This window comes from Chionomys nivalis, chromosome 10 (assembly GCF_950005125.1).
Source record: "Chionomys nivalis chromosome 10, mChiNiv1.1, whole genome shotgun sequence".
NCBI classification, from domain to species: domain Eukaryota; kingdom Metazoa; phylum Chordata; class Mammalia; order Rodentia; family Cricetidae; genus Chionomys; species Chionomys nivalis.
Window position 1 is genome coordinate 16,043,539 of NC_080095.1, and position 60,948 is coordinate 16,104,486.

At 52.8% G+C, this 60,948-nt stretch overlaps 3 protein-coding genes across 4 annotated transcripts; all 3 read right to left on the reverse strand.

The window, feature by feature from the left end:
* Window positions 1–13,105: 13,105 nt before the first annotated feature.
* On the reverse strand, window positions 13,106–24,549 carry Tnfaip2 (TNF alpha induced protein 2). Of its 2 annotated transcripts, XM_057782654.1 has the most exons (13): window positions 24,300–24,549; window positions 24,138–24,217; window positions 21,642–22,005; window positions 20,775–21,405; window positions 18,921–19,035; window positions 18,687–18,809; window positions 18,441–18,541; window positions 17,795–17,893; window positions 17,265–17,388; window positions 16,437–16,559; window positions 16,058–16,213; window positions 15,819–15,940; window positions 13,106–14,652 (listed from the first exon to the last, which is right to left on the reverse strand). In XM_057782654.1, the coding sequence occupies exons 3-13, from the start codon at window positions 21,988–21,990 to the stop codon at window positions 14,511–14,513; spliced, it is 2,085 nt and encodes a 694-aa protein (XP_057638637.1). In that variant the 5' UTR covers window positions 21,991–22,005; window positions 24,138–24,217; window positions 24,300–24,549; the 3' UTR covers window positions 13,106–14,510. The 2 variants fall into 2 exon arrangements, with proteins under 2 accessions (XP_057638637.1, XP_057638638.1); XM_057782655.1 differs by lacking the exon at window positions 24,138–24,217.
* A 10,493-nt stretch (window positions 24,550–35,042) lies between these two features.
* Window positions 35,043–44,969, reverse strand: Exoc3l4 (exocyst complex component 3 like 4). The gene is made up of 12 exons (XM_057782864.1): window positions 44,228–44,969; window positions 43,348–43,760; window positions 41,873–42,527; window positions 40,789–40,900; window positions 40,454–40,576; window positions 40,082–40,182; window positions 39,848–39,928; window positions 38,013–38,127; window positions 37,559–37,678; window positions 37,327–37,479; window positions 36,645–36,766; window positions 35,043–35,530 (listed from the first exon to the last, which is right to left on the reverse strand). The coding sequence occupies exons 2-12, from the start codon at window positions 43,742–43,744 to the stop codon at window positions 35,347–35,349; spliced, it is 2,163 nt and encodes a 720-aa protein (XP_057638847.1). The 5' UTR covers window positions 43,745–43,760; window positions 44,228–44,969; the 3' UTR covers window positions 35,043–35,346.
* Window positions 44,970–54,966: 9,997 nt separating this feature from the next.
* Lbhd2 (LBH domain containing 2) lies at window positions 54,967–60,343 on the reverse strand. The gene is made up of 4 exons (XM_057783234.1): window positions 60,227–60,343; window positions 58,426–58,507; window positions 56,482–56,638; window positions 54,967–55,300 (listed from the first exon to the last, which is right to left on the reverse strand). Exons 2-4 carry the CDS (start codon window positions 58,492–58,494, stop codon window positions 55,170–55,172), a joined length of 357 nt encoding a protein of 118 aa, XP_057639217.1. The 5' UTR covers window positions 58,495–58,507; window positions 60,227–60,343; the 3' UTR covers window positions 54,967–55,169.
* Window positions 60,344–60,948: the final 605 nt, after the last annotated feature.

Sequence of the window (60,948 nt, forward strand, 5' to 3'; positions counted from 1 at the left end):
GGGGCGTGTGCTCACGCCGCTGCACACACGTGTAGGGTAGACTACAACTTTCAGGAGTCAGTCCTCTGCTTTCACTGTGTTTATTTTTTCTGATAAACCTGATGGAACAAAAAAGAATAAGCTATATATATTTTTAAACAGCTTTATTGAGATATTATATATACTCTGTGAGCTGAGCAAACACGATGCACCCCACATAGCGAGGTTTCATGTGTGTATTCACACACAGCCATCATGAGAAAAGAGAGAGACACCATCCTTGTGACCAAGAGTTTGCTCACACCCTTTCTTGATCTGTCCCTTTCATCTCTCCCTGATCCTCCTCTCCAGGCACCCATTAATCCACTTTCTTAAAAGATTCTTTGTGTTTTACAGTGGGGCTCCCTGTCTCAGTACTTAGAGGATATCATTTTTATTACTATTTAATTGAAATTTTACATACCAATCCCAGTTCCCACTTCCTCCCCACCTCCATTCCCTTCACCTTCTCCCCATCCCACACCCATCCACTCCTCAGAGAGGATAAGGCTTCCCATGGGGAGTCAACAGAGTCTAGCACATTGCTTTGAGGCAGGACCAAGGCCCTCCGCGCTCTGTCTAGGCTGAGCAAGGTTATTATTCTTACAGCTCCCGAGGGCAGGGGTTTAGCTGGGAGCCACCAGCTATGTCCTTCTGGGACTTCAACTGATCCATACTCGAGTAATTAGGCAAATGACCCAGGCACCAGATCAGACACTTTCATAGTTGCAGGAAAACTCAGGAACTCCCAAAGTGCCCTCCGTGGGCAGCAGGCGACTAGTCAGAGTGTGCCCGACAACAGAGGCTTGTGAAGTTGATAGGACAGGAAGAATGCTCCTTTTGCCTAGGCAGGAACAATGCAAGAACTTCGACCTTAGCCTTCATCTTCCATGGTGCCACAGCCTGCCCAGGAGGAGAGGCTTCCCTGATTGGCCATCAGTGAAGATACTGAGCCCTTTTCTCTACTCTTTTAGTAAGAGTGTTCTAATGGTCCCTTCTTCTGTTGCCAGGGCAGGCACCAGTGCAGATACACGGGCAGGCATGACCATCCGCTGGGGGCCCAATGCCTGCCAGCAGAGACCAGGCTCTTCACACTGTCTTCTTCAGTCACGACAGTGGTGTTTTCATTCCCGCCTGTCTGCACTTCACAGGGTGTGCCTAGGTAGGTCATCTGCCCCTCCCAACAAAGACTGTCATGCTACATCGGCAGCTTCTGCGTGTTTTATACGTGCTTTGTACTAGGGGTGTGTGTGTGCATGCGTGCGTGTGTCTCACAATGAATGTAGATTTGCTAAGGGAAAGTGAGGAAAAAAGTCCAGGTTTTACACATGTTACATGTTTTACACATGTTACATGATGTACATTTGAATCCACCACTCACCTCCACGTGATAAGGTGGTTCACACAGAAAATCAGAGGGCAAACTAAACTGTTCTTGAAATAAATAATCCAGTCTGATAATATCACCAGGTATAAGGCAAATGGACTAGATTTGCTGCGTTTAGCCCACAGCTGAAGGCCTGCTGAGGTGGTGGCGGGTGAAGATTTGGCACGGGGATGTGGGGGACGAGTAGGACTGGGCATACTTCCAAGGGCACTGTGCTGTGATCCAGGCAAAGGGGTGTCGTTCTACCAACACCACGTGCAGGCACTTGGTGTCAGTGGACTAGAAGTTGATGTGTACATCTGGCTGGGAAGTGAGTTTGTCGCCATGGGGTGGATGTGTTGGACAATGGAGGCCAGAGCGGATGGAGCCCTCACCCATCTGGGGAAGTGCTGGTCAGCCCTCATCCATCCGGGGAAGTGCTGGTCAGCCCTCATCCATCCCAGGAAGTGCTGGTCAGCCCTCATCCATCCGGGGAAGTACTGGTCAGCCTTCATCCATCCAGGGAAATGCTGCTCAGCCCTCATCCATCCAGGGAAGTGCTGGTCAGCCTTCATCCATCTGGGGAAGTGCTGGTCAGCCATCATCCATCTGGGGAAGTGCTGGTCAGCCATCATCCATCCGGGGAAGTGCTGGTCAGCCTTCATCCATCCGGGGAAGTGCTGGTCAGCCATCATCCATCTGGGGAAGTGCTGGTCAGCCTTCATCCATCCGGGGAAGTGCTGGTGAGCCTTCATCCATCCGGGGAAGTGCTGGTCAGCCCTCATCCATCCCAGGAAGTGCTGGTCAGCCTTCATCCATCCGGGGAAGTGCTGGTCAGCCTTTATCCATCCGGGGAAGTGCTGGTCAGCCCTTCACCCATGCTCTTTGGCTGGAGTGCTTTCCCAGGAAGCCATGAGCTCTCTGACAGGGATTAGCATTGGCCTTGTGCCTTGGCAGTCCCTATTCCTAGCCAGGGTCTTCCACGCTCACCCGTGTCTTCTGCTTCCAGAATAGGGACTTAGAGGCTACTCTTAGACCTGAAGATGCCCATGGGCGTAATGAAAGCTTGGCATCTCTGCCTTCATTTCACATCTGTCTCTTTTTCTGCTTTATGACTTTGGTCCAACTCCTGTTCAGCTCAGCTCTGCCTCATAGCTGTGGTCAGGAACCTGTTCAGCTCAGGTTGTGGAATATCCATCTTTTAATGAGGGCTCGTTTTAAGCTGGCCATCTTTTCCTTCAGGGATGAAGACAATAAGAAAAGCCATTTGCAAGGCTTGTCGGGACATAGTAACCCACAGACGGTTAGCAGCCAGGTTTTACAGTACCAGACCTCCATAGTGGGCCTGGAGTCCTCTAGTCACTGCCTGTCCCTGCTAGGAATAGCAGTCTCTCAGCCTACCAGCATAGCCCAGGAGTGAGTGGCTAGTGAAGAATGAGGTCCCTAGGTGACAGGTGTGAGCTCAGGTGGTCTTGTGAGAGCCTCTCTGAGCTTTGTGCCCTGGTGTCTCATTTTTCGATCTTGACTCTGACCACATGCCTGGATCGTTAGGAATTGATTTTCCCACAGCAAACAATACTGGAACCGAGAAGGGACCGAGGATGTAGACAAGTGTGGGAACACTTGTTTAGCACATACAAGGCTGAGTCAATGCCTGGCATTGGAGCAGGAATGGGGATACCAGTCATTTCCAAACAGTAGACTCGCCAGCTCAGTCTGCAGGAGTTGGACGTGAAAACCCCTGCAGCTGCCGTCTGGGGTAGTACATTTCCTAGAGCAAGTTAGCCTTGACCTCGGCCCTCCTTTTGCAGCCATGGCCTAGACTATTCATTATTTTTTTGTATTCGTTTCAAGGTTCTGTTTGCTTTTACCTGGCAGGGGCAACAGTGCACTGCCCCATGCTGCCTCTGAGCAATGTCTATCCCCTTACCCTCTGCTACAATATACAGAAATTTTCTCTTCCCTTTCTCCTTTAATAACTTCATTGTTTATAGCTTAGGTTTCTTTTCTTTTTCAAAGGTGATATAAATATTCATTCATGAGCCATCCGGGGATTAAGTAAAGACCTTGGTCCTGGGGTGTAGGGTCAGCCAATACCTGTGTATGTGTCGGTTGATGCACTGTGCTTCTAGAAGTCAAGACTCTGATACACTGTTTTCCCAAAGCGGCCAAATAAAAATACAATTTGTTTTTGTTGTTGCTTTGAGATAGAGTTGCACGTTGTAGTTATCAGGCTTTTTTTTTTTTTTTTTGAAAAAACAGTTCTTTGTTACTCTTTTTCAAAATTATCTCTTATTTATTTTTTAAATTTATTTTTGTGTGTCTATATGTCTGTGCACCACGTGTGTGCCCTGTACGCACAGAGTCCAGAAGAGGGTGTTGCGTTCACCTGGGACTGCAGTTACAGGCAGTTGTGAGCAGCCTGATGTGGGCACTGGGAAGCAAGTCCTGGTCTCCTAGAAGAGCAGCTGGTGCTCTTAGCCACCTCTCCAGCTCCCAGTCAGCTCTTTCCTTGGAGAAATCCCCTTGCTTCCCACACGCTATGGGTGCAAGTGTGACTAATTGTGCCCAGGGCAGGAGATTTATTTTAATCTGTAATTTTGTTGCCAACCGAAGTAGCAGAAGGGAGAGCAGCTGACTTGGAATGGGCAGAGGATTGCAACCTGGGTGTGTATACTATGACAGATCATCAGAGTATCTGGGTAGGTTGAGGCCAGGGAAATTTTAGAAGTACATGAAAGTTATTTTGAAAGAGGTCATTGGTCACAGTGTTTTGTCACAGGCAGTGATGTGTGCTTGCTACTGTTAGATCTTCAGTACCCAAACCTGGCTGCAAGGCAGTAGGCTCAAAGGCCCTTGCAAGCTTGTGGTCGGTTGAACTGCCTCGCACTGGAGACATGTCCTTGTAGAAGGGGCCTTTGCTATGAGACTGTGATTTCAGCAGTCTTCTAAGACACTCTTGATGTCAGGCATGAAGGTTACTTTGCAGCTATCCTGAAGGTTCTCCGTTCATTACCTCTGTTCCACTTTTTCAGGGTCAGATTTGTCTCCATTTTCATTCAGGCAATTTAAAAATATTTTTCTTCTTTTTAAAAGATACAATATTTTAGTACTTTTTGAGAATTCCATGTGTGCATGAGTGTATTTTTAACATATTCATTCCCTCTTTCCCCTAACTCTTTCCACCCCTTCCAGCCTCCTCCTTTTTTGTCTTCTTGGTTTGAGTCTAGTCTTTAATGGCTGAGTCACCTCTCCAGCCATCCCCTCCTTTTTAAAATTTGAGACAAGGTCTCATTTTATAGCCAAAGATGACCCTGAAGTCCCAACAATCCTCCTGCCTCAGTTTCTTGGAATGATGGGATTACAGATATGAAAGTTCATACCAACTTTTTTCTATCTTTCCTTTCTTTTTGAGACAGTTTCACGTGTAGCACTGGCTAGCCCAGAATGCACTATGTAGACCAGAATGGCTTCAAACCCATCAGAGATCATCTACTTCTGCCCTTGAGAGATGGGATTAAAGGTGAATAACACCACACCTAGCTCTTTCTCCCCGCCACTCCATTTTTCAAGACAGGGTTTCTCCATGTAGTCCTGGCTGTCCTGGAACTCACTCTATAAACCAGGCTGGCCTCAAACTTCTTAGAGATCCACACGTCTCCGCCTTCCCAGTTTCGGGATTAAAGATCAGCACCATTACCACTGGGTTTTGTTTTTTGTTTTTTTTTTTTTAATTTACAATAAAACACACATAAAGCTTCCCATTTTTACCCTTTTCCAGTGTGTCTATCTATTTGTTTTTGTTTATGTGTGTGTGTGTGTGTCCGTGCTTTGCGTGCATGTATATCCGTGAACCACAGGCATGCCTGGTGCCCGTGAAAGCCAGAGGAAGTAGATTCCCTGGGACTAGAGTTACAGATGGTTGTGAGCTGACATGTGGGTGCTGGGAACCAAGGTGGGATCCTCTGCAAAAGCAGTGTGTGCTCTCAACCACTGAACCATCTCTCCAGTCCACCCTGGCCCTGTTCGTCATGTGCACAGTTCAGGGGAATTCAGTCCATTCATAGTGCTTTAGAAACCAAAGCCACCATCTGCTTCCAGAACCTTTATCCTCTGATTCCAAATTCTGTATCCCTTAACCTGTGAGTCAGGGTTAATCCAAATTCTGTATCCCTTAACCTGTGAGTCAGAATTAATTCCAAATTCTGTATCTCTTAACCTGTGAGTCAGGATTAATCCAAATTCTATATCCCTTAACCTGCGAGTTGGGATTAATCAGCTCTTCGCCCACTTCTTCTGCTTGTGCCTCTAAGAACTGACTTATCTGAGCATTCCAAAGACACCACAGGAGTTCGCCACCTTGGTACCGCTTCCTGATTGGGTCTGATTAGCCGGAAGTGTTGTGACAGCCTGTTGCCATCTGTGGCTCCATCTTGCTTTATGCCTGTTCCTTTTTCCCTCCCAGGATATGACTTTGGTCCTCATTCCTGAGTCTCTTACTGTCAAGATAAGACTAGGAGGTCACTAGGCAAACAACTCTTCCGGCCAGTGTCAAAACACCAGACATTCCAGTTCAAACTCCAGGAAAACCGCCTTCTGCACTCAGCCCCAATCTGATCCTCTCAGGTCATTAGGGATTCCTCACTCAGTCTTGGGAGCAGTGGGTGTGGGCATTAGTCTACCTCTTTTCCGGGTCATTGGCATCCTTAATAAAACTTGTCCTTCTCCCCTGGTTTCTGGAGCATTGATTTTTACAGGTGACAACACTCTTATCCATCAATCTAAAGGACAAAGTTCTGTGGGGCTCAGTGCGAAAGGCCTGGGTTTGCTGTAACAGAGCACCACGGATGTGTGGCTTTAGTGACAGAGTTTATTGTCTCATGGTTCTGGAGACTAGAAGCCCAGGATAACGCATGCACGCATGCACACGAGCACACATGTGTGTGCACACACACGTCTGACATTGTGAAGGATACATTCCACACTCCTCTTGGCTTTAGGTGGGTCTTTGAACTTCGTGGGACTGTAGAGACCTCCCCTGTCTGCCGCCAGCTTCCTGTGCTGCTGTCCTTCTGTCCACACCTCTCCTTTTGCTCATGGCACTGGTCACTGGTCACTGGAAGAGGGCTCACCCTACTGAGCTCTTCCTAGGCAATTGCTATGTCCAAATAAGGTCACATTCTGAAGGGCCAAGAGCCAGGCCATCAGGGTGAATGTGGAGACACAATTCCCCAGATAGTCCGGTGTTTCCGCAGAACTACGTTTGCTTTGGTGATCTGACGAAACCTATGCCTTGGCTCAGTGCCATGGGATGAGTATCCCAGACTGATCTGGTTTGGCAGGAAGTAGTACATGGCCCCTGGTGGCACCATTTCCATAAGGCAGCCAGTCACATATGTCAGCCCACACCCATTGGAAGGGCAACCATGTCCTCTCCTTGAGTAGACACATGTTGGGACTGGATTGGCCTTCCCTACCCATAATGCTTTTGCTGACCCCTGGGTTTGCAGATTCACGAAATAGCAAGCTACTCTCTTGCTGCTCCATGGACCATTGCTTTTGACTAAGGAATTCATTCCACTGTGAAGCAAGTGCTGACCTGCGGTTCACAGTCTCACTACCTGCCCCTCACCCGGGAGCACATGGTCTCGTTGGAAGGTTGAGTGACTCTGAGGATGGGGCCACTCAGGCAGCACACCCAGGAAGGGTGGGGCCCCACTTTATAGGATTTCATGCATGCCCCGGAGCAGCGATCATTGCGGTTGCATTTCCACACCCAAAAATGCAGTAGGCCAGGGACAGGGGTGAGGTGGGGCCACAACCCCCACACCACACCCTCTTGCCCCCGTGCCCCCTCTGTTCCCACACCCTCATCATCCCCACTCCCCCCACTGCCCTCACATCCTCACCACCCCCATACCCCCACTGCCCCCACACCCTCACCACCCCATATCTCCACTGCCCCCACATCCTAACCATCCTCACACCCCTCACCCCACCCCTGCCCTCATACCCCCATCTCCTTGTGCCCCCACATCCCCACGCCCCCACACCTATGAGCAGGATGTTGACTTCTTGTCTCAGAGCCTTGAATTTCGCCACTTTGAAGGAGTACACTTCAACTATGAGCACAAGGACAGCCCCATTCAGATGAGGGATGACATTACCACGTGGCTGTTGAGGGCTCATGATGCCTCTGAACCAAGAATCTAGAATGAGGTTGCCCTACTGGCTTGAAACGTTACTGCAAAAATTGCCAAAGTCAAGATGAATTTGCTATCAACCCTAACAAAATCCAAGAGGTGACAAGGAAAAGGTTCCCACAGGTGCCACTAAATAAGACTTGATTTGTTTCCGTTTTACTTCCTTGCATCTTACTCCATGAACCAGTTTTGGGGAGCCAGGCATGAGACATCACTAAGGGAAAGTGAGGTGCCTCTTCCTAATCCGGCTACATTTGGAGGAAGCACAGCTTGTGCTGCGATACTAAGACAGGTCACAGCTGGGCTGGAAGAGTGCTCGCCCCTGAGCTGATCCCCAGCACCACACAAACTGGGAGTGGCGGTCACACCTGTGATCCCAGCACTTAGGAGGCTGACAGGAAGATAGGGAGTTCAAGGTCATCCTGGGCTACCCAGAAGGCTTGATGCCATCTGGGTCATTATAAGATACGATAATAAAAGGAACGAAATGTTGGCTGTGAGCGAAAGAACACAGAGGGAGCCTGCTGCCTCTCAGCTCTGCTCCCTCAAGTTCTGGGACTCGGTCCTTGCTAATTGGTGGTATTCAGCTGCAGCAGAGGGTGCTGGAAGGACCACGAAGAAGAAAGAGGGTCTTTGTTGTTCTGTTTTTTTGTTTTGTTGTAACTGGGATGCGGGCTGTTCAGGGCATAGCTTCCCTCTGCTTCCCTCAGGACTTTGCAACAAGCTTTCGAGCCCAGCCTGTCACTGCCTGTGCGTGACTCAAGCAGGAGCCGGAAGAGAGCAACAGGCTTGACGGAGTTGAAGGACTGACTTCTTCCCTGGGGCTTGGCCTCATCATGGTTGGTGGCCATTGCCTAACTCTGCTATTCCTGGGGTTTATTTTTTTTTTTTTTGGTAGCTCTCTCTTAAATTTAATTAATTTATATATTTATTTTTGAGACAGTGTCTCACCATGTAGCCCTGGCTGACCTGGAAATCACTGTGTATACCAGGTCAGCCTTGAACTCAAAGAGCTCTGCCTGCTTGGGAGGCAGAGGCAGGCGGATCTCTGTGAGTTTGAGACCAGCCTGGTCTACAAGAGCTAGTTCCAGGACAGGCTCCAAAGCCACAGAGAAACCCTGTCTCGAAAAACCAAAAAAAAAAAAAAAAAGAGCCCTGCCTGTCCCTGACTCTCAAGTGTAAGACTCAAGGTGTGTGCCACAGTGCCCACATATTTAGAGATACCTTTATTCTTCAGTAGCCAACGCCTTGTTTCTAACCCCATGTCAGAACCTTATGTTAGATGTCCCCGGTCAGACCACTGTCCTGGCACCTCTTGGTTGGCCGTAGATGGCACAAAGACCATTTGTTAAGGCAGAGTCCTCTGCATAGCTAAGTGTCATAAGACCCCAGGGGACAGCACTAGGCCTTAGGTTTGCCCTCCCCTGGGCTGGGGACAAGGTCTGGTAAAGAGTCTGTTGGCCCTTCTTCATGACATTACCAAAAACAGCTGTCCTGTCCTGTGCTGTCCCATGTCAAGAGTCCAGTCATCTCTGTGAGTTCGAGGCCAACCTGGTCTACAAAGGGAGTTCCAGGACAGTCAGTACTGTTACATAGAGAAGCCCTGCTTTCAAAAAACCAAAAATCCAAAGAAAGAGAGTGGGGGATGCAGAGGAGTATCCCAAGTTCCGGGCCAGCCAGGGCAGGCGGTGAGTCTCGGGGTTAAAATACTGTCTTTAAAAGGGTGTAGGAGCGTAGCTCAGTGGAGTGGGGCTGAGGACTGAGGCCCTGCTCCCCAACCCAGCGATGAGCAGACGGAAGGTCTACCTCACTAATGGAGCCATGCTGAGACTCAGCACTCCGCTCCAAGGAGATCCCAGGGTTGTTGTTGGCAGCCGTGATCCCTATCGCAGGGAACTTTGGGGAACTAGGCAAGGGGAGACATTTTGTTCCTGAAAGGAATGCGCACAGCTGTAGTCAAGATGGACCGTGATAAACCAACAGAGGGATGGCTGTGAGCACTCGGACGCCTCCCCTCAAATACCAATCCATTTCTCCAGCTCCTACGTACGGACTTGACATCAACTAATGTGGCTCAGGCAGGAAGTAGAAGAGCTCAATAGGCTTGCTCTTTCTTGCCGTGAATAAAATTGGCCTGCTATCACGTGTCCAGGCCAGGCCAGGACATATCGTCAGCTCTAGGACCCTCTGAGGCACCCGACGACAGGAGGCTGTGAGCCCAGCCTCTAGATGCATGTAATCCCAGACATCTTCCGACACTCTTCCATCCCACAGGAGGGCTGTCCCACAATGCCCCTGCCTCCTCCTGATACTAGACTCCACCTTTACAGCTGCTGGCTACACACCAGTGTGGCCCCGACTCATCTAGTCTTTAGCATAGGTTTAGTGTCTGCACCCCATGCCAAGCTCGGCCTCAGGGAACGGGACCCCAGATATTCATCATTCTCAGGGGAGACTCCAGAGGAGACAGAGACTAGTCTTGCTGTTAAACAGAACTAGCCCCTTGCCTCAGGTCAGGGAGGGCATTGTTGAGGTCCGCGCCCACACACTTACCCTGTGCTCTGAATTTGGGCTGCTGCCATCTGCTCCTGTCTCTCTGGGCCTCAACCTGGGCTCTCCAAGGGCAGCATCTGGTGCCCCCACCAGCATCCATGTGACGCTGACCAGTTCCTTGAGTTCTCAACTACCAGTGACATCAGTCACACTGCTGGGTGACACCCCAGCCCTGTCCTGATCTGCACCTATAACAGCTCCTATCTCCATCACGAGGGTCCTCTGTGACACAGGAGTCCCATCTCTGCCCTTCCTTCCGACTCCTCCACCTGCTGGGGCTCCTTCCTTTTACAGGGCACCGTGTCTGAGCTCCTTACCCCTTCACGCATGCCCCATGCCCCCTGCCAGCTGAGAGCCTGCGGTTTCCCGGCGAGAGCTTCTACCCAACAAGCCCCTCGTGCCTCCCCTGCATTGGCTCTTTGCTAGGAGACCAACTGTCACTCCTGGTCTGCCCTTGAGTGCTGAGGAAGCTCTCGCTGTGCTGTGCCTGCTCCAACCAGATGCTGAGTCTGGACCATCCTACACTGGGAATGTCGCATCTCCTTTCCATTCCTGAGTCTCCAGCAACACCTGCCTTCGGTACCTCAGTTGAGTGTGTAAGTATAAAACACTAATATCTACATGTGACTCCATCATGAAATCACCACAGCTGCGCTCAGAAGCAGATTCAAATGTACATTCAAGTTCCATTATTTAAATGTAGAATACGGTGCATTGTTATATACCATGCTCTCCCGTAACATTATATGATCTGAATTTTCTAGTCAGCACGGAGAGACTTTCCTCCCTTTCTCTACAGCCGCACAGGCCAGCATTGAGTGTGCTGAGATTATTCGCAGCTGCCCACTGATGGGCACTTTGGGAGTTTCCAGTATTTTGCTGGGACAATGGAAGTGACTGGCCCAATACCCCTGTCACTTTGTATAATTGCTGAATTACAGATCAGATAAAGTACCGGAAAGGGCATAACTGGCTCCCTGTTATGAGATCTGCTAGCCCCCCCCCCGCCTCCCCAGGGCTGTGCACAGATGTCCTCAGATCGGGTGCCCGACCACCTTACCCAGGACTCTGTCATTTCTCACATCTTGTGAGGAGCCCCAGCCCCTTCCTGCAGACCTTTCAAACTGAGCTTGGCTCAGTTCCTCCCCAAGTCCCCCAGACTCCCAGCCCTCCAGTCCCCCCAGGGCCTTGCTCACCTCTGAGAGTAGTGCTCTGACCACAGCATGATGAATTGCTTTTAGCACAGAGCTAGCCCATCTCGTCCACAGTCAGCGCCTCCCTATCCCACCTCTCCCCCTGGGGAACTCAGTGGGTCTTCTCTGTCTCTAAATCACTAAATCTTCTCTTTGAAACTACCGCTGGAATGAACTCGGCCTGGCCTGTCTCTCACTGCTTTCTGGCCTGTTCCCACCTCCTGGGCCTGCTTTCACCCCCCCAAGCCCCCCACCTTCTCCCTAAAGCCTGACTCGCCCCAGCTCCCATCTGCCGGCTTTTGTCCAAGTGTGCTTAGTCTAGGTCTGTGCCGGGGCGCCTCGAATCTGGGATCTCAGCCAGCTTCTTCTCTTTTAACCAGTTCCCCATAAAACCACAGCTAGAGTCGCCCCTTGGTCCCTCCTGCGTCACCTCCACGGCACCCTGTTGTATTTAGGTCTCATCTATTTTCTTACTTAGTCTTTGTGGGGCCTCTGAAAACAGTGGGCATCAAGGAAATGAACCCTTCGGTGAAACCCTGGTGGATGAATAACTCTGCTTCCAGTGGCAGAGATGACATCAGGTAGTGACCTCTCCCGTGTCAGAGTTCTGGAGCCTGCTGGCCTACTGGCCTGCTGCGCAGAGCTTCTGCCCCCAAGCCCGGTGACTCACTTCCCCTCTCTGGGACAAATCCTGCTTTTTGTGAGATTTTCCTGGAGCAGTGACTGGGGTAGAACTCAGGTGGCAGTTAGGTTGGTAACAAGGTGGGCCTTATCCTCACCGAGCGCCAGGGACCACTGTGGTCACGCAGGCGCTGTTATCCTCCACTTGGCACCCTGGCCCTTCGGGCTCAGTGTACTCTGTGGGACCCTCTGACCCAGTTAGTGTCCCCTTATCTTCATCCTAGCGGGGAAGTCCCAGGTAAGGTAGGAATGTCCTGACTCCAATTCCCTGGGCTCTGTGAAGGAGACTCAAATCAGCACAAGATGGCAGCCAGTGGCAAGCAGTGAGGGGTCCTGCCCCAGCTTTCCTGTCCTTTGGGTCTCCTGCCAGCCTGTGTGCCCGCTTTATGGTGGGATTCATCCCATCCCCATCCCATGAAATTCTGCAGCAACACATGTGCATGCACACGCACACGCGTGCGCGCATGCACACAAACACACACACGCCCCTCTATGGGGGGGCGCCAACTCATCACTACCCTCTAAATAGTTCCTGAACTTTATAGAGTGGATTTGTTATGCCCTCTTTTTTCCCCCCCGAGAGACTCAGCTCTGCCCCAAATCCTAGATCAGAACTGGGGTGCAGAGGAGGTGGCCATCATGCCCTTCCAGCCGTGCACAAACCGGGACCTTCTTGTTCACTCGGATCCAAGCATGGAGCTAACATGATGGCAGCTCACACCTCACCTTTCCAATGACCCTCCATACCTCCCATCCTCAAGGTGACCAGTTCCAACTTATAGGCGAAGAGACAGGGAGTTGTGAAGGACTAGGCCTGGGTTCATGCAAGGGTGCAGGCATTCTCCAGGTTGGACCACAAGAGCTGGGAATCCAGGACTGTAACTATGAACCAGAACTAGGGAAGAGAGGGTTTGCAGCCAACAGGAGGGTGAAGAAGTTACTAGAGCCACCCCAACCCCTCCCCCAACTTTGCAGTTCTTTAAATAAACCACTCTACAGTCACTTTTGAAAACAGTTTTATATCAAGCTATATAAAAAACCACCACCCTAAATTCTGTCCTGAGTACATGCATACAAAATCAATACTATAAATATATTAAAAACAGCAATGTCGTCAAACAAGCTAACATCTACAAAAATATGAAGGCCTTTGTGCATTGCTTATACCAGCCAGTTCCTGGCTAGTTTTGTAAGGCGAGTACCTGGGAAAGGGGACTTCAAATCCTAGCCTTAAACCACGAGGAATAATCAAGGCTGGCTCAGTGCTGAGAAGGGCTTTCATGGCCAGAGAGAAGAGTCTATGGAGTAGCAGGTGCTTGATGGGAAACGGAGTTTCTGGTTTCCAGGGGGTCCCCAAAGCCAAGGACTATTGGATGACATGGCAAACAGGAATTAAATGTACAGCTGGACTCAAGGCTGCTGATAAGTCTCCAGGCAGATTCAGTGCATCATGGGTCCTAAACACAGCAGGACTGGAAGCAGGAGACACCGCGGTGGTATGAAGGACACAGTAACTGCTCCTGGCTCTGAAGGTACAGGGTCTCAGATATGAGATGTGGGTAGATGTGGGTCTCAGATAAGAGATGTGGGTCTCAGATAAGAGACGTGGGTAGCCTCTAAAACCTGGGAAAGCCTAGGAAATGATTCTTCTCTGGAGCCTCTAAAGCAATGGGCCCTGACCACACTTAGATTACAATCCTGTGGCACACCTCACTGCAGAACTGGTTCAAACACACTCTGTGTGTAAAAATGTGGCACAGCATCAACAGGAAGCTGAACACGCACTTGCAGACCCCGTGTTCCTGTCCAGACTTCAGAGGCCGGGCCTACAGAGGTCCTTGTCCTACATGGGGGACAGCACAACCTGCGAGAACCCAGGAGGTCCTGGGCTCTACCAAGGCTGTCTGGGTCACTCCCCAAACACACACACACACAGGGGCAGCCTGTGGGGAGTGAAGAGGCGGGTCCTCCCGGCTGAGTGGCACCAGGAGCTACTTTCAGGGTCAGGGGCCACTACGGAAGTGGTTCTGATGCTGGTTCTGCCATGGCATTTGGCAAGTCTTCTCCCAGGCTCCAGATGCAGAGATTATCTTTTCCTTTTTCCTGTGTTTTCAGCTCTATCTCACTGCAGCCCACGGGCTGAAGGAAGCAGGATGAAGCTTTATCACTGGTCCTAGGGAGCTGGAGGGGCGACTCGGAGCCACCCGAGGGGGGCATCGGGAGACAGACTGGAATATAGAAGGCAAGGGGCACTCTGACTAAGATGAACCATCATTTACGAGAAATTTCTTGTGTGCTCACAGGTCAGTTTCCCACAGAGGGTTCTGGGCCCCACTGGACAGCTCAATCCTGGCTGCCAGGGCTAGGCAGGAGCAGCAGCAGAAGTATGTGGGAGGTCGGTGGTGGGACACAGTGCCGGTGCCATGGGTCATCCCCAACTGGGGTGGTGCCAGATGTTCACTGTGTGCTCGTTAGCACATCAGACATCTGGAAAAGCTAACCAACTTTTATAAGTGAAAATAGGGGCCTGCACGGCTCCTGCGCCTCTGTGTTGATATCCAGTATATTCCGGATGCTCTTGACGTCGCTGCTTAGTAGATTTCCTTTGATGGCCAGGATGGCGCTCAGGTGGCCTTTGCTGGCAAAGAGAGCACCCTGTCAGTCCCACTGGTCATAACCGACCCTGCTCACAGTCCTTGCTGGCCCCCCTAACTCCAAGCCCTGACAAGAACCTGCAGTCAGTCACTCTGCCCAGTAGGTGATCTGTCCTCTCTACCTCCTCCACTCTCCAGCCCATCAGACCTTTGTATCTCTCCGCATACCCTTGAGGTGGCTGACTTCTTCCCATCTAAAGTTTCAACTAAACGTTACCTCTCTAGATGGCTTTGTCCTCTCTGACCAGCACCCCCCTCCCTGTAATTCAGCATGATTCAACTCTACAACCTGGAATTTTCTCTTTCTGCCTCATTATCTCACCATGGTTAACCCTCGCCAGACTGTAAGCTATAGGAAGAGGACTGAGACCGGTGCTTCCCTGTATCCCAGAACAAGGCACAGCTCAGATAGAGTCCAGTGTCTGGAATATTGATAAGTGACTGTAGTTGGGGTCCCGGGAGAAAGGATGAGTGATGGGGTCAGTGCACAGCTGGGTAAGCAGACAGGTGGGTTGGTGAGGAAGGAGAAGGATGGACGGGTAACTGCATGGATGGTTGGATGACAGGTGGATGAGTCGGTGGACAAACGGACAGATAGCTGGAATGATGGACAGATGGGTCAATAGAAGAGTGGAGAGGCGGGTTAGCGTAAGCACAGATGGATGACCACACGGGAAGGTGGGTAGACAGGGAGATGAATAGATAGATATGTGATGGACAGAAGAGTGGGTAAATACAAAGAATAGGTGGGCTGGTAGAGGTGGATGGGGCTTATATGTATATAGGCCAAAATATGTAGATAGATGATTGAATAGGTGGAGTGGGTCAGTCACACACTAGACTAGGCTAAGCTACGTCAACCCCCATCAAGACCAATTCAAACTTTCCCATCAGAGGACATAGCCTAGGAAGGAACACTGTCCATGGTTGACCGCGTTCTCAGATAGGTCCTTAACAGGAACAGGAGGGTGCAAGACACAAGCTCATGCTCCAAGTCATCTTGAGCGTCAGACATTACGATCCCACCTTGGTGGAACCTTAGCAGTTGAGGGGGTCATGAGGGGGACTCTCGTCCCAGCATGCTCAGAGCATAGTGGGACCTGGCAGGGACAAACCAGCTACTCGGTTCCCGAGGGCCTCTAGTGCTCACCTGAAGTCAGGGTACAAGGTGGCATATGTGGCCACCTCAATCTTAATGGCGTTGGGATCTTGCAGGTGAATAATCTCAGCGATTTTAGGGAGGGCCTGGTTCAGCCAGGTTGCGGTGGAGCCCTGGAGGCAGAGGGGTGGTTGGAGGATGATAGATATCCCTTTCCCCCAGGGGTACTAAGAACACAGTAGCTGGCCAGGCTTGGGGAGGGTCTCAGGGTGGGGGTGAGATGTGCTCACATTCTGAGCGCAGAAATGGTGGATGACATCAGCGTTGGCCAGGATGTGCCTTGCCAGCTGCTGCTGCTGCTCCTCGGTCTTGAGAACCAGGCGCCGTTTGCTGAGCCGGATGATGTACTCCTTCACCAGGTGCAGGTGCACGGCTTCCATGAGCTCCTGGGCAGGCAGAAGCCAGGGGAGATGAGGGCACCTACCGATAGGGCTAAAGCTTCCAAGGCAAAACACCCAGGAATGCATAGAGACAAAAGTGTGAGCATGGGTGCCTGCCTTTCTCGTGTGCATGTGTAAACGCAAGTGCGTATGGGGTATAAACACTGCTAGTTGGTGTGGGTGTCCAGACTGAACCAATCCCCAGGTCCATTCCTGAGGATTTCCTCACCTCCCGGAAACAGTCCTTCAGTTCTGAGAACTCAGGCAGCCTGACGCCCACAGCTGTGATGATTTCCTCCAGGGTCTCAACCGGCGTTGCCCAGCGGGTCTGTGTGAACTTCTTGAACAGTGGCTGGGGCAGGCAAGAGGCAGGATGTCTGGTCACGCACAGAAAGGAAGGGCAGCCAGGCGCAGACACCCTCACATAGACACTCATGACCACAGGGTCCCAAGGGCTTTCCAGGAGCTGGCTAACTTTGAGGTTCCTGCTCCAGATCGGAAGCAGAGGTAGTCTGTGTGTACCTTTCTTCCAAGGTCACGCAGCTGTGACTGGGGAGAACCAGGACAGCCTGTCTGCAGCCCTGTGCTCTCTTCCACTGCCTCTCTCTTAAACAAAGAAATTCCTGCATAAACAAGGCCTTGTGCTTTGCAGGCTGAGCTCTGTGTCAGGTCATCCGGGGTCACCCCACGGACTTTCCATACCCACTGGCTGCCCTTTATACCTTCAGTCCTGAAGTTGAGCAGGGAACCTCTCCCCTGCTTTCTGAGGGGCACTCAGGGCATGGAGTTTAGTTATCAAGGGTCCTGAGCCTGAGGAACTGGGAGCCAGGAATGGTGGGGGCGGGAGTGGAAGATGAATCTTCTCTAGATGTTCCTAGCTCTGGGCAAAGTCAGGATGTGCGGTGGGTCAGCTGGAGAGCGTGTTAGGGCCCCACGACGTGGACATCTCCAGAAACACTGCACATCCCCATCTGTACGGCCCACAGGTCTGAGGAGGGGTCTTCTACCCCCCCTTCCCTGATTTCCCTCCTGTGCCCCGGAATGAACCTCCTGATACCTTCAGGTCTAAAAACAGGCTCTGGAGCAGGGTGTCAAAGCCATGAGCCTTAAGATCTTTCAAGGGCTCCATCAGGTACCTCAGGGAATCTTGAGGAATCTGCCATGTCTGCTCCATAGACGTCCTGGAGAGTGAACGGAAGAAGGTCACAACAGCCTGCCCAGCCTCCAACACCGTGATCCTTGGCCTACCTTTCCTGAATTAGGTCCTTGCTCTAGGACCCTCAGTAGCTCTCCACTCCCTGTGGGATATAGTTCAAGTTTTCCCATGTATGCCCCATGCCCCAGGCACACCCCTTCCGCCTTTGGCAAGTCTCTAGCTCTCCAGCCTTAGCCTGTCTTCTGCTCCACAATTTTATTATAAAGCTAAACTCATAAATAAATCAATTGCATCCTGCTGACTCCACCCCTCAGCTGTGGCTGCTCTAGGCCCTGTCATTTCCTCACAGCCTTGTGACCCTTAATTCCCCTTCTGGGCTCCACCTCCCATCTGCCCTCTTTCCATCAGGCAGATCTGCCCAATACTCTCACCAGAAGGACGGGCAGTTGTTGATGTTGGCGATGATGTTGGCCCTATAATTTCTCAACAGTTTGCTTTTCTCTAAAAATTCATCAAAGGTGCGCTGGTAACTGACAAAACCAGAAGGGGCACATTTAGGACCAGTTCAAACACTGGGACAATAGAAGCCACTCCCCTCAGTCTGCGGGATGCTGATCTCCCCAGGATCAAGGGAGAGACCATAAGCTCCTGAACATTATATTACAAGCTGTAAAAACTGAGACTAGAGGGGCAGAGCCCCATTTGGGCTCCAGAGAAAGTGCTGCCTGACTCTGGGGTCCCCATTCTTTCCCCAGACCCCTCCTCTTCCCCAGACCCCTCTGTAACTGGAACACCTAAGGGTGGGGAGGAAACGAAGTTAATTCAGAGGACATCATGGGAAGGAGCAGCAGGTTCTCCGTGCCTCGTGGCATATCTTCTTCTAAGCCACAAACTGCTCAGTTAGGGAGCTCTGCTGATGACAAAGTCAGGGAGCCCACCCGAGGTTCTCTGTGCTCTGGACTGGGGCAGGGCAGAAGACCTGGGCTATAGCTGACATCCTAAGCACAGAGAAAGCCATGGTTCCCAGCGGTGCTGGGGTTCTGTGTGCTGCGCGCGCGCGCGCACACACACACGTACCTCCTCAGCAGTGCAGCCAGCTCCATCAGTAGCATCTGCTTTATCTGTAGCCCCACATCGGAGGTGATGTTCTCAGCCTTGACCTGGCTTTGTGAGATGATCTGCAGGGAGCAACAGGTAAGTATAGCAGGTACCCTCTTGACTGGGACAGGGGCAGAGCATGGGAGGGAAGTGCATGCTGGAACGTGGGGCCCATCAGAGGTGAGCTGTGGCTGTTGTACGGGTCTGAGGGGCAGTTAGGGGTACCTGGATGATGTCGATTGCCAGCTCACTGTGGTAGTGGCCATCCAGGCTCTGGGGAGCCACATCCCGTGCCCAGCGCTGAGACTCCAGCTCTAAAGCTCGGGTCATCAGTGACTTCACGTTGGTCTAGGAGAAAAGACACAGGTCACAGTGGCACTAAACCTGTCACTAAGCTCACGCAGAAGTGTCTGTCTGCACGCTGCCCTCTCAGGCCCCGCCTCCAGCATTTGAACTCACCACCTCATTGGACAGGAACACAGCCTCCAACAACCTGATCTGCTTAGGGGGCAGGAGGCTCCCAAGCCTGATACCTTGTAGCTCCTTGGCCAACTTAGGGCTGTTCAGAATATCACTGTAGGCAGAGAGACAGGGGCATGAGGAGTGCAACAATGGCAGCCCCGCAGCTTAGTCCACCAACTCTGCAGCCGTAGACATTGTTGCATTTTCTGCCCCTTCCCCTCCCCATGTCAGACTGCACTCAGTTGAGTTAAAGCTGAAGTCATCCTGCTTCTTTGTATCACCCCCAGCCACTCCTCCTGCTCTAAACCAGTTCCCCAGTCCTCCTGCCCTGAACCCCCGCCAGGCCCCATCCTCTCCTGCCCAGCTCACTGAAAGATCTTCCTTTCCCCTGCTTCTGCCCTGGCCACCAACAGTGTCTTCACCCTAGAGCAGCTCTCAAGTCTGATGTGTCTACCAGGCTTCCCCACTTGCACAGATGCAACACAGCTTCTGGCCCCCCTGCCTGTCAAGCCAGCCCAGCACTCCCATCAGGTCAGCCTTGTGGCTCAACAGGAAGGGCTGCCCTGGAACTGCTCTATAGAACTCTCTTGGTGCCTCAAGTGGCCACAGAGTTTCAGGGGACCCGCTGGGTCCTGGTATCGCCTAAGGCCCTTTGTGTGCCTGGAACATTAAGAGTGACCATCTGCACGCCTCTCCTAGTTTGCATGCATGTGAGCTGCATGTTGGTTAGGGTTAGGGTTAGGCCTCAACATGCCTTCCTTGGGCTCCATGTTCAGGCTAGCCTTAGCTTCCTGCCTTGGGGCTAGCTGTGCTACTCAGGAGACCCCAAAGCATCACAGGGGCAGGAAGGTGACCAGGCAAGGGGTGTGAGTGCCTGGCATTTCCTGGTGAGTCAGGACAAACCAGCAGGAACTAGCTCAGGGCCCAGCTGTCTGTGGATGTCCCTGCCTGTTTTCCCCATATCCTGCTGGCTCTTCACCTACCACCCTGCTGTGCCCTTTCTCTGGCCCTCCCACAGGAGGCTGGCTCAGCACCTGGCAAGCTGTTCACACACGGCTCACACTGTCGGAACCCCTAGTCTGCCCTCCGGTAAACTTTACACTCAGGTCTGGGGAGTCAGTACAAATCCCTGGTCTCTAGTGCTACGGACATTTCCACCCTGTAACACAAGTCTAGGCCAATGAAAGGATGCTGAGGCTGGCCCAGCTGAGTACCAATTGCCCACGTTTGGCACAGTCAGCCTCTCCTCTGAGGTGCTCCAGATCTCAATGGTCTCCCAATGGGAGACCATTGAGATCTCTGTCTATCTGACAGAGTCCCCAAGAGGAACATCTAGTACCACTCCACTGTAGCTAGCTCTCTTGCTTGGGGTTGTTAAGACACAACAGCTCAGTTCCCAGAATGTCACTTCTCTTGCCTGGAGAACCACCCTCCCTACCACTTCTTCTTTGTATGTTCTGTCCCCTCCCTGCCTGACAGTACATCCATTAAACTGTGAACTGACTCAATACATAAGACTCCCTGACTCCCCCAGATCTGGTCTCCTCTCAAGCCTTGTGCTCTGGCCTCCTCCGTGTCCAGCTGCATCTGCCACAGCCCCTCCCTGTTTCATCTCTGTTCAGATCAGGAACCTCCTTGAGAACGAATGACCAAGTCCCTTTTTCTGTGCTTCCCTTTCCCCGATTGCAGAAGTGGCAAAGGTCCAGGAAACTGAAGTGCAAAGCCTCTAGGTACAAGTCCCAGCTCTCTCCCTTCACCCCAACACTGGCTTTCCCATCAACAATGTCTGCCTCTGGTGTCTCAGCACCCCTTCCACAGAGGAGACCCATCCCATCCACTGACAAAGCTCACTTGGGGTAGAAGTTCTGCACCCAGAGCAGCAGCAAGTAGGTGTCCCTCTCACACAACTCGAATTGTGCCAAGGTGCACAGGTGGGCCGCGAAGTGCTCGTGGTAGCTCTTGGCATAGGTGTGCACAACGTTGAACTCAGCGGGAAACAGCGGTTTCAGCCGCTCCACCACCACCTCCAGGTCCTCCTTCATGGTGCGGCCCATGTGCAGGAACCTGTTCTCGGCCTCCGAGCGGCCCTCGGGCACCACGGCTGGCTGCGCGTCCAAACGCTCCGCTGCCATCTCCGCCACGCTACCCCTCCACAGTTGCAGCCAGCACCGCGGGCGCGTAGCCGCCAGCACCGCCACCGCGGGTGCCGTGGCCGCCCGACCGTCCTCCAGCTCCTGCTGTGATACCACCTCCAGTGCCTGGTGCAGCCGCTCAGGTGGCGCCTCCAGCGGCCGCCGCAGCACCCCAAGCACCTGGTCACGCAGCAGCAAATACAGCGCCTCCACCTTGCTCTGCTGGCGCACCAGCTCCTCGTCGCTTGTGCCACCGGCAGTTGCCTCAGCCTCCAGCTCCCGCTCCAATGCCAGCACCCGCCACGCGGTCTCCAGCTGCCCACTCTCCAGGGCCTCCTTGACCTCCTCCACTGCAGTGTAGAAACCCGCGTTTAAGGATGACAAACTCACCGGAGACAAGAGGAGGCTGAGATCCCAGGGAGGAGGCCAAGGTCCCCGACAAGACGGGGGCAGAGAACCCCATCTCCTAGACTGGTGACTCGCCTAGCTGTCTCACCTGGCCGAGTGGCTTATGACCACCTCCTCTCCCAAATCTGTACCATGCTACTTTTGTGCTACTCGAGCCCCAGCTACCCCCACAGCCTACCTGTCGGCGGTGGACCATCTAGCTCGGGGCTGGACTTGGGCTGGACTTGAGGATCTGATAATCTGGGCTGGCTCTTTTTCTTCTTCTTCCCTTTGGTGAAGACACTGAACATGTTGGCCAGTCCTTTGGACTTCTTCTCCTTCTTTGCAGACTCTTCTTCCTCCCCATCCGGAGCCATCCCAGTATGCTGGGATGGTATCAGGTCCTCAGAGGAAGCTTCTGACATGGAGGCCTCTGATTCTGCCTCAGATGTGGAGCGTGACTTTTGGGGGCTTCCAGGGAAGTCCAGGGTCCCCGGCACAGACTTTTGGCCAGGAAGCCCTTGGAAGAAAGTCACCATCTTCAGCATTGCCCTGGCTCAGGCCTGCAGATTAGAAAACAAAGCCTTCAGAGATGACGGTGAATGGTCCCAGGGCCGAGTGCACGGCCAGTTCACAGCCCAGACAGTGATCCATCCATTTCACATGTACAGCCACCAGAAACCCTTCTTCCTCCTTGGCCGTGGTGCTATAGTGCCCACAACTTGTCTCCCCAGACAAGGAGGATGCTGGGGGCCCGAGACCTCCCAGACTGAGGGGGCAGTCTCTGTACTGGGGGAAATCCTCCTTGGACAGTGCAGCTGCTTGGAGGGAAAGGGGACATGAGAAGTGAGTACCTTTCTACTCCATCAGACCCTGGTGAGGAGCCAGGGCACAGGCTGCTGTTCCTTGGGACAGCAAGAATGGGTCTAAAAATTTCACAGCCACGCCGCGGGCACCCTTCCTACTGAGACCAGCCTCCACCTCCTCCCTGCGCCTCCTTGCACAGTTCTTATCTAGCTTTGGGGTCACAGATATATACCACCAGCAAAGCACAGCTGTTGTACTGGGACCACAAGAAGAATAGAGCCTGCCTGTCCCCTATCCTTGCTTAGGATTGGGGACTTCAGACTCTGAGCAAAGGACCCCAGGAAGCCTTTTACATGTCAGTAAGGCACAGGGATGCCAGGGGAGGGGAGTGCCACAGCAACTTGAGTGTGGGACCCACACAGCCGGTTTCCACATTACACTGCTTGTTTCTAAGTGTGTTGACACAGTTGTTTCTATGCCCTTCCTGAGTGCCCATCCCGTCTCTTCTCTCCTCAGCAAGGGTGTTATTTAGCTTAAAATAACCTTGTGGTCGATAGCTTGAGCTTGCAAGCCACAGCATCTGGCTCAATGACCGGCTTTTCCCAGGTCTCTACATTTTCCCTGGTTTCCCCTGCTGTATCTGGGTTGTTGGAGCAAGGAAGACCACCAGAAGAAGCATGGCTAGCTCAGAGAGAGAAGCAGACAGGAGCAGGGCCTCTGAGGTAATGGTGTGGCCCCTTACCAGGGGGTGGCCTGCCTGCCTCATCCCCAAGAATACACAACCCAAGCTGTAGCTTCAGTTCACCAAAATGACCTGGATGGCCCTGAAACAGCCATAGACAGCAAATGGGAAGACCCCAAATCAAGAAGAAGCAGCTGAAGCTGTCAATAGGAGGTGCTTGCCCCAAGCACTGCCAGCTCCACAGGCTCAGATAAGGCCACTTTCCCACAGCCTCTCTGCCTCCACAGGCTCGACTGCCCGGCCCATTTCCTGAGGGGCTTGTCCCATAACTGGGGCATGGGTAGAGCACCCTGATTAGACAGGAAGCCTGGGCTCCTCCACCCCAGCTCTTGACATCCTTCACTAGGTGGCCTAAACAGAGAGATCCCACTTTTTAAAACCTCACAAGGCCTGACAATTCCACTTAGGATCATATAATGTTTAAGGCCCGTGCCACCCTATTTGCCTATCTGCATGGCAAACTCCCAAAAAGGCTGGTCTAGCTGATGGAGCTACCCAGCAGCAACCTGAATATCTGGACACACTTGCCTTTCAGTGTTAGTCTGTGGGTACAGGAAGAAGAACCAGCTGTGGGCTCAGTCATTCCTCTCACCAGTGTTAGGGCTTAACAACCCCCTTCCTCAGTCGGCCTCAGTGTTACCATTTGTGAAATGAGGATGAGCCCGGCTACTCACAGTTGCTGCTCAGATGTGGCAAAATCTCAGGCCAGGAACTTGGCACCAGATGGACCTCATAAGAGTGAGTCCCCTGTGTCTTTGTGACCTCAGGCTCCCCAGGGAGCAGGAGGAGTAATGAGGTGATGGCTCCAGGTAGACCCACTGAGACAGGAAGGGGCCTGTTCAGAGGCACATGGAATTGTTGCAGCTGGTGTCACCTACCTTCATTCTAGATGCCCCTGGTCCACAGAGAGCCTCACTTGCAACCTACTGTCTCTTTCACCGGGTGACAGGAGAGCGCGCCCATGTCTCACTAGAGACTACCCAGGCAGAGAATCCCGCGGGTGCTGGAATCTTCCCATTATGAACCTGCGACTCCTTAGCTTTGTCCCCGTCCCTACACCCTGCCTTTCTCCGGAGACAGTCCTGTGCTGCACGCCAGGAACCCGGTCCCTGGCTCAAGTTCAGAGTAAAACTTCTAAGGCCCTACCAGTGAGTATGCTGGAGGTCACGGGACCTCGGAATATCCCGCGTCTTCTTGGTCACTCAGGGCCATTCCCTCGGGGAGTCCTGCCGGAGATTCTGGGTCAGAACCCGAGAGGAAGCTACACAGAGCGGTAGGGACAGGGGCACGCCGGTGGAGGTCACTTACTGTGTCCGGGACAGGACGCCTTAGTCCTGGCTCTGGCCAGAGCAGAGCCTGAAATAATCTCAGGCTCCGCCCGGGCTCCGCCTGCCCCACGAGCCGCAACCGCGGAAAATCCGCGGGCGGAGGCCAAGGACCCCAGCAAGTCCAGAGCTGGGGGCGGGGTCAGGACGGTAGAGAGAGAGAGAGAGAGAGAGAGAGGCGGGGTCGCTTCGTTGTTCCCAACGGCCTTGAAAAGCGTGACAGAGCTGGCTGAGCGTGGTCCGACTGTGTGCGCGCAGGGAAGGGCATGAGGGGGACCACAAGTTCCGCCAAGCGCGGGGCCATTGTCCCACGACGGTCTCTGATTGGCTGCCAAGCAGAGGCGCGCGCCCAGAGTCGCTGTTCCGCGTCACAAAAGTCAGCACCTACTTAGGTCTGGGGCGCGCCCTGTACCACTCAACGCCTCCGCCACGTGCTGTTACCCCTCTGAGCACCACTGAGTCCAGGGAAGCCTGGAAGACAAGCTTCCTGAAGGAGGCGTCCTGAAGCAGCGGGGCACACCGATCGTACTGGGATCTCTCAAGACATCTCCTTACCAAACCTTGAGTGTTAGGGGAGGCTTCATCTTTACCCAGAGGTCACACAGGCAGACACCCCTCACTGAGCCTCCTGCGGGACTCCCACTGGCAAGCTTTCTCAGGCTGGGTTTGGGCCAGATCCTTAGAATTCCTCCTGCAGGCTTTTTCTCAAGATCTGCCTAGGGAGGCTGGGATTGTGGGCCAGTGTAGGAAGCGGGGTGCTTCACCCCTTAGGAATTTCTGCCCCCTGGAAGATGGGCTCATTCAGGAATTTCCCCCTGCTAGACACCAGTTTCTCTTTTGCCTCTACTTAGAGTTCGGCTCCTCCCCATCTTTTGTTTGGGTCCTCTCTTTTTTCCCCTGACAGCCTAAGCTGGACTTTGAAGGGAGAAGGGCAGCTGAGTAGGGGTTATGTTTAGGGGTTGTCCCTGGACACTCAGAACTTCCTCTTCCTCCTGGGAGCAGTGGCCAAGTGCCAGGATTAAGTCGCTCCTCCATCCTATCCCTAGGCAGATTGTAGATGGCAAGTACAGAAAGTTGCTGGGCATGGTGGTGCACACCTTTAATCACAGCACTAGGGAGGCAGAGCAGACAGACTCTATGAGTTTGAGGCCAGCCTGGTTTGTATAGCAAGTTCCAGGTAGGCAAAACTATACAGTGAGACTCTGTCTCAAAAAACAAACATAAAAGTCAGGTGCCACCTCTTCTCCCAAGGTCCTAATGGGTGACATTTTCAAATTAGCCCACAGAGCTCAAACTGGGGTTTATTGCCTCTGTTCCACAGGGCACCCAAAGAACTTAGGGTTCCACCACAGTTATCCAAAGACAAAAGAGGACAGAAAACCAGGAGTCCTAGCCTACCACCTCCTGGCTGCTTCTTTTTTTTTTTTTTTTTTTTTTTTTTTTTGGTTTTTCGAGACAGGGTTTCTCTGTGGTTTTGGAGCCTGTCCTGGAACTAGCTCTCGTAGACCAGGCTGGTCTCGAACTCACAGAGATCCGCCTGCCTCTGCCTCCCGAGTGCTGGGATTAAAGGCGTGCGCCACCATCGCCCGGCTTTGGCTGCTTCTTGATACAATGTGCAACCTCATTGGGGTCTCCCCAGCCTCTGCGGTATCCATCCAATTCCTAATTTCAAACAGGTTAGGGAATGCCTGGGAAACTCCACAGGTAGGGTTGAGAGAGGGAAGCCAGACCTTAAACAGCCGCATCTGCTCGGAGCCTCTGGGCTCTGTGTGACAGATGCTGGACTGACAGTTTTGTCCCAAGATGCCCACAGTAACTTCCTCAGAGCACAGCCAGCGTTGGCAGGAGCTAGTGCCACCCATCATGTGTGGGCACACTTAGCGCTTCTCTGAGTTCAGGGTGAGGGCCAAAGGTCCTATGGGAAGTTTCCAACAGAGAAGAAATGTGGAAATTGGGCTATGTGGGTAGCCAAGGGCCACAAATCATGTGATCCTCAGGGACCTGGATAGTTTAACATCTCTCCATAGTCCACCAAAGGTCAGCCAAGATGGTTCCCACAGGAGAGAAGTAGCTGGAACAATTTGCTTGAAAAGCTGCTGTCCCAGCTCCAGTTCCTCCTGGCAGCTTGAGAGTCAGAACAACAAAGTCTCCTAGTCCTACACAGAAGTCCTGTGGGCCAGTGCCTGGCTGGGAGCCGTGGCAAACTACCTGCACACAGCCCAGGTTTCCTTCTTGTTTGTTTGTTTGTTTGTTTGAGGTAAGAGCTTTATAGCCCAGGCTGGCCTGGAACTCAAAATCTCTCTATTAAATATCCTGGGCACTGCGATAACAGGCTAGCACCATCATGGGTTCTCTCTTTTGTGTGTTTAATTATAATATATACATAACACAAAATGTACCATTTTAACAGTGCTGGGCGTTCTATCAGTGCAGTGTGTGTGCATTTCTATCAGCATTCAGTGCAGTGTGTGTGCATTTCTAACTATCAGCATTCAGTGCAGTGTGTGCATTTCTATCTATCATCATTCAGTGTAGTGTGTGTGCATTTCTATCTATCAGCATTCAGTGCAGTGTGTGTGTGTTTCTAACTATCAGCATTCAGTGCAGTGTGTGTGCGTTTCTATCTATCAGCATTCAGTGCAGTGTGTGTGCGTTTCTAACTATCAGCATTCAGTGCAGTGTGTGTGCGTTTCTAACTATCAACATTCAGTGCAGTGTGTGTGCATTTCTAACTATCAGCATTCAGTGCAGTGTGTGTGCGTTTCTAACTATCAGCATTCAGTGCAGTGTGTGTGCGTTTCTAACTATCAACATTCAGTGCAGTGTGTTTGCATTTCTAACTATCAGCATTCAGTGCAGTGTGTGTGCGTTTCTGTGAGTATGTACACGTGTGAGTGCAGATGCTCAGTAGTCCAGAGAGGGCATCAGGTTCCCAGAGCTGGAGTTACAGGCAGTTGTGCGGCCGCTCAATATGGGTGCTGGAAACTAAACCTGGGTGCTCCTCAAGAGCAGCAGGTGCTCTTAACAACTGAACCATGGTCCCCATTATACAACAACTGCCCATTCCATCTATCCCCTCAGCCCCTGGCAACCCCATTCTATGGCTGTGTGTGCCGCATGGATCCCATGAGTGGATGAATACAGCCCTTGTCCTTTTGGGATTGTGTGGTGACTGCATGAAGGGAAAAAGACTAACTCTTGCCTTTACCCAAGAGTGGACCTGATGTATCCAAGAGTCTGGGTCTCTCCTATTCTAGGAGTCCAATCTAGAATAGGTCCAGTCTAAAAGAAGTCCAATTTAAGAAATTTAAGAGTCCTAATTTAAAAAGAGAGTCCTGAATCGAGGCTGTTCTTGCTATATACTGAACAACACAGCAAATGTAACAAACAGGAATGAGCAACTTTGGTCCTAATCTTTTGCAGGAATATTATAAAGGAGAAAAAGAAAATTTTCCTGGTCCTACCTACTCAGACTAGCATACAAAACCACTACGAGGTATTATTAAACTATAACCACAAGTTGCTTGCAACATATTTTGTAGGGGGTTGGGTAGGCTTGGTGGAGGGGTAGGGCATTGTTTACAATGCCTTACTGCTTCTGGCATGTGATCCTAGACCTGGTCAACATAACCGGTGCACACACGTTGTCTTGAGTCAAGGGCATGCATGGATTTGTTGTGCAGCAGTTTCCTCAATATTAAAAACTTCAGCTGTGTTGGGCTGGAGAGATGGCTCAGTGGTTAAGAGCACTGACTGCTCTTCCAGAGGTCCTGAGTTCAATTCCTAGCAACCACATGGTGGCTCACAGCCATCTATAATGAGACCTGGCGCCCCCTTCTGGCTTGCGGGCACACATGGAAGGAATGCTGTACACATAATAAATAAATAAATATTAAAAAAAAAAAAACCAGCTGTGGAGTGAAGCCCCAAGGACACCCATAGTGTGTTTTCAGGGAGGTAAACTAACAAGGTGGTCTATGAGGAGGTAAAGCATCCAATGTAGCAGCAAAGTTGATTAAGATGGGAAGTAAATAACTCAGAATAGCTTCAGGAAGTCCCTGAAACTGACCAGATTCACTAGGTTTCTCTTGTTTTTTTGTTTGTTTGTTTTTTGAGACAAGGTTTCTCTGTGTCCCTAACTGTCCCGGGTGTAGCTCTTGTAGACCAAAACGGCCCCAAACTCACAGAGATCCACCTGCCTCTGCCTCCGGAGTACTGAGATTAAAGGCGTGCACCACTACCACCCGGCTGGCTTCTCCTTCTTTAAGCATGTATATTAGCTGTAAGAACTGCTAAGTGAGGCTCTCAGATAAGCTGAGCAACCTAGAAGATGCCTACAGTAGGTCCTCTTGGGGAAATCAAACCAGTCAAACAGCCTGGAAGAAACACGTCAGCTAGACCTGCTTCATAGAGGCTCAGGCCGCCCGAGCTCCCTGTAAATGACCCTCTCCAGCCTTCAGTAGCCTGCCTGTAAGATGCTCAGTAAGAGCTCCAGGTCCCACTGCTATGAACCATCAGCCATGCTGGTGATGGCTTCTGGTGATAAGGGCTACCTGAGTCATTTTTCCTCCTCTAAGTAACCCTTCACCCACACACCTGTATGTAACCCCAATAAAATCATTGGTTCACCAAGTTGGACTTAACGTGTACTTTGGTCTGTTCACTGGTAGAGTGGGTGGACATTTGTCCCCAGGAATCGTGTCCTGCAGCAGTCACAAAGGAGAAGTAGGGTAGGAAAGATAGTATAGCCAAAGCTGCACATTCAGCTGAGCTTGCAAGATTTAGTTATGTTGGCAGTCCAAAGTATAGTAAGATAGGCTGTACGATTTTTCTTAGAGGCCAGTGAATCCTGAGTAGGTTGGATGTGCAGTGTGGAAGCAGGAAGGATACACTGTAGCAATGAACTAGAAGCACAGAGTAACTTGGTTTCAGGTTGGGTGAGAAGCTGAGGTATAAAGGCAATCTCCAAACTGCATTTCTCCAAGAAGCCGCTTACACGATTGCCTTAGTTAACATGATGTACTAGAGGCCTAGCAACATGTTGAGAGGGTTGGGATTTCCTGCTTGTTCAGGTCCTAATTACATTCGGTCCTATGGATGGACCATATTTTGTTGTCCTCAATGGGCACATTGGCCGCTGTATATAGTGATGCAGGGACACTGAACTCAAAGGCTCCATTTGGGTCCCAGCTTCTGGTTCAAGTGGCTGAACGGTTGACTTTCTGACCTCTAGAGCTGCTAGGCCAGGCTTTGAGTGTTTTGTGGTCGATAAATTTCATCACAGCCATATGAATTAGGCACTGTTTAACATCCCTTTGCACGGGGAAACTGAGGTACAAATGTGCCCTGCCATCTGTCAAGATGGAGCGGCCCTCTGCTGTCCTGCTCCTCCAGGGCTACTCCGTATTTGAAATACATCTTGATATATTTAGGCCAGGCACAGGAAAGCCAAGAGTTTCCATGGGGAAACAGGAGGCACTGTCGTTCATTCTGTCACGGGATGGGGGGCACACCCCTCAATTCCCTTATTCAGTCAACTGATTAAACTATCATGGGCGGCACAAAGGGTCAGCTCAGCTCTGGGCAGAGAATAATAAAGGTGGTGCATTATTGACTTTCTCTCTATTCATTCCCTGGTTGGCTGAGAAAGTAGCTGGAGGAAGCTCTCAAAAGGAGAAGCTAAAAGCAGAAGGGCCAGTATTGTGGGGCAGAGTTCAGCAGGTACAAATGCCAGGCGGGGGGTCAGGTAGGTGTGGAAAACCTGGCCCGGGGAGAGACTGCACCAGCTGGTGTGGCTGGCCACCTTGATCACAAGGGCCGTGCTGGTGTGGAGTGCACTCTCTGGGAAGGAAGACTAAGGCATTCCAGGGTGTCTTCCTGCCCTCCCCTGTCACTGGATCCACTTCCCCCTCTGTGATGACTTGCATTTCCCACTGGCCTGACCTTGGCTGTCAGGACAATGCCATCAGCCGACCTAGGACCTTGGCTGTACTCTTGTTTCCTAGGGATACCCCATGCACTCCTGACACTGACCAGACCCACCACATTTCTTGTGGACAGATGAGGAAAGTTAAGTCTCAGAGAAGAGCACCAAGATGGGAGCGCCTCTCTTTTCCCAGCCTTCTCGGGAGAGGAAGTCACTTGCTCAGGACATCAGCTGCAAGGGACTGGGGTCTGCTGACATCCTCGGGATCATAGGGTGACCAGAACAGGCCAGTCAAGAAGCTACCTTAATGACATGCCCAATCACCAAAGGCCACTCATCAGCCAGCAGTGCCCCACCCTAGTTCTGCTGGAAGTCACTCACAGTTGCTGCGTCCCCCTCCCCTTCCCAGGCCACTATGGTGGTGGTGTTCTTGCGAGAAAGCAGGGCTAATGGCTAGGAGGTCTCCAGAGGAGTGCGGAGCCACCTCCTGGAAGTACTAGCCCTGCCTGTAGGCAAGGATGCTCCCTTCCCAAGCCCAGCTGTTGCGTTGAAGACTGGCCAGCCTTTCTCAACAGCCTCTCAGGCAGTGATGTAAGCAAAGTTTCCATCCTTTCAAGTCCTCCCTGCCATGGGCCTTCTCTGAAGCGGCATGACTTACAGGAATTAGCTGGGGAGTGTGATCCACTCAAGTTTCTCTCAACAGCACAGGCGGGCCACATGGCAGGAGCTCTCCTGGCAATCCCAGGCTTTACAAAGATGGCTAGGATGCTGAGGTCTGTGGATAATCTGGGCCCTAGGGAGCTCCATCACCCGCGCCTGTGGCTTATTAGTGACCTTTAATGGTCCGGGAATGGAGCTACTCTGCCCAGAAAGCTGGCAGTGTGGATTGAAGGAGACATTGTAGAGAAACACCTGCTGCTGCCTGGAAACTGTTTCCAATGGGCTAAGCCCTCCTCAGCAGCCCTCTCCCTGTGCTTTCTTTATGAAGCTCTCAGTTTTACAGGCAAAGACAGAACCCAGAGTCACACCGCTAGGCAGGTCTTCCCCATACTATCTGCATCCAGAGTCAGATTTAACCACAGAGTGATTCCATGAGGAGCAACCAGGCCATATTATGGCACAAGTGAGCACCCCCAAAACAACACCCCCTTGATCTTTTCTCTTCCTAGAATTCCAGCTTTGTTTTCTGGTAACTTCCATCCCTCAGAAAGCCTGGGTCCTCAAGGCTTGATGTTTGGATCATCTTAGCCTCCAACTCAGTCGCCCTAAGCAGAATCAGGGTTCTCAGTGATGACAGATATGTCGCCTCTCATAAGCATCACTTTTGTGAGGCCCCAGGGATTGTGAGTTGTTGTTTTAGGCAGGATGTCATATTCCAGGCTAGCCAGGAACTCTCTCCCAAGGATGACCTACCTGATTTTCTCTTGACCCTCTTCCTTGAGTGCTCAGATTGCAGGCATGTGCCACCACGTCTGATTTATGGGGTGTTGAGGGCTTTATGGATGTTAGCCAAGTGCTCTCCCAGTTGAGCTACATTCCCAGCCCTGATATTAGATGTTTAAATCTTGTGTCTTTTACCTACATTTTAAGTTTGGGCCTAGGGGAATATGTTGCTACCGGTGCCGTTGCTAAAACTAAAAATGAAAACCCCTGTGGGCATAGTGACACACACCTTTATTCCCACACCTGCAAAGTAGAGGGAGCAGATCTCTGTGAGATTAAGGTCAGCCTGTCCTACATACAGTTCCAGGTCATCTGGGGCTCTATAGTGAGAGCCTGTCTCAAAAAACAAAAGCAAAGTAGACATGATAAGTGTTTTTTGTTTTGTTTTGTTTGTTTTTTGAGACAGGGTTTTTCTCTGTAACAATCCTGACTGTCATGGAACTTGCTTTGTATTGGCTGGCTTCGAACTCACAGAGATCCTCTGCCTCTGCTTCCCAAGTGCTGGGATTAAAGGTGGGCGCCACCACCGCAAGGCAATGAAAAATGTTTTGAGCTGATGGTGAGTTTATCTGCACACAGACAAAAGGATCTTGCCTGGTCCATGCTTCACAGGTCCAGAAGTGATGTAGGGTACGTAGACTGGGATGGGAGTGATGTGTACATTCAGTTCCCATCACGAGTGGGGACACAGAAGTCTGGGCTGAGCCTCTGGCCATTCTTACACAGGGGTGCTTGCCTCCCACCCGGACACCTTAGCCGCTACAAAGCCAGGCTACCCTTGGAGCACTGTGGAATCCGCTATCAGCACCTGCAGTCCCTTTGCTTTATCTCTGTGGCCAGGCTCCTGCTCAGATTGACAATGTCACAAGGCAGGCCAGCCTTGCCCCTCCCCATGACTAGTGATGGATGGTGGGAGACTGTCGTGGCCTGCTGCAGTTCCCAAGGGTTTTTTGTTTTTGTGGTTTTCTTTTCTTCTCTGTGTGTGTATGTGTGTGTGCGGTAGCAAAGGAAGGAAATGAGAGTGGGAATAGAGTATAGCGCTGCCTCCTGCCCCCACCCCCTGCCCCCACTCCCTGCAGCCCAGTCAGTGATGAGAAGCTCTGCAGGAAACACCTCAAAGTCGCTGAGGGTGTTCCCCCATGAATGTGGCTTGCTGAGGTCTGGGGCCAGGAAGGAAGGAGCCAGGACTAGCAGGCAAGGAAGGAAGAGGGGGAGGCTGGGAAGGCACGAAGGTGACAGGCTGACTGCCACCTACAGTACCCAAAACCAGGACCTCTGTGGACAGCCTGACTTGTCTCTATGACTCCCTATGAGCATGGTTATCTTCTGTTCCACCCTCCTCAGCTAGCTCTGTGTTAGCTCCCCTGGCTGGAAGGTACTGACAGCATGCCTGTTCACAGACAGGTATAGAGACTTGCCTATGGTCAGGTGGGGCAGGACAACCAGGATGGGCCCCTGCTGGACCTGGAAAGGGAGGGGCCTGGGACTCACAAGTAGGGTGGGGGAGGTCGAGGGCTCTCTGGGGAGAACTCATCTAAGATCAGGTTTTCTATCACCCCAGAACCCTGTCTGCAGTACCAGCAAGACTCTGACGGTCACCGAGGGGTATGTGTGGCAGCAAGCAGGGTCTCCTGGCCAGTGAGTCACTCAGTTCCCCTCCTCTGTGACAGAGGTGCCTCTCAAACCCTGAAATTTAGGTTTTGAGGTTTCGAGGCCACTTGCCCTCCACAGGCCTCAGTTTCCCTGCTAGCAGGAAGGACTGCTTATCAAGTGTCAACAGTTCCAGGCCTTCACCTCCGGCTTTGGAGCCTGGGAACCTCAGCAACTTCACTTCCTCATTCCTGCCCGGCCTACCCTTCTCCACAGAGGTCTGGATCTCCCCCGCTGGGCTGACCTGCCCCTGGTATCCAGCCCTGATACACGTGTGGTGGGGGATCATAATGCCCCCGACACCTGTGCTGGGAAGGAGCCGAGAATTCTGGATCTCCACCCCAGGGCTCCAGCAGACTCAGACATGCTCTGTTCTTAAATCCCAGCACAGGGAAGGGCCAGATTGTCCAGGGTATTAAGCACCCTCTGGCTGTTTACAGCATAGGGAGAGGGGTCTAGGAGAACAGGGAAAGATGTGTTGCCCGCCCACCTCATACTGCAGTGTTTTAGAGCCCTGGTCTTACACTTGAGGAAGGAAACCCCTAGGTTTTGAGGACCCCAGGCCATCGGCAGGTACCTGACCCCACACAAGCTAGTGTTAGAATCAGGCCCAGAGCTACAGGGGAAGCCTGCTGGGAACAGCAGGGTTAAGAAAAACATCCCAGCCTATGCCATCAAGTCCCTGTCAACCCCTGGAAATTGGAGCCATCAATGCAAATAGGTACCCAGCCTTGCCCCTCAGACTACAGACAAATTTCAGCAGTTATCTAGATAGAGGGCAGCTACAGTGTCTCCCGGAACTGTATCCACGGCTGAATCTGAATGGTTACCTTCCCACCCATCCACTACCACCACCACCCACGTATGCACTGTAATCTGGCAACTTTTATCACTGGAAAATCCCTCCTATGTGAAACCAGAATTCCTCAAGCCACAGAACTGGTGGTCACAAGGGCTCAGGTTGCCTAGAATGGGGCAGAGTACTGACCACCTCTTCTGGGCAAGACCAGCTTGTATCTGAGGTTATTGGACCCAGGGTCCTGGTGAATTTGTTAATTTATTTGTTTTTAGTTTATGTACAGGTGTTTTACCCCCATGTATGTCTGTGCACCACACACGCGAATGCTGGCAGAGGCCAGAAGAATGCACTGGATCCTCTGGAATTGGATTAAATGACCGCTTATTACCATGTGGGTGCTGGGAACCTAACCAGGGTCCTCCGGAGAGGGAACTGGTGCTCTTCGGCTCTGAGCCATCTCTCCAGCCCCTAAACCTGTATCTGCAGCTACAGGTAGGGGCTTTTCCAGCTCAGGACTTGCCTCAGTCATCCAGTTCATTCAGTGGTCAGCAAAGGGCTGACCTACCAGCTAGTCACCACAGTCTGCCAGCATCAACCAGTCAGTCACCAATCGGCCAGCACCAACAAAATAGTCACCACAGTCTGCCAGCACCAACCAGATAGTCACCACAGTCCGCCAGCACCAACCTGATAGTCACCACAGTCGGCCAGCATCAACCAGCTAGTCACCACAGTCTGCCAGCACCAACCAGATAGTCACCACAGTCGGCCAGTATCAACCAGATAGTCACCACAGTGGGCCAGCACCATGCCTCCCAATCAGCTAGTCACCACAGTCTGCCAGCACCACGCCTACCGACCAGCTTAGTTTACCCAACTGTAGGCACTATTTTAATTCACATTTATTTTTAGAATACTCAGCTACTTACTATAGTGAGGATACACCGGGCAGTTAGAAAAGGAAACCTTCCTGGCCTGAAGTCCTGGAAGGAGCTTCAGCCACCCCGAAAGACTCCCCCACAAATGCCTGGAATACCTCCACTCTTGACTCCCCCTAACTGAGCAGCCAAGTAACTGAGACCAAAAATTCCATGGCTCCAGGCTTCAGAGCTGCGGGTAGGGCCAGAGTGACTCACTGGGCTTCCTTCTTGGGGTCAGTTACAGGGAGGGTGACAGACCCTCCGCCCACCCGTCTCCTGCCTGCCCTTCAGCCTAGATGCACGTGATCAACACGTCCACAGAAGTGGGCACTTCGATCTCTTCAAAGAGCACACGGCGTGGGGAGGGCCTGATCTCAGGCGCTGCCCTCAGCAAGTCTTGGGTGTGTTGCAACAGATGATGATTCCTACGGCGACCGAGTCTACGCAGCGCCAGAATGGCCAGTACGTGGTCACGCCTGTAGAGACATGGGGGTCCTTATTGAGGAGCGGGGACCCTGGTACCCTCCAGCCCAGCCCCGCCCCTAGAGAGGACAAAAACCAGGCTTGGGAGGAAGTATGATTCAGCCAGCATTCCTGGAGCTGGGTCAAAGAGGCTGAAAAGCTGGGACCATCCCAGGCCGGGAGGGGATGAGGGCTCTAAAAGGAGGCGGGATTGTGGAGCTGGGGGTGCACAGCAACTGAACCTAGAAGCACACAGGCATGAGACAGGGGAGGGAGCACACACACAGTCGAAAGGTTTTAGCAGAGGCAAAGCAAGGAATCTGACCTAGGGAAGGTTCCAGAAACTGACAGAGAGCTAGAGAGGTGGAGGTGGAGGCCAGGGGAATGTCCTCGCAGTGTGCAAGACAAAGCAGCGGCAGGGGTGGGGGATCCGGAGACTGGAGAGGGACGTGAGTGGGGGAGGAAGGTACAAAGTGGCACCCTGAGACACTGTTCCTTACTGGTTCCCCACAGTTGTCCAGGGCTTGGAGCTAGGAAGGGAGGGCCAAACCCGGGCTGGGGAACCCCCAAAGAGCGGTAGGGAAACTGAAAACATAGATGGGATCATCAGCCTGATCCAAAATCTGGCAGAGCAAATCAGCTGCCCGTAGCCGCAGTCGGGAGCCAGGGAAGGGGCTGGACCAGGCCTTTCAGCGGCTTTCCATCCCAGAATCTCTGAGCACATTGGAAAGAGCCGAACCGGGATCCCTATGGGTTTCGATGAGTAAGCACCCCGCACAACCCGGGGTCCGGGTCCGAGCCTCCTTTCTGTCGAAGCCTTAGAGGGATTTCAGAGAGGGTTTGCGCCTGGGGGCGGGGGGGGGGGAGCCGCGTTGTCCACGGGTGATAGAGAACACAGGGAGAGACGGCCCTTTTGCCTACGGTCCCTATGCCTTTCCCTCGTGCACATGCGCACACAGGTTTGGTCCGCTGAGGCATTGAGTTGGCTCAGCTGGGATAAACTGGCCCTTCCCTGTCCTACTCAGTCCGCAGTCACAGCCAACAGGACTTTGCTGAAGGCGCGAGTGCCAGGTCCCAGTTACTCCTGACTCCCGATCAGAAGCTAGTAGGGGAGGAAGGCCTGCAAACCTGATGTCTGGGTAGCTGCGTATAAGTGTCTCCAGATGCCGCTGGATGTCGTCTTTGTAGGTCTCGCCCAGGATCTCAGCCACGCACAGGATGGCTTGGTCCAACCACTTGGCTTCAGAGCCCTGAGGAGACAGGGAGATGTGTGCTGCGGTCCACTTCCCCGTGGAGCTCTTTACGTACAACCCCTTCCCATTCCATGTATCTCCCGCGGGTGGTTTGCCCATAATAAGATGCCACGGGGGCAAGGGACAGAGGGAGCATCTGCAAAGATTCTGTAGAGATTGCTTCTTGTCTGCACAGATGGGAAATCCTCGCCCTGACCAGTAGGAGACCAGCAGCCCAGATAAAGGATTATGGGTATGGCTCAGAGTGTTGGGGATCCGAGCGGGGAGAGACCGCCCACAGATCTTGCCATCACAACCCTCATCCCTTCTTCACCATCTGCAACTGTGCACAAATATGAAGTGGCTTCCCCATCTGGGCCCGCACCTCTTGAGTACGGCGTCCTCCCCCCCCCCCATCTTCCCAGTGTAGTCTGAAGAACTGCCTGCCTATATAAGCTCTCTTCTACACGACCTGTTCCTACACCCGCCCTGGGTTTTGTTCTTTTACAGGATGAGAATAGGAAGTGCCTGACTGGCCAGAGGCTGAGCCCTGCTTAACATTCAGATGTTGCTCCTACCAGGCCCTGGAAAGTGCTGCTAATGGCCTGGGCATCCAGGCTCATCTTATGGGAGCTGTTCACACGATCCAGGCCACTGAACCTCTCATGGGGCCTCAGCACCTGCCCCAGGTACTCTCGGACCACAAAACGGTGAACCTCCTGCAGAGTCTCCTGGAAGAGTGAGGGTTTAGGGTCAAGATAAAAGGCATGGGCTCTGCACACCCATGCCAGCCACCCCACTTCCTGGTACCTGTGCCAGTAGTGGGGTCACATGCTCAAGATGATGTGCAAAGTCCACCACCTTGACCATGAGGGGACGCAGTGTGTCCTGTGTGAGCCAGCTCTTGGTATGCAGCATCTTGAATAGTGGCTGGGGACAGAGGGACATGGGAGTGAGCTCCGTTCGCCATTCCTAACCCCCTTCACCGCTGGGTTCCCTTGTGCTATCCTCTTTCCTGGGCACAGATTTTATCACTGTGCCTTTTCCAGAATGCCTCCTTCAGTGGGCATGGTTTGGGTTTAGTGTCTTGTCAGGCCCTGCTTGTGCTGAAGAATATTTCCTGGCCCACCATCCCAGAGCTCGGGTGTTGGTCACAGAGAGGAAGGGATTACAGTGGTGCTTCCCAACTGCCCTTGCTCAGCTGGGAACTCACTTAGGGTGAAGGAATGCCGGCACCGCTGGGCATGGAAAACCTCCAATTCACCTGTATGTCTTGCTGTGCCATCTGGAGCAGGTGCTTCTGGAAGCTATTGGTGGCAGCCATGAGGGGTTTCTCCAGTTCCTTTATGGTTCCAGGGAACCTGGCCAGAAGGCTGGTTCTGGGGAGGGGCCAAGACAAGTAATAAGCTGGGCAGGGGGAAAGAGGCTGGGGAATAAGACCCACCTAGCATAACCCTGCAGCCTGGGCACTGCATGGACTTCATTCATTTACCAGTGGTTCTCAACCTTCTTAATGCTGCGACCCTTTAATATGATTCCTCATGTTGTGGTGACCCCCAACCATAAAATTATTTTTGTTGCTTCTTCATAACGGTAAGAATTTTTGCTACTGTTATGAATTGTAATGTAAATATCTGATATGCAAGACATCTGACAGGGACTTCTGTTGAAAGGGCTGTTCGATCCCCACCAAGAGGTCTCAACCCACAGGTTGAGAACTGCTGATTCAGATTGCTGTGAAGGGCAGACCCTGGAGGGGTACAGAATAGCAGCCATGGAAGCAAAACTGAATGAGGGACAATTTTAATGTCATGGGAGCCAATCAAACTCTGGCAGCAGAGTGGAAGCTCAACTCCATGACAGAGGTCCCATCTGGCAGCTTTGAGACAGCCCTCCATGCCCCTTGAGGATGGGACTGTCACACAGCCATGTCTGGCACAAGCTCCCACTGAACTTCATCACTGCCTCTGAGGGTGACAGTATCCCACTTCACTGTTGAGAAAACCAAGGACCAGGCTCTATCCAGTGCACAGTGCGATCTATCATATTGGAGAACGCTTCCTGGGACTGAGTGGTCATTGTCGTGTAGTCTGTGTGTTCCCCCCCATGCCTTCCCCCTTCTCCCCTCACCATTCCTCACCCCCACTGCTGAAGACTAGCCTGGTACTGTTAGCCAAGAGCGTACTGGGAAGCAGAGCATCAGTGTGGCCACCCTTGGGACACAGGTAGAGCTGGTTTAAGTTCTAGCTGTGTGACTTCCTGGTTGTACCAGTATCCACTTGTCCATCTGTATCTGGTACCCTGGCCTTGGGATGAGGTGGTGGATGAAGAGGCACATGGTGCCTGGTGTATCGCAAGCGCTCATAAAGAGCTCATATGGATTGAGTGCCCACAGTCTGAGGAAGCAGGCTCTGGCTTTGTTAGAAGACAAGAGGCACAGAGATGAAGTGATGTCCCAGGGCACACAGCCAACAATGGGCAACACTGGAATTCGAACCAACCAGGAAACCCAGATCTCTTGCCTTCTGTTAATGGCTGCATTCCCCAGACTAGCATATCTGTGGGGAAGAGCGCACCCAGTGTGGCTGAGGTCAGGGCAAGGTAGCAGTCTCTCCGGAACAGAAAGGGAGGGCCTTGCATTCTGAGAGTAGAGGCGCCTGAGATTGTCCAGGATGGGGTTCACGGAGGGAGCTTCTCCGAGGAGGTGGTAAAAAAAGAACGGAATGGGATGGAGGAAATAATGGGATGAAGGAAATAAGTGGGGAGCCCTGGGATCAGGGGATCCCGATCTCCTCAGCCTCTGGTCAGACTTGAAGCTCCACATTCCCCAGTTGTTCCATGACCCTAGCTCTGTTGAACACATTAGGGCCCAGGGCGGAGAGGGGACAATCCGGGAAGGCCTCGGGGGAACTCACAAGAATCCACACTCAGGAGGTACTACCCCGAACCTGCCGCCCGCGCCCCCCCCCCCTCCCGTCTCTCCGCATCCCCTACCACCCCGGCCTGCCCCAGCCTCCGCTGCTTTGGATCTTTTTTTCCTGTGCTCGCGCGCCTCCTGCTGGCAGTGCTCAGCAACGCCCTGGAGCTGGGGCGACCTACCTCATCTCCACGCAAGCGTTAATATAAGCGCCCAGGTAGCATTCGCTCACCGCCTTCGACGCCAGAAAAGCCTTTTCAAACCTGGGGATCGAAAAGGATCATTCCTCTGACCTCGGGTCTCCGCCCTCTTAGGTCCTCACCAGTTATGAGGGTCTCACATTCAGAACGGTGGACCCCGCCCACTCCTGGCCGTGTCATCTCCCACCCTTCCTGGGCTGAGAATGCCACCCGCACCTGGGCACAAAGAGGCAGAGCGCACGTGCACAGATCTGCAGGGTGGTGGCCTCCAGCTCCGAGGAGATAGCGCCGGCCGCCTTCACGTGCTCAGCCACGAGCTGTCAGGGAAGCCACATGCTGAGTGCAGTAGAGTCTCGAACCCAGCCCACCTCTGTCTGCAGTTTTCAGTTGCCCCAATGTGAGGGTCACCCCCACCCCAATCCCAGAGTCCACCGGCAGACCTGAGAGCTGTAACCTAGACTGGCCATGTGCTTCAGGGGCCTAGATCACCCCCACAGGCTCCCCTCTCAGTATAACTTAGCTCTGAGGTATCTCCTCCACGTGCCTGAGGCCCGAACCAAGCCCCTCCTCAGCCCTCTCCCTGCGCACCATGTGCACATCGATGGACAGGGGCGTATGGTAGAGGCCCTGTAGCACTTCCAGCTCCTCGCCAGCTTCCCAGCGACTCTGCTCCAGATGCAAGATGCTATCAAAACAGCTTGTGATCTTTGTCTGTGGGATTAGGAGTGGGCTGCGATTAGAAGCCATCCACGAGGAAGGTAAGAGCTCCCCCTGCCTTCCAAGCCCCACTTTGCGCCTTGAAGGACTAGCGTCACTGGACCCCACCCACAGACCACGCCTACAGGTGCCTCCAGCACAACCCCAATTCTGGGAGTCAAGCCTCCGGTCCCAGTCTCTGGAGCCCGGAGCCCCCCCTGCCTCACCTCTAGGAAGTTAGTGTAGTCACTTTCCAGTCGGGCCCACAAAGCAGGCTCTAGGAGTGGGGGCAGCGGTTCGGTGGGCAGTGCCAAATCTGGGGCGCCTAGGAAGTCAGGACTGAAAAGCAAGATGGGGTGGGAGAGTTGCTGAGGACCCGGGAGGAGCTCTGATACCCCACCAGCTGCCTCCTCTCCCTAACCAGGTTCAAAGTCCAAAGTCATCATTAGGTCCCTGAACTCCATTTCTGTTGACACATTCCAGTCCTCTACCCTCTAGTCTATGCCATCACTTCCCTTCCCTCCCGTCCCGGAAGCCTCTGCCTGCTGCCTTGGACTTCTTGGCACTCACGCATCCAGCTGGGCCTGCTCAGAAGGCTTAAGAAGCTGTTCGGATGGACCTGCGCCAGACTGCCTCCATGTGACCTCTACCCTCGTGGTTAGCTACATTAAAGACTGAGCTCTAAGCAATACCCCCCCCCACACACACACACGCACACACAAATCACCATGTAACCCAAATCAGGGTGCCCGAGAATGACGGCCTGACCACAACAATGTAAAGAGGCCAGGATTTGGTCAGCCTTCTCCCTCGCTTATTTTTCTCCCTTTGGCCTGTGGTAAAGTTGGGGCCCACTCATCTGGGAAATTAAAGCACCCTTGTTACACAACACCCTTCTTGTTACACAGTACCAGGGATTGATGGATGCTCATCCAGAGGGAAAGGAGGCTGAACTCACACTCCGAGTGGTGCCCTGCCTGGAAAACGGCTCTTTTCTAATGCATTTGCAGTCGCTTTAGGGACTAGCAGGGCTCTCTGGGGCTCCTGGCTGTGGTGTGAGACGCACATGAAAGACTCTCTAGCTTTGGGAACCTGTAGCTGCGTGGTCCTTTAGGAAAACCTGGGATGGGAGCACACAACCTAGCACAAGAGAAAGAGTGACAAAATCCCCAGTCTTCCTGGCGTCCCATTGCTTTGCCTGCGAAGGACTGGGGAAGAAGGGTGCCCTGTGTGTTCGCAGCTGTTTCCCAAGGTCTCCTGGTGGATAATGGTCCCTGTTTCTGCCGTAAATACTGTTATTTCAGATCTCACCTGCCGTACACATTGGCGGCCCAGTCTAACAGCACATAGAGCTGCTCACAGCCGCGGGCGTCTCGCGCCAGTTCCTGCAAACGCTGGGCCACCGCGCTGTGAAAGGCACGCAAGTAGGTCTCCCACACCGGGAAATCGGTGGCTTCGTAAGCGGGCTGTATCTCTAATCGCACCTTCTGCAGGTCATGGCGAACTACGCTACCGAGTTCAGCCAGAAGCTGGGCTAGGTCGGAAGAGCCCTCCGCAGCCCCTGGGGTGACTTTGACGCCAGCCTGCTGCACGCGCTCCTGGGCGCTGCGCTGCACCGCGTCCTTCCAGTGCCGACGCCAGTGGCGGGGCGTACTCAAGAAGTCACCGTCGGCTTGGGGGGCCTGATGGGCCTCCTCTTCCAAGTTCACCACCTGGGCCAGTTCGGCTAGAGCCTCTCCATCCACGCCTTCGGAACCCAGCGCCTCGCGCACAATGGCTCCGATCTCCGCGGCTATTCCATCGTAATGTAGGCAAACGTCCATAGCGCGCCGTGCATAGGCGGTGGGGTCCTGCGCAAAGGTGCGTGAGGTTTTGTCTGCTACCAGCCGCGTCTCCAGGTACCGCAACTGTTCGAAGGCCTTCACTAATTGCCTCTCAGTGATGAGGTCTGTCACGGATTTGCTTTCTGCAAGCGCGGGTGAGAAAGGGGTCAATGGAGGGAGCAGCACAGGGTCTTGGTACCAACTTAGACATCTAGGCTGCTCCCAGAGTCTTGGGCTGGGCTGCCTGGCCATTACCCAGATGTTCTATGAGCAACTGAACTGCTCCACCTGCCAGAAGATCTTGCTTAGTTAGAATCACGTGAGAGAGCAGAGCCAGGGTCCCAAACCTGGCTGAAAACAACAATTTGGGTCATCTCCTGACTGCACGGCTATATAGGGCCCAGTACCTTTTATCTTGCACCTCCCCCCATCCCATCTCTGTTGAACTGGTCCTGGTGTTCTCATGTGTGGCTGTAATTGCAGGTCTAATAGGTTCAGAGCTCAACTGGGTGTGCCTGTCCTAATGTCCAGAGTCAGCCTTTCTGCTGGGCTGCTCTTTGCCTGCTCCTTGTTCGAGGAGTTTCTCTACTTCTGATGGATCCCTTGTTGAGAGTTCGAGTTCACTGTGTGCTCACCTGAGCAGTCCCTCTAGCTGCCTCTCCAGGTGACAGTGGCCCTATGATCCTCTGGGACTGTGATCTGAGAGAATTGGTGCCCTAATAATTAGAATGAGTTTGCTCAAGGGGCCAAGTAGTGAAAGGCCATGCAGATCTGGGTTCAAATCCCACCTCTCTTATAGTTAGCAGTAAGACACCAGCAAGTCACCTAGCTGAGCCTGATTTTTCTGTTCGCCCAGTGGGTATATTGGATTTAAGGCAGGATTTGGGTGTGTGGGGATACCTTGGCTCAGCTCCCGCCCTCTCTGTCCTCAGTTTCTTCTCACACTGTTGTATGAGACCCTACCTTCCTGGAGTTCCAGATCCTCAGGTCCCATCCCCGTGGATGCCTGCCGATTGATACCATCGGTGACACTGGAAGGCTTCTCTGTCACTGCAGGGACTTGAGGGTGCCCAGCAGCTAGGCCTTCATCCAGGGCCCGTCTCAAGGACCGGAACAGGCGGGAACTTCGCCTGATTAGGCCCTGGTCCTCCTTAGGTTTGTGGGTGGAAGCTGGCAGGCTGGTCCGGAAGAAGGTCCGCTTCAGGGTGCTCAGGCTGGGTTTCAGAGTGTCCCCGTGGTGAATTCTTGGCTCTTTCATACTGTTGGACTTCCGGGTGCCCTGAGTTAGGGTCTGTGGCTTCCCAGGCTCCTTGGGGCTTTGGAGCTCTGGCCCAGCGGTCACTGTCCATGGCAATGGCATCTTGGCAGCAGGAAAACTGGGGGCGGGGTGTGAGAAAGCAGCTCAAGAGGCCTGGAGGCTGCCCAGCCCAGGAAAAAGACACAGAAGCCCGGGGAAGCTCTCTGGGGCTCAGTAGAACCCAGGAGTGCAGGAAGGCTTGATTTCTTCTATGGAAAAGGAAATGTCTGCCAGCTACTGGGCTGGCCAGAGCCTTCTGCATGCCGGAGTGCAGCTGGTGCTAAGATGCAGACTGCTACTGCCTCCCTGGTGCCATCCCCCAAAGGCTCTCTCTCTCCCAGGTGTCCACCTTACTGAGCCTGAGCGATTCTCACTGAATTAGGAATGTTGACCACTCATTCTGGGAAACCCACAACCCACAACCCACAAGGGCATGGTCCAGTACCCACATCCCAACATCTAGGATTTTAAAGTCTAAGGCCAAAACCTCTCCCCATCCCTTCCTTCCCCAGCCCCACTTTAGCCCCTCCGGAGACGTGGGCTCACCTCTGTCAGCACAAGATGCAGGATCACTTCTGCTCAAACAGGAACCTCCTTAAGAAGCATTCCCTTCCGAGACTCCGCGGAGCTGGAGGAGGGTACAATGGTGCCCTAGGGCCCTAGCCGCAGGCACCCAACCACTTATCTTGACCACACAGCCTGAAGGGAAGGTCGTGGGAGGGGCCTCAGGTCTATATTTAACCTGGAGCTGAGGAATCCCAATACATTTCCTACCTGCTGCTCTTCCCCTCTTGCAAAGCCCCCAACCTTCACCCCACGGAGTGAGTAGTGGGCTCCAGAGCATGGGAGACACACTGCTCAGGCTGCTGGCAGGCACCGCCACCATATTCTCTTCCAGCTAGCAAAGCCTAAGTGTTTGCTTTCTGAGTGTGTGTTTAGCTAGGGGTGGGAGAGAAGAGACAGCCTTCCTGGCCACTGGAACCTTCTGCCCACCACATTGTGCAAGCTAGACCTGGGTGGGGGATGGTACTGGGCCAGTAAGCTCCCGGTATGTCTTTGAAGAAACTGAACCAAAAGAGGACTGGACTGGGCTGAAAAGATGGCCCATGGCTGAGAGTATTAGGTCCTCTTACAGAGGACCCAGGTTCATTTCCAGCACCCATACAGTGGCTCACAACCATCTGGAGCTCCAGTTCCAGGGCAACCAGTGTGCTCTTCTGACCTCCAAGGGCACCAGGCGTGCACATGGTATGCAGACATACATGCAGGCAAAACACACACACATAATATAAAGCAAATAAATCTTTAAGGAAGGAAGGAAGGAAGGAAGGAAGGAAGAAAGAAAGAAAGAAAGAAAGAAAGAAAGAAAGAAAGAAAGAAAGAAAGAAGAAAGGCTAGCCCGAGCAGAAGCATGGCTCCCAGCCCTCTTCAGGACTCCCCATCATACCAGGACAAATCCAAGTAGGAGCTAGAGCCAGATCCCCAGGTGAGTCAGGAAGGAACTGCGCTTTCCTGGGACTTAAGGCATGCTGGACAGGGGCCAGCCCCTATGCTCTAGCCCTCCAGCAAGGTATCTGACAGTCAGCTGAGGCCTACATTTCTGGAGCTCCAGAGGCCACCAGTAGCTTCAAGGAAGGAGAGAGGCTCAAGTGATTGGCTGTGGCCTTATCAGCCCCACCCTGGTCACAGGTCATTATCCTGCCCTGGCACCCAGTTCAGGGACCCAGCTCCACACAGATGTGACCCATACACAGCAAACTCTGGCTCCTTCCTCAATGGAGCCCTTCAGCACCTAGTGTGGGAGACGGCCTGTTGTGTTCTCTCAGGGGTACTGAGAAAGGACAAGGTGGGTCCTGCCTTGACTGGGGAGAGTTCCCCTTTGTTTACTAAGCCCCACCCTTGCGTGCATTCACTTCAGTGCTAACAAAGGTCTGATCCCCATGACAACAAAGTTGGTGAGTTTTATCTGCCCCATTTGAGAAACCGGGTGCTTAGAGAGGGAAAGGGTCCAGCCTCAAGCAATTCAGCCTGGCCCAACCAGGTCTCTCCAGAAGCTAGGGACAATGGGTGACTAGTGTGTGTTCATGAGCACTAGAGGACTGGGAGCTACTGAAGAGCTTTTTTCCCTGTGAGGACCCCAAGACAGGAGTAGAACTTGGCAGTCCTTGCAGGGGAGTTTGGGGACAGATTCTGGATAAGGAAGGACAGCTGGAATACGTGAATTTCATGGCGGGTTATAAGGAGTCTTTGGACTCACTCAGACTGCTCAATCACCCTCATATAAAACCAGGTTTGCACTATGGGGCCTTCAAGGCCGCCAATCAACCTCTCTGGCTGTGGTCAGCCTCTCTGGCTGTGGTCATGCCACTTTTGGCTCTGCAGCTCTCAGCAGCTACCCAAACCATTGACCTCCCCCAATCCAAATGGGTCACTCCCCTGTTTTAAAACCTTCTCTGACTCCCTGGTACCCTCAAGCCATCCTGAGCCACATAGCTGGGCATTCAAATTCCCCCCACCTTCTTGACTGATCTTTCTTTGCCTCACTCCTGGTCTGCACATTAGCCCATGGGACCCCCTCCATCCTGCTGAATGTGCAGTTTTCAACAACCCCCCAAGTTGTGTCCCCTCCTGATCCCCTCTCTCTTTGGTCTCCAAATCGGACCCAGCTTTCAGGACCCAGCGAGTCCCTTGCCTCCAAGTAATTCTCAGCTTTGTGCCATCTGCTCAGTGGCCCCTCAGGACTGTCCCTACTGTGATGTAGTTTCATCCAGGCTTGAGAGTCTGTCTGTCTGTCTTTCTTCCTTCTCTTTCATCCCAGAGCACAGTTCAGAAGTATGGACTATGCAGTGTGAGTGGGTGCCCCACGTGAGGCTGGTCTGGCTAGGTGCCATTCTGGTGCCCACTGGGCTGATCTGTGGACTTCACCACCATGCCTTCTCTCTGTTGGCCACAATGCCCATCCCTGGCTCTCTATCTCCTGTCTCCACTGTGGCCACTCCCTGACTGAAGCTTAGTACTCAGCTCCAGGATCCTGCAGATCCAGGCCAGTCCGGGCCCTGGGCTCATCTCTTTCCAGGTCAAGCTACAGTCCCAACTGCAGGGCCAGTGGCAGGGGCCGGGAAAATCACCATGGCAACTCCAGCTGTGACCATGAGGCTAGGTCTAGACTCCCCAGTTTCCCAGACTTGCTTCTACCCTTTGCTACCTTAGTAGGGCTGTACCAGCCCTACTGTCTCCGTTTTTCTCCAGAACAAACCACATCCTTCCTCCCCACTTGCTGGGACTGGGTCATCCCCTACCCATCAAAGCCCCAGGAGCAGCGACGGCAGGGCGGTTGTGCCGCTCTTGCCTTGAAATGTTCCCTGCAAGCTAGGGGGCCTTTCCTGAAAGCATGGAACAGGATGAGAATAGATGGTTTCGGTCGTCCTGGGTGTCACCCGCGGGATCCGGTTAAGCCAACAAGACAAGTCTGCAAATGTCCGAGAGGAACACCTCAGGTTGCTGTTTTAGTTGTGTATATCTGTCTGACTAGAAATCTCAAGGTTGGTTGTTATGGGCTAACAAAAGAGTTTGGTAAATTTCATATGTTGATTGTGCAAACACAACCAGTAGCTATCTTATATGCCAGCCAAACTTTTTAAAAAATATGCAGGCTCGCCTCATAGCTGCCAAAATACAAACACCCCTAGGTTGCCGTTGCCCACGCAGTGCAGACTTCTTACCTCGGCACACAAGGCCCTTTCTCGGGTTTGTCATGGGTTGCCCATCACGCTGTCACTCTCTTGCCCTTCTGTCCACTCAGAATCACCCCTCCTCCATGCTTCTGGGTCAGTTGCCCTTGCTTCTAGCAGTGACCTGAGCTCTCCCAGCTGCCAACCCCTCAGGGCCCTTCCTCTGAGAAGCCTCCCCTCACCAGCTGTCCCAGCACATAGCACATTCTTTTCTGGGTCTAACTCCGGCCCTAGATAGTTATGTGGTCTGAGATGTCTCGGCCACTTGACCAAGGGTCCCAGGGAGCGTGGAATGAGCCTGGCTCAGATCCATGAAGGGCCGTTAAATGTCAGCTGGGCCAAGGAAGACGAAGTGGCTCTGACGTGATTGTGAACCTGTGGTACATCCACACGTAGGTGAGCTTCCGTTTTGCACCTCTTCATGCTTCCCTGAGTGTGTGTGTGTGGTGTATGTGTGTGTGCGTGTATGATTATTCTGTAATATGTGTGTGTGTGTCCTGTGTCTGTGTGCATATCTACATGTCTCATGCGTGGCTCTGCTTTCTGTAATCGCGTGTGACTGTCTACACACTCGGATATGTGCATACCTTCTGTGACTGAGCTAACACTGTGACTCAGTTGGCCCAGGCTTGGAACCCAGACCCTTAGCCAGAAAGGCCACTGACAGAGCCAGAACAGTCTCCACCCACTGCCCAAACGCCCTCTACCCTCCTGCCCCACCTGACTGTGTCATACCTGGCAGAAGAGGTCCTGGGGAAGGCAGCCATGCAGGATCCTGAGACCAGGTCTCGGCGGGAGGCCTTCAGAACAGCCCATTTGATTACCAACAGCTGGGACTTCCCAGCCACAGGACCGCCCACGCCCACTTTCTACTCAGACCCCACGCTTTCGCTTTCGGAAAAGTCCCGCCCCTTCCATTCCTGAGGCCTCCACTCCAACCTTTGCTCTGGAGCCAGCCTGAGCCGGACCCTGAGCTCCTGGAGAGTTTAGAGACACTAAGGAGGTGGAGATTAGTGAAAGAGAGGTCAGGGAGGTGAAAGTTAGGGGAGGGTGGCTCTGTTGCAGCAGTGGGGACGGGAGCTGTTGGGGACCACTGAGGACTGCCAGACCCTCCCACTGCCAGAGGCAACCTAGATGGGGGGCGGGGTTGGGGAACACTCAGCCCCCTAGTGCCCAGAAACATTCCTCTGTCCACTCCAGTCTAGGAAGTTCACACCAGTCCCACCTATGTTTGCCAAAGCGACCAGACAGAGGGCAGATAGGAAGACCTGTCGGGGAAGTTCCCGGTCATGCCTGGAGGAGCAGGTACAAGCCATATACTGTTCCAGAGTGCTGGAAGGAGAGAGCCCTAGGGTTCCAGAGGGTCACACTCGTGAGTGAGAAGCACCTTCTAAACAGAGGCAGTACAAGCAGTCACAGCGTCTGGGAGAGGCCAGTTGTGACTTTTGAACTCAGGGGAAATCCAAGGACACACTCAGGCCTGTCCCATCCTGTGCTGGTTGTAGTATGGATGCTCCAGAGTTACAGTATTGGGTGTTGAGGACACAGCACCACACAGTCCGGGGCCTTCCTGGCTTTGTGTGTTCCTCTGTATGTGTGTATTTGTCTGTATATTGCACGTGAGGCCGCCTAGTAAGTCCAGGCTGCCTCAAACTCAGAGATCTGTCTGTCTCTGCCTCCTGAGTGCTAGGATTAAAGACTTTCTTTTTCTCTTTTTTCTTTCTTTCTTTCTTTCTTTCTTTCTTTCTTTCTTTCTTTCTTTCTTTCTTTTTTTTGTGAGACAGGATCTTATCTAGCTGGGACTCTGTAGCTTAAGATGACCTTGGATTTTTCCTCCTCCAGCCTCCACCTCCCAGTTCTGGGGTTACTTGCGTGAGCCTCCTCAGTGCTGGGGTTACCTGTGTGAGCCTCCTCAGATCTGGGGTTACCTGTGTGAGCCTCCTCAGATCTGGGGTTACCTGTGTGAGCCTCCTCAGATCTGGGGTTACCTGTGTGAGCCTCCTCAGATCTGGGGTTACCTGTGTGAGCCTCCTCAGATCTGGGGTTACCTGTGTGAGCCTCCTCAGATCTGGGGTTACCTGTGTGAGCCTCCTCAGATCTGGGGTTACCTGTGTGAGCCTCCTCAGATCTGGGGTTACCTGTGTGAGCCTCCTCAGATCTGGGGTTACCTGTGTGAGCCTCCTCAGTGCTGGGGTTACCTGTGTGAGCCTCCTCAGATCTGGGGTTACCTGTGTGAGCCTCCTCAGATCTGGGGTTACCTGTGTGAGCCTCCTCAGATCTGGGGTTACCTGTGTGAGCCTCCTCAGTGCTGGGGTTACCTGTGTGAGCCTCCTCAGATCTGGGGTTACCTGTGTGAGCCTCCTCAGATCTGGGGTTACCTGTGTGAGCCTCCTCAGATCTGGGGTTACCTGTGTGAGCCTCCTCAGATCTGGGGTTACCTGTGTGAGCCTCCTCAGTGCTGGGGTTACCTGTGTGAGCCTCCTCAGTGCTGGGGTTACCTGTGTGAGCCTCTTCAGATCTGGGGTTACCTGTGTGAGCCTCCTCAGTGCTGGGGTTACCTGTGTGAGCCTCCTCAGTGCTGGGGTTACCTGTGTGAGCCTCCTCAGATCTGGGGATCCAGTCCAGGGCTGTAAGATACTAGGTAAGCTTTCTCTCTACCTGAGGTAGAAGGACGGGGAAAATTGTGGCACATGAGAAATAAAAGAGCTCCTGACCCAGGAATCTGGTGGAAGCGTCTCACCAACAGAGAGGCAGAGATCCTGGCACGAACAACACCTGTTTAAGGCCTTTCTTCCCTCCTAGCTATCAACTTTTGATTTCCCAAGGATTTCACCAGAAACTTCACTTACAGAGAAAGGACATACACTAAACTCCTTGAGAAACCCCCTCAAATTACAGTTCCATGTAAGAATCTCTGTCATCACCACTCACCTGTCAGAAGAGAGAGGAGGGAGGGAGAGCATTCCTAGTGATGTCTGAGATGTAATGTGAGAGTCACCAAAATGGTATATATGGCTAACGGCTCAGGCAGCTCACTGTGGAGTCCCTGAAGGAGGCTACTCCCTCATGCAGGCATGTCTTATTTCTGCTCTCCCTTCATGTCTTCACGTAAGACCTGCTCTCTCCGGATCCTCATGTGTAATCCTGTATTAGAGTACTTTTAGTAAAAATGCCCAGCTTTTCTTCAGACTGGCTAGTCCTGAAATTCTCCTCCTCGTTAAAGCCACAAATCTCAGTTTGGCATACTGACCTGATTTTAACTATCTTTTCAAAGACTCTGTCTCCAATAAGGTCACATTCTCAGGTTCTGGGGTCTGGGGCTAAGAGGTCAACATATGAGTAATAGATCCAAAGATATCAGGCATGCTACAGCCACCCCATGCTGTCTGGAGTCAGACCAAGCCTGACAGGAGCCATTGGCACCTCCTCCAGGATGCCTTTCAGTTAATCACTCCTTCAGTAATGAGAAGCCCTAGGCTCCTAGGCGGATGGTGTTATAGAGTATTAGTTTAGGATGTGTTACATTTGTTTATGCTGTGGAATGTAGGGGGACTTTTCTGTCCTTCCTGTCAGTTCCCAAATAACCACACAAAGACTTCTTATTGATTATGAAAGCATGGCTGATAGCTTAGGCTTGTTTCTAACTAGCTCCTCTAACTTAATAAACCCATTTCCATTCATTTACTTTCTGCCTCATGGCTTTATTACTTTACTCTGCCCGTGTTGTTTTCCTGCTTCCTCCGTGTCTGGCTGGCAACTCCTCACGACTCTGCCCTTCTTCCCAGTGTTCTCTCTGCCCCGGAAATCCTGCCTAGCTATAGGCTGTTTAGGTGCTTACTAAACCAAGCACAGTGAAATATCGTCACACACAGTGTAAAGGAATATTCCACAACAGTGGAATATTTGTTTAATGATATAAAGATGTGTTACATCCTTTTATGCTGCATTTGTTTAACCCCTGTGAAACTGTGTTACTTTGCCTGCCTAAAACACCTGATTGGTCTAATAAAGAACTGAACATCCAATAGCAAGGCAGGAGAGAAACAGATGGGCTGGCAGATAGAGAGAATAGATAGAAGAAGAAGACCATGAAAGAAGGAGGAGAGGAGGATGCCAGGGGCCAGCCACCCAGCCAGCCACCCAGCCAGCCATGCAGTAAGAAATAAGGCATATAGAACAGACCAAGATAAAAGCCCTGAGGTAAAAGGTAAACAGGATAATTTAAGTTAAGAAAAGTTGGCTAGAAACAAGCCAAGCTAAGGCTGGGCATTTATAAGAAAGGATAAGTATCTATGTATTTATTTGGGAGCAGGGTGGTGGGCCCCCAAAGAGCCAAAAGTGTTAAAAGTAAAACAAATAAAACAACTACAGAATGGGGCAGTGGAAATCCCAGCCCAAGGCCAAGAGCTGCCCAGCCAGTCCCTGTACCTTTCCTCCCAGCTCAGCTTGGTCTGCCTATTGGCTCCCTGTAAGGGGACTGCCCTAGGCTCAGGGACCTACCGACCACCAGAGAGACCAGGACTGTGTCCAAGTCACATGAGGGTCCTGGGACCTCCAAGTTCAAATTACCTGAAGATGTCTGAGGAGCCAGATTCTGGCTTTTTTTCTGCCTTCTGTCTCTTCGTACAACCTCAAAATCTAATACCCAAGACCAGAAGACTGTTCCTGGGCCTCCCCCAAAGTCTCACTGAATCCCAGACTTCCCATACCCACTTTTAGTATGAGGCAGTGATGTTTTTTCTTTGATTTTGTTGTTGTTGGTTGGTTGGTATTTTTGTTTTTTAAACATTCTTTTCAACAAAGTAGAATTTTAAATGTTTTGTTTGTTTGTTTATTGGCTTTTTTGAGACAGGGTTTCTCTGTAGCTTTGGAGCCTGTCCTGGAACTAGCTCTTATAGACCAGGCTGGCCTCGAACTCACAGAGACCCACCTGCCTCTGCCTCCCTAGTGCTGGGATTAAAGGCGTGTTCCACCACCACCCAATTCTAAATGTTTATTTTTTAAAAAATTTATTAGATGTATTTATTTTATGTGAGTGTTTTGACTGCAGAGGTCAGAAGAGGGAACAGATCCTCTGGACCTGGAGCTAAGGATGGTTGTGAATCATCATGTGGGTGCTGGGAATAAAACCCAGGACCTCTGCAAAAGCAGTGTGTGCTCTTAACTGGCTGAGTTGCCTCTCCAGCCCCAACCTGTTTGCTTTCTATGTATATGGGTGTTCTGCCTACATGTATGTCTGCGCATTCCTGATGCCATATCCTCTGGAACAGGTGTTAAGATTGAGAGTCACCACGTGGGTGCTGGGGACCAGACTGAGTCCTCCGGCGGAGCAGAGCCATGTCTTGAGTTCCAAGTCGGTTGGTTTTTTGAAGCAAGGTCTCAGATAGCCCAGTTTGTTGGGTACTTGAGGATGACTTTGAATTCCTACCCGTTTTCACCTCTCCAGTGCTTACAGGATGTCCCATCACCAAGACACGTGTGATGTTTCCTTTACTTTTCCACGCTGCTTTCCCCTGGAAAAGTTAGTAAAATCCCAGTGGAAAAGTCCCAGCCTAGTCTCAGAGAAGCTCTGGGCCGTCAAACTGAGGTCAGAAGAAGGTCGTGGAGGGGGCAGTCGGGAGGAGAGAGAGGCACAGCTAGGACACTAACCGAAATTTAAGCCAGCTCCCGACGGCCTTGAGCCTTAATGTACTTGAGCCTTAATTTACTCTTTGGTAAAATGGGATTATTATTGCTGGGATGAAGTGAATTCTAGGTAGGTAAGAACAGGAAGCTCCCCCCCCCCCCCCCCCCAGTGTTTGCTTATCTCTGGGTCAGTTTTGCCCAGAATGCAAAGGGGCCCAGACTGGAGACAAAGATTAGAGAGGCGGAGTTCACCTTCTGCTCCTGATTTGGCAAGGGCGGGGGTGGAGGGTGGATTGTACCACACTCTCTCTGAGGCCAATTAGAGACCACTGTGCTGAGGCGCGGGCGATCTGAATGCACCAGAAGGTGGCGACTACTGTTTCCATAGTGACCCCGGCGGGCGCTAGGGGGAGCTCCAGGACGATTTCAGGCCTCCAGCGAGCTGAGGAGGGGGCTGGACTGGGCTTCTGAGTGGGTGTGGCGTCCGCTCTGGCCCCACCCAGGCTCTTTCCCACAGCTTGGAGAGGGTTGGACGGAGAACCGACCCTCCACGCCACCTCTAGTTCTGGAACCTCCAGAATGGGTCATCAGAACTCGGGCACTACCCTGGTAGATCGCGGAGACAGCTTGGGCTGGGATCTCAGGAGACCCTCTCTAAGGGCTCTACACTTGTCTTCTGTGGGACCCTGTTTAAGTGGGCGTACTCCTCCCCTGGAGAGAGGTGGCGTCATCCCATTGCTCCATTCTGCTCTGCTTCCCGAAGTGGGCAGAGGTTTGCTTCCTCCCAAAGGTCAGCAACCCCTGACTGTCTCCACACTCCCTCCCTATTTCCTGTCTCATTGCCCTTGCTCAAAACTGGCTCTGGGACCCACAGGAAAGGCTGGGGACAGAAAGGTTCTATAAGAACAGCCACACTTCTAAACTGTGAAGCTGGGTAGGGCCCAAGGAGACACCCTGGGCGCCGGACCCAGAGCGCCCACGGTTTTAAATTTAAAGCAGACTCCCAGGCAGACTTCCACACCTCCCCTCCCACCTCTGGCGTTTTGGGGGCCAGGCTATATTTAGAAGGAAGGCGGGCTGGAGAAACTGCTTTATTCCTCCTGGAGGTTAGCAAGGAGGCCAGGAGAGAACAGAAGGCCTATGTGTCCCGCAGCCCTTTCAGTTCACTCAGGGTGAGGCCTGGGCCTGGGGGCTTGGTTAAGCTAACATTTATGGAAACTTCCTAGTGACTTGGCAACACACTCAATGAGGGAGGGGGGCGTAGGCCTGGTCAGCTTTCTGTTCCCCAAGCCAGTACCATAGAACCCCTCCTGCAGTGAGATAGCCAAGGTAGTCTGTCCATGTAAGGTTGTGGAGGACCAAAACCATCCTTCAAGGCAGGACGAGGTGCTTGTCCACCAAAGGTCCCACATGGGTACTATGCATGGCCAGCTTGGTCAGTTACCAGCCTGAGGGTCCCTACATAGCCCTTGCCAAAACTAGTCCATGGCACCTCATTTTGTTCCTAAATTTCCTCACCTGTGAAATAGGACTTTTGCTGGAATTCGTGAGGTCCAGACTGGAAGACCTCTCACCCTAGAGACCATCCTTGTGCCCTAATGCACTAGGACGAAGGGCACAAGAGGGTGTTTAGCCCCAGGAAATCTCCAGCAGGGCTAGGAGGTCACCAGGAAGAGCAGCCATAGGCAGTCTAGCTGAGGAAGAAGAGAGAGGCAGTAGAAGAGCCTCTCTGCGACCCTGAAGAGACCACCCCGAGCCTCTGGCTCTCTCTGCTCAGCCTGCCATTTCCCCTCCCAGACCAAGAGCCAAGCACTTACCCATCCAACACTCCGACCTGCTCAGCCAAGGCTCTTAGAGAGGTTAGAACGCCACTGGTCAAACCCAAATTGTCCTCAGCACCTCAAGTACCCACCAAGGGTGCCCATGGCCACCAGGAAGGGTGCCTTTATTTCTGTTTCGAGCCACTGAACAAAGAGGGGTTTGCTCCAGATCTGGGCCGTGGAGCACAAAGGCAGGGGCTGAGGTCCTGGCCACACCTAGCCAGACCGGAAGCTTGGTGAGCTGGGTGTCCTGGTGGGCCGAGCCTTTCTATGAATCAGTCAGTCGTCCTGGGATCGAGGGCCTCTCAGTGGTCAGCGAGCAGAGCCTGCCATGCCCTTATCTGTTACTGGACCAGGGACTTCCTGGTGCCCAGAACTGGCACCCTCGATGCCATCATGATCCGCTGTCTTCCCTGGTGCTCCTGGTGGACTCGAAGAAGGAACTGCAATATATACATATATATATATATATACACGTATACATGTATATACGTATATACACACATATATTGTATATACACAATATATATGCACACATATATATTATATATTATATATATACAATATATATACACACACACACATACATACACATACACACACACAGGCCTTTATATTGGTGATGAGCTGCACCTGGATTGGTCCTAGGGATATAAGGTAAGCCTTTGGCAGACATCTGGGTCAGGCAGCCCCTTCTTCCCAAGGGCTGATGGGAAGGAAGGGGCGATGATACACTTGTTTTAGAGAGAGAGAAAAGGATGAAGCCTAGCTCTGGGAGCAGGAGCGACCCTACCCCCACCCTGCAGGGCAGGATGTGGCCAAGAGAAGGGTGGTAGATCCAGGATCTCTCCAGAGCCCAAGCCCCAGTGGTCATCTAAGGACCAGTCTCTGCTGCCACTATCTCTGACGCTGGTCTGACAGAGGGTGAAGGAGCTTTGCGTAAAAATGGGGGCTGTGGGCACGGACCCTTTTGGGCCCAAGCTACATGAGCGCTACTGTGATGGCTACTCCCAGGGACTAAGGCCTGGGGAGAGGAGGAGTGTTTGGTGGGGTCTGAGCACCCTTCATGAGAGCTGAGCTCGCTCCCTCACAGGAGATCCTCCAGAGGCTTCCAGACATAAAGATTACCAGGCTACATCTTAGCCACATGCCCGCAGTTTTCAGTGGCCTAAGAACCACTCCAGAGGCCTCCACTGCCAGCTTGCCTGCCCTGAGGACTGACCCCATCTTGTTCTGCCCTCCTTGAGAAGCTCTAGGCTTTCACCAGGGCCCCTGCTGCCAAGACATGAGGAACAAATCCATGTTCCCAAATGTGCCCCTTTACCCTGGCCCCTCGGGGTCCCTGTGGGCAATGTGCGCTGTTCCAAAGGTCTTGAATCAAGAGGGAAGGAAGAACAGAAAAGCCGGATGATAGGAGAGGGTGTGCCTCTCAGGTGATGGAGCCACAGGTGTGCACAGGGGACAGACAGAGACAGGAGGGGGCGAAGCAGGTGAAGACACAGCAGTGCTCGGGCGCTGGGCAGACGATGTTGGGGTGTGAGCTAGGGCAGGGGTCCCACACCTATGGGACACAGACAGCAAGTGGGTGTGGTTTCTGAGACAAGTCAAATGTCCTCTTACTCACCAGCAGCAGCCTGGATCTGAGGGGTACCTTTCTGGGTACCCTCAGGTGGCCAACGCAGCTCCCCACTTTCCACAGCACCCACTTCAGTGGGTTCCACCACAATAGAGGGCAGTCGCTGGGAGAGCCGAGGGCCCTTTTCCCGGACACCTACTGCAGCCTATAGGGAGAGTGGGGAAGGCTCAGGGCAATACTGAACCATGGACTCCTGGCCCCCTGCCTCTTCTGCCCTGCACCCTGCCATACATAAGAGGAAGGCCAAGAACAGGCAGGGTGAATGGCCCCTACCTCTTCCCACCCCTAGGGAATAGGCACCCAGCGAACACCACGGCACTCACCTGGGCTCAGACCCAGAGAAGCCCATTTCACAGACAGACCCTAAGACCATAGAAACCAAGTCACTCAGGAGGGAGCTCGGGACTGAGCTCCCCAGCTGCTTCCAGTATCTGGAACCCAGCACAACTCTTTTCTGGGGGCTTCCCTGCTGGGTCCTTGGCCTCCTCCCTCCACATGGCAGGCTGAGGAGCTAGGAAGATGGTTACCATGGCAATCAGAGCTGGCTCTCGTTCATTGTTCAATGCCCACACGCCCTCTGGGTGCCCCCAGCACCTCCACACCTATTCAAGGCTTTTCAAGGTCGAGGCTGTCTCACACAGCTCCACTCCTTGGTGCCCCAAGGTCCTTACTCGCCCACCCGCGTTGTCCCACCTCTGTGCCTTCCTGGAGTTCTGGCAAAGACAGCCACCTGGTGTAAGTGCTCCTTCCCACAGAGGCATGCTGGCCTCCAGGAAGGCAGGCACGGAGCAGGCAGGCTGTTATACTGCCCCCAGATGGCTGCTTAACATCACTGGACACGGTTTCCCCCCCACACTTCCATGCTCTCTCTACCCAGGGCCCTTTTAGCCAAGTACAGCAGGTGACCCTGAGGTCTGAGAACAGGTGTCACCAGGCTGGGTCATCTGAGGAACAGAAGAACAAAAGGCTTCAGATGACAGCAGAGCAGGGACCGTTTCCCAAGCCCACTGCTGGACCCTCCTGGGACTGCTCTTAAGCCGCCATAGCCAAGTCAGGCCTCCTTTTCCATCCTGGATGCCTCCCCGCGTGCCATTTTACTTCCTGCCCCTTAGTCAGGGGTTGGGGTTCTGCCTGGAGGGTAGCCACTATGGGAAGGTGGCCAGGCCATTTGGACCTTCATGGTAGCTGAGCCCAAAGTCTAGGCTGCTCCCCCCTCACTGGCTCCACTGACCTAAGTCAGCTCTGGAACAGAAAATCCAGTTGTTTCTTTGTGCAGGGATTAGATTCCCATTTTATTTTACTTCTGAAACAGGCTATCACAACCCAGACTGACCTGAAACCCACTATGTAGCCAAGGTTGGTCTTGATCTTTCTGACTTCCTCTCTGGACCAATAGGATTACAGGGGTGCATCAGTGCACCCCAGTATAGACTTAAACATTTTGCTACATCAACATCCCTAACAAAAACTAGATCTGAGGGCACCCTAAAATGGTGTCTATTATACCGTGTGGTGGTGGTGCATGCCTTAATCCCAACTCTTCGGAGGCAGAGACAGGAGGATCTCTGCGAGTTCAAGGACAGCCTGATCTACAGAATGAGTTCCAGAACAGCCTGGGTTATAACACAGAGAAACCCTGTCTCAAAACAAAACAAGCAAACAAAAAAAAAAAGCTGCATCTCCCTGCAGAGGGCAAAGTGTGGTCATGTGCTTGGGGAATAAGCCTTGGTATCCCCAGGTTCAGAAGGGGTGCTAAGTAAGCCAGGGTAGCTTGCTTTCAATGACTTTACCCCCCAATTTTCTATAAACATAGCAGTGACATCCCCACATGGAAGGGTAGACTGAGGCTGGCAGAGATGGGAGACACACTTAACGTCATAGGCTAGAGCGTGAGGCTGCTCTCTCTGGTCTCCTGTCCCTGTCCCCACTTACCGTCCCTGCTGGGCCTCCTCCGGTGCCCTCCATAGGATTCTCTGGTGCAGCTGGCTGTGGGGTGCTCATGCTGCTGCCGGCACTGGGAGACACAAAGAGCAGAAACGAGGTGCCGACCGCCGACCGCCGTCAGTGGGGGCTGTCCTCCTCCGGGAACCTACCCCACCTCAACCTTGCCTGGCCCAACACTCAAGGCGTAGGCCTGATCTTTGGTATGCTGCTCCTACTGCTCCCTCATAGAAAGAGCACAAGCCAGTTACCACCCAGTGCCCAGGCTGTGGAGAAGTACGGCAAGAGAGGGAGAGACTGACGGAGCCTTGACAGCCAGGAAGGCTTCCCGGAGGTAGATCAGCTGGCCCGAGGCCTCCCTAAGGGAACACCAGGCAGGCAGGGCAGCAGAAGGAGAGATTTGTGTGCTGAGGAGCAGCAGAGAACACAGCAGAAGGGGAGACCCAAACGGGTCAGAATGAGAAGGCTGGGAACACCTGCGACTGAGTCTGCGCCAGTCGGAGGCCAAGGTGACCAGTCCTCTCCAAGAACACCCCTTCACCCACAGACCCCTGGGCCATGCCCTGAAGGTCTACCATCAGAGGGAAGTGGACATCTTGCCCGAACATGGCCATGCCTACCTAGGCCAGGCACAAGTTGGGGAGGCTGGGTCAGAGCCTCCACACGGAGGACTTTGGAGAGAGAGTCCCTGCCAGAAACCACACGCCCACCCTCAGACCCCCCCTCCGTGTCCCGTACACACACACACACACACACACACACACACACACACACACACTGCAGCAGGTTCTTGGGGCCCAGCCTAGGCCAGAGGAAGAAATGGGGGTGGGGTCTAACAGGCATTAGTCAGATTGAGGACAGGCAGCACAAGGCCACAGGTAACAGGCCTGGGAGCTGGAAGGAGTCTGGGCCAAGGCAAAAGAGTGACCAGCGGGATGGAATGGTTGAGACACCCTGCCAGGAGGCAGGTACTTCAGGTGGGGGTGGGGCGCTCTAGCAAAGTCAGCTGCTGGTCTGGAAAATGAGGTTCCTTTTTCCCAAATGTCCACCTCAGTCAGCTCAAGTTCCATGGAGTTCTAGAGAAGTCTGGAAGGGGGCCATACACCTACGACGGGCATCCCTGGGCAGTAAACAGCCACGTAATAACCACTAGTGCCTCTGCCCAGCGCCCATGGGATGTCCCGTGGACTGCTGCTTCCAGCTCTGAGACCCCCCTTAGGATCCTGCATACCTCCGAGTTCTGGGAACCTCGGCTAAGCCCAGAACAGAGACTCAAGGATATCTCAGATACATTCGAAAAACAGGGAGGGAGAGTGGCCATAGAGGCTATGCAAAGAGGGGTAGAGCTGAAGAGTGAGAGGAGAAAGAGGCAGAAAGAAAGAAGATAGTTCCAGGAAAAAAACCTGGGGAGTCAACACAGCAGCAAGGGTGGATCTACATCGGGGCGGCAAGCGGAGGGCAAGTGCCCACAGGCTGCCTTGCTCTTGCCCAGTGCCTGGTGTCCGAAGCTACAGCTGCTAGTGCCTCCCACACTTCCATCCACTCTGGGGTGCAGGAGGGCCAGGTGTGGTGGACCGCTGACAGTAGAGGGCCTCTTGGTCCAGAGTCCCGCGTTAGGTTGCTAATGGGGACCGTGGGACCCACGCCCGTCCCTTCCCCGGGGCGCTCCCACTAACTCCTTACTGTACTCGCCCTCCTCCCCACGCACCTGCCCCTGACTGCCAAGGTGCACCTTGGACAGAACCCGGAGGGTGAGGGTGGGGAGGGGGCGTTGTGCCTCCCGCACACTCACCGACACTCGCCGCTGGCGCTTGCGGGGCCTCCACGTTGGCTAGGGAGCTCGCCTCCCTCGATCCTCCTCCGAGTTCTCCGCCCACACACGCGCTCGCAGCCCTCCCCTCATTCACACTCCCGCCCTCTGCTCTGCAGGGCTGCCGGAAGGACCTGGCCTCCACCTCCCTAGGCAACACCCTATCGCCCGAACCGGGTCCTGGCCACTTCAGATCTCCTCCCCCAATCTCAAGATTCGAATGTGAGGTGTAGCGTCATGTGGCGCCAGATAGGTAAGAAGAGGATTTTCTCCAACCGTGCACCTGAAGAGGAAATGAAGAGGAAAGGAAGTGGGGCAGCTTGGGATTGTTTCCCATTCCCTCTCACATACTCATCCCCAGTTCCATTCCCCTAGAAGGTTCTAAAGAGCCGGGACAATTGGTCTGGTGAGCGACTCTGCTCCCCCAAGGCCATAGCGCATCATCCCTGCACAAGTAATCCACAAAATTCCCCTTGTAGGATCCACTGTGCACTCTCTAACGTCCCAGTTCTCTCAGAGATCTACAACCAACACCTCTTGCCTACCATCAACAGCCCAGCATGCGTTCTATGGTCAATCCACCAGTACCTTTCAACTACCACCTGTCCTTCAGCTAACACGCACTCACTGCTGCCTATAACACAGCTCTTCTGCTCCATCCCTCAGACGCTCATCCTACTGCATTCACCATCCATCCCTCACTA

Coding starts and splice junctions, on each gene's coding strand:
- Tnfaip2 (XM_057782655.1), bottom strand. CDS start 21,990: ATGCTGAAGATGGTGACTTTCTTCCAAGGGCTTCCTGGCCAAAAGTCT. Junction 17,894..18,440: donor CTGGCTGCACTGCTGAGGAG/GTACGTGTGTGT, acceptor TGGTTTTGTCAG/TTACCAGCGCACCTTTGATG. Junction 16,214..16,436: donor TGAAGGACTGTTTCCGGGAG/GTGAGGAAATCC, acceptor CTGCCTGCCCAG/GAGCTCATGGAAGCCGTGCA.
- Exoc3l4 (XM_057782864.1), bottom strand. CDS start 43,744: ATGCCATTGCCATGGACAGTGACCGCTGGGCCAGAGCTCCAAAGCCCC. Junction 36,767..37,326: donor GCAGCACTTTCCAGGGCCTG/GTAGGAGCAACA, acceptor CTGTCTCCTCAG/GGCTCTGAAGCCAAGTGGTT. Junction 35,531..36,644: donor CGCAGCTACCCAGACATCAG/GTTTGCAGGCCT, acceptor ATGTCTCTACAG/GCGTGACCACGTACTGGCCA.
- Lbhd2 (XM_057783234.1), bottom strand. CDS start 58,494: ATGAGCACCCCACAGCCAGCTGCACCAGAGAATCCTATGGAGGGCACC. Junction 56,639..58,425: donor GAGGAGGCCCAGCAGGGACG/GTAAGTGGGGAC, acceptor CTCTCCCTATAG/GCTGCAGTAGGTGTCCGGGA. Junction 55,301..56,481: donor TCAGATCCAGGCTGCTGCTG/GTGAGTAAGAGG, acceptor TATATATTGCAG/TTCCTTCTTCGAGTCCACCA.